The 70745-nt window shown below is 33.6% G+C and overlaps 7 protein-coding genes across 12 annotated transcripts; 3 read left to right on the forward strand and 4 right to left on the reverse strand.

The window, feature by feature from the left end:
* Positions 1 to 10293: 10293 nt before the first annotated feature.
* On the reverse strand, positions 10294 to 18209 carry LOC106424019 (probable cyclic nucleotide-gated ion channel 20, chloroplastic). Its single transcript, XM_013864758.3, has 11 exons — positions 16000 to 18209; positions 15721 to 15912; positions 15551 to 15649; positions 15005 to 15142; positions 14507 to 14755; positions 14134 to 14382; positions 13810 to 13955; positions 13617 to 13694; positions 11729 to 11858; positions 11290 to 11536; positions 10294 to 11171 (listed from the first exon to the last, which is right to left on the reverse strand). The coding sequence occupies exons 1-11, from the start codon at positions 16576 to 16578 to the stop codon at positions 10870 to 10872; spliced, it is 2409 nt and encodes an 802-aa protein (XP_013720212.2). The 5' UTR covers positions 16579 to 18209; the 3' UTR covers positions 10294 to 10869.
* A 7172-nt stretch (positions 18210 to 25381) lies between these two features.
* LOC106423994 lies at positions 25382 to 26291 on the reverse strand. Its single transcript, XM_013864737.1, has 2 exons — positions 25808 to 26291; positions 25382 to 25755 (listed from the first exon to the last, which is right to left on the reverse strand). Exons 1-2 carry the CDS (start codon positions 26289 to 26291, stop codon positions 25382 to 25384), a joined length of 858 nt encoding a protein of 285 aa, XP_013720191.1.
* A 4470-nt stretch (positions 26292 to 30761) lies between these two features.
* Positions 30762 to 35316, forward strand: LOC106424065 (RNA-dependent RNA polymerase 6). Of its 4 annotated transcripts, none has more exons than XM_048746297.1 (3): positions 30762 to 30903; positions 31020 to 31198; positions 31376 to 35316. In XM_048746297.1, exon 3 carries the CDS (start codon positions 31380 to 31382, stop codon positions 35055 to 35057), a length of 3678 nt encoding a protein of 1225 aa, XP_048602254.1. In that variant the 5' UTR covers positions 30762 to 30903; positions 31020 to 31198; positions 31376 to 31379; the 3' UTR covers positions 35058 to 35316. The 4 variants fall into 4 exon arrangements, with proteins under 4 accessions (XP_048602254.1, XP_048602253.1, XP_013720258.1 ...); XM_013864804.3 differs by lacking the exon at positions 31020 to 31198 and having other exon boundaries at positions 30766 to 30903; positions 31376 to 34094; positions 34176 to 35316; XM_022710010.2 differs by lacking the exon at positions 30762 to 30903 and having other exon boundaries at positions 30911 to 31198; positions 31376 to 34094; positions 34176 to 35316.
* Positions 35317 to 39526: 4210 nt separating this feature from the next.
* On the forward strand, positions 39527 to 43379 carry LOC106423975. Of its 2 annotated transcripts, none has more exons than XM_022709086.2 (5): positions 39527 to 40199; positions 40325 to 41463; positions 41708 to 41818; positions 41887 to 42052; positions 42431 to 43379. In XM_022709086.2, exons 1-5 carry the CDS (start codon positions 39974 to 39976, stop codon positions 43186 to 43188), a joined length of 2400 nt encoding a protein of 799 aa, XP_022564807.2. In that variant the 5' UTR covers positions 39527 to 39973; the 3' UTR covers positions 43189 to 43379. The 2 variants fall into 2 exon arrangements, with proteins under 2 accessions (XP_022564807.2, XP_022564808.2); XM_022709087.2 differs by having other exon boundaries at positions 39531 to 40199; positions 40328 to 41463.
* A 6413-nt stretch (positions 43380 to 49792) lies between these two features.
* Positions 49793 to 52722, reverse strand: LOC106423944 (serine/arginine-rich splicing factor SR34A). 2 transcript variants are annotated; one of them, XM_013864686.3, is made up of 13 exons: positions 52591 to 52689; positions 51874 to 52125; positions 51664 to 51787; positions 51511 to 51576; positions 51347 to 51421; positions 51103 to 51244; positions 50963 to 51009; positions 50832 to 50889; positions 50667 to 50716; positions 50513 to 50569; positions 50305 to 50432; positions 50098 to 50218; positions 49793 to 49980 (listed from the first exon to the last, which is right to left on the reverse strand). In XM_013864686.3, the coding sequence occupies exons 3-13, from the start codon at positions 51748 to 51750 to the stop codon at positions 49960 to 49962; spliced, it is 852 nt and encodes a 283-aa protein (XP_013720140.1). In that variant the 5' UTR covers positions 51751 to 51787; positions 51874 to 52125; positions 52591 to 52689; the 3' UTR covers positions 49793 to 49959. The 2 variants fall into 2 exon arrangements, with proteins under 2 accessions (XP_013720140.1, XP_013720139.1); XM_013864685.3 differs by lacking the exon at positions 51874 to 52125 and having other exon boundaries at positions 52591 to 52722.
* Positions 52723 to 55290: 2568 nt separating this feature from the next.
* LOC106423965 (general transcription factor 3C polypeptide 5) lies at positions 55291 to 59601 on the reverse strand. Its single transcript, XM_013864707.3, has 16 exons — positions 59464 to 59601; positions 59119 to 59271; positions 58469 to 58709; positions 58308 to 58397; positions 58132 to 58222; positions 57966 to 58032; positions 57665 to 57707; positions 57405 to 57576; positions 57224 to 57322; positions 57073 to 57141; positions 56782 to 56920; positions 56502 to 56703; positions 56153 to 56274; positions 56030 to 56069; positions 55730 to 55952; positions 55291 to 55493 (listed from the first exon to the last, which is right to left on the reverse strand). The coding sequence occupies exons 2-15, from the start codon at positions 59251 to 59253 to the stop codon at positions 55750 to 55752; spliced, it is 1713 nt and encodes a 570-aa protein (XP_013720161.1). The 5' UTR covers positions 59254 to 59271; positions 59464 to 59601; the 3' UTR covers positions 55291 to 55493; positions 55730 to 55749.
* Positions 59602 to 59789: 188 nt separating this feature from the next.
* Positions 59790 to 65035, forward strand: LOC106424079. Its single transcript, XM_013864823.3, has 16 exons — positions 59790 to 60053; positions 60126 to 60210; positions 60277 to 60379; positions 60492 to 60576; positions 60674 to 60766; positions 61002 to 61090; positions 61226 to 61295; positions 61792 to 62216; positions 62388 to 62469; positions 62718 to 62891; positions 63021 to 63074; positions 63241 to 63333; positions 63423 to 63488; positions 63566 to 63612; positions 63694 to 64377; positions 64469 to 65035. Exons 1-16 carry the CDS (start codon positions 59937 to 59939, stop codon positions 64863 to 64865), a joined length of 2664 nt encoding a protein of 887 aa, XP_013720277.1. The 5' UTR covers positions 59790 to 59936; the 3' UTR covers positions 64866 to 65035.
* Positions 65036 to 70745: the final 5710 nt, after the last annotated feature.

A 70745-nucleotide genomic window follows, 5' to 3' on the forward strand; every position in this document is an offset into this window, starting at 1 on the left:
CAAAAAATTGCTCAAGAACACGATTTCAGAATGTGGAGATTCGCGGAGTATACCTGTCTTAGGGTGAAAACGAGTGTAGGAATCAGGTAGAGCTCGAAAAATCAAGGGGAATAGAGCCCAAAATTGTTCAAATCGGATGATTATAGAGAGAGAAAGGGGGGGCGAATTATAGGGGAAATCGGAGGGGATGAGAGTTCTGAGGTTTAGATCCAAAAAAGGTCGGGTTTTGCCTTATAATTCTGTTTCCCGCACACGCATCGATCGATGCGTTTTTGAACAAATACGGATCGATCGATCACATTCTTACGCTTTGGTCCATCTTAGTGATCGATCGATCCGTTTTTGGACATATATCCATCGATCGATCCGTTTATAAAAAAACTTACAAGATTTTCCGAGGACATTCCGAGGAACATTTGAGATTCTCGATCGATCGATGGGATAATCTCATCGATCGATCACATTCTTACGGTCCGGTCCATCTTAGTGATCGATCGATGCGTTTTTGGACATATATCCATCGATCGATCCGTTTATAAAAAAACTTACAAGATTTTCCGAGGACATTCCGAGGAACATTTGAGATTCTCGATCGATCGATGGGATAATCTCATCGATCGATCACATTCTTACGGTCCGGTGCATCTTAGTGATCGATCGATGCGTTTTTGGACATATATCCATCGATCGATCCGTTTATAAAAAAACTTACAAGATTTTCCGAGGACATTCCGAGGAACACTTGAGATTCTCGATCGATCGATGGGATAATCTCATCGATCGATCACATTCTTACGGTCCGGTCCATCTTAGTGATCGATCGATGCGTTTTTGGATATATATACATCGATCGATCCGTTTATAAAAAAAATTGACGTATTGAAACCCCAAACACTAGTTCCTCGGAATTTCCTCGGAATATTCCGAGGAAATTCCGAGGAAGAAGAGGGTCCTCGGAGTTCCCTCGGAATAATCCGAGGAAATTCCGAGGAAATAGGGTTTTTAAACCGAAAACAACGTTTTGCGGTTTGAATAACACCTATATAACCCTTATTAAGTGTCTTACGTTCATTATGAAGTCAAATATTTGTTCCTTACCGTATAATTAACACTTTTCCGATTGTATGAACGAAATCCCACAACATAAGAGAAACACTTATACCTTTTAATGAACGGTAAAGGGAATACTTTCAATTAGTTTTGAAATTTGTTATTTCATGGTTTATGCTCATCTATACAAAGAATCCTCAATGGTATGCATTACAATTGTATAAGAAATGAAATACGGCAAAAAAAATTGATGTTTTGAAACCCCAAACACTAGTTCCTCGGTATTTCCTCGGAATATTTTCATTTTACCGGGCAAATATTTCGCGAAAATTGAAATTAGAATTCCGACGGATAATGTCCGTCGGACCCTAGGTTTTATAACCACGAGCCCCTTCTTCTTCCCCATTTCTCTCTTCTTCCTCTGCGCGACTCCTCTCTTCTCTCCGGCGATTTCCCCCTGAAATCCGACGATATCTCCGGCGATCTCCCCCTTCTCTTACACAAATCATGTAAGGACCCTATCCCACTCTCTTAGGTTCTATTTGTTAGGTTTTTGTGTAGTTTTGATAGATTTTTGTTAGGGTGATTGGTTAGGATTGTGATTTGGTTGTATAATAGGTTTAGAATTATGATTTGGTTGAATAATTTGTTTTGTTGAATTGATTTAGAATTTTTTTATAATTTTTTTTTTTTTGTATTTATAAAATCGATTTTTGTATATAAAATCGATTTTTGTATTTTACAAATCGATTTTTCTATATAAATTCGATTTTTTGGATTTTACAAAAAAAAATTGTATATAAATTCGATTTTTTGGATTTTACAAAACGTTTTAAATATCTATAAAACTTTTTTTGTGATTAAAAACTATTATTTGGGATTTAAAAATATTTTTAATCTATATATATATTATTAAAACTATTTTTTTGTAATTATTAAACTATTTTTATTTATTAAAACTATTTTTTGTTTATTAGAACTATTTTTATATATTTATTAAATATTTTTAATATATATAAATCTTTTTTTGTGATTAAATTATTTGGGATTTTTTTTTTTAAATTAATTTATATATTTCTCTATTTATTAAATATTTTTTTTTAATTTACATGTCTCAAGATGATCAAACCCGGCCTCGGCAGCGTCGTGGTCGTGGTGGTACGGGGTGCAAGTCTCAGGATTCCAGCCATTTTCAGGATTTCCCTTCGCCCCACAGCTCCAACCTTACATCTCCCTCTGCTGCACCCACTCCTGCTCCTCTCGCTCCCGCTGCTGCATCCGCTCCTGCTCCTCCGGGTCCTCCGGGAGTGATGCGTGTTGCGGAGTTGGTTCAACAGCCCGGTCGTGACCATCTTCCGTATCTCACTCTGTATCCACATGGACGGGGTCAAACATGGTAATTAAACATTTTTTTTTCTTTAAATTTGGATTCATTATTAACCGTTTATTCTTTTTATTAGGTTCAACCGATCCGGGAACGGGATCAGCGCATGGATCAACCGTATGATGTACTCGGCCCTCGACAGTGGACATCCGACTTTCACTCACTTCCCTACCGACAAGCAGGTTCTGTGGTTTCGTCAGTTTGCGGTAAGTATTCTAATTTTTTACTTATATTTTTAATCTTTAATATAAATTTTCTACTAATTGTTTTTTTTTTCAGCAAGAGTTCAACTGGAATTCCGATGAGACGCTCTTTATCTATCACCACTTCGTCCATAAAGTTATGGACAACTATGGGAAGCAGATCCACGAGTGGAAGAAGAAGTGGGAAATCAATAAGGTTCGATTTAATTTATTAAACAATTTTTTAATTTATTAAACTATTTTTTAATTTATTAAACTATTTTTTTTTTTATTAAAAGGTCCCAAAGTCGATGAACGACACGGTCTGGAAGGAGTTGTGTGCGCATTGGGATAAGGAAGAGACGAAAGAAACTTCTTCCACCAACTCCACCAACCGCAGGAGCGACCGTAAAGGGAAGGGCATCTACAAGCATAACTTGGGTGCTCAATCTATTGCCACTCTGGGAGATCGCATGGTAAGTTCAACCGCTTTTTCTTCAATTATTTGAGTTTCAGAATTTTAATTTATTGTGCATTTCTTCTAATTTCTAATGTTTCTTTAATTTATGTTTTTTTTCAAGGCGGAAGAAAATGATGGCGAGCCGGTTGATGATCTCGCCCTAATGAGGAGGGCGTATACCAACAAGAAGACCGGCCAGATTGATGACGGTCTTGTGAGGGACGTGGTCGACCTGGTCCAAACTCAGGTGGTAGACGAAGTGTCTCAGCTTCAAACCGAGGATGACGCTTCGACGGCTTCGACCAACTTGTCCCGGTTTCGAATCAACGAAATCGTTGAATCCGTAAGTTCTTTTTTTTTAAAAGTTCAATTCATTTATTTCTTGGTTTAAATTTGTAAATTTGGCTATTTTCTATTCAGTCGGTTCCAAAGAAGAAGGGACGTTTGGTCGGTTTGGGTCGTCGCACCCGGTCGGTTCCTCCTTCTTCTGCACCACCGCCCTTTGTTGATCCAGAAGTACTTACGGCTCAGTTGAAGGACAAAGATGATCGTATATCTTTGTTGGAAACCCAGATGGCGGCTCAACAGGCAGGCTATGAGGCACAGAGGAGGCTGAACCAGCAAATGATGGAGATGATGCAGAGGATGTACCCGAACGAGGTGTTCCCGGACGTGCCAGACCCGTAGTTTTTTTTTTTCCAAAAACTCGGAATGTTTTATTTTTATTTGTGAAACTTTGAATATTAATTAATATGATTTCAATTTTAATTTTAATTTCATATTTTCGAATTTAAATTTCAGAAATTTTATTTTTTTAAAAAAATTAATATTTTTTACATTCTGAGGAAATTAATTATATTTTTTACTCGATCGATCGATGCGTTTTTGGACATAAATCCATCGATCGATCTGTTTACAAAAAAACGTTCGGAATATACTGAGGGACCTGCTCCTCGGAATATACCGAGGAACTGTTCCCTCGGTATATACCAAGGGACATTTCCCTCGGAATATTCCGAGGAATATGTCCGTCGGTATATTCCTATCGATCGATGTATATATGTCCAAAAACGCATCGATCGATGAACGTCCGAGGAAATATCCCGACGAAGTTCTCCCTCGGTATATTCCGAGGACATTTCCGACAAACTAGTGATCCTCGGAATTTCCTCGGAAGTTTGTTTCCTCGGAATTCCGTCGGAAAATTCCGAGGGATTTCCGAGGAAAGAAGAAATTCCGAGGAATTATTTCCGACGACTTGTTTCGTCAGTATGTCGTCGGAATAACGATATTCCGACGAAATTCCGACGATTTTTTCCCTCAGAATCCTTGTTGTTTTCTTGTAGTGGTATAAGATAAGAACATTTTATAAATATTGTTATATTCATTTCTAAATGCTTTAATAAAGAAAAATATGTTATAGTGAATCTCTATTTTCCTTTATTATTTAATGGGAATGGAATTGTTATTGACAAAAAATAATAAATTTTCAACTTTAATAACAAATAACTGTTATTATTTCAATTGAATAATAAGAATAAGAATAAAAATGAAAATACCATGACAAAAAATCACGTTAACAAACAAATATAAATCAATTTATTGTTATTGCTTATATACTCTTTTAGTACTTTAATACTAAAATAAATTTAATAATTTAGAAAACTATGCCATGAAATATTAAGTTTACCACAAATTTAAATTATTTTTTCGTTATTTTATAAACTAATTTTAATACGTTTGATTATTAATATTATTAATATTTATTTAAATTATTATGATGATTGATTATTAATTATGATTATATAATTATTCCTAAAATTATGGAAAAGTTGACAAGTACGCAATTCACTTCTCAAATAATAGTATAGATACTATTAAAACATAAGATTTTTTTTTACCTTCTCTTATGTTTTGCAAATATTTACAGATATACCATTACTATTTAATTTTATATTTAAATAAACAAAAGAATATTCGATAACCATCTTTTTCTTATATAAAACCATGGTGCAACGGTGGGAGCATTTGTTGCTTATGTTAATATTCTCGACGATAATTGTTTAGGGGGATTATTGGGAGATGAATTTGTGTAGAGTTTGTGAATTTTAAGAATTGATAGATTTTAAAAGTTAAGTGGATTGTGAAAATTTATATACATTGACTTATGAAATTTGATCATAATTTTTTTGATTAATATAGATTTTCATGAATTTGTATTACTTTTTTTCTATCATTATTTTTGTAAAGTAAATATATAATTTATTTATTTTCTAAATCATATAGAATTATTATTTATTTTTTCTTTCAAATTAAAAATAAAATAATAGTGATACATACAAAATTGGACAATTTTTCTTAAATAACCATTTTAAAGTTTTTGTCACAAAAAGAGCATTCAAAGAAAAAAATGACCAAAAACATTTCATGAAAATGGCAAAAGATGATTTTACCCCTTGCTTTAAATATATAAAAGTAATAAAACAATAAAAATTAAGAATAAATAAGTGTCTTTTATAATTTCTAATTATATGTTTTCAAATTTGAACTTCTTAAAGCTAAAACAAGTATTTTTTAACGAAGATATAGTTTCGTAAAAATAAAATTATACTTTTTATTTACATAATAGTTTTTTTTTAATATTTTAAACAAAGTCACATCTTTATGAAAATTTTGCAAAAGTTAAAAGTAAATAGAGTTAATTTTTAACTTTCAAATATAAAAGATATTTATTGTAAATGTAATATTTTGAGAATATTCTTTTTAGAGAAATACATTGAAGAAAAACACATATCTATTTTAGAATTACTTTTTAAAAATAAAAAATAAAGGAATATATTGTAGATGGTCTTTGTCGTTCATGTACTCAGTTGCATATTTTCATAATCTTATAGTTACATTTGCATTAAGCATTCAAAATCCAAAATTTTCCAAGGATGGCAGAGGAAAGTGGCTGCAGGAGGACGAAGCTTGGATGCACATTCCAGCTCATCTTATTCTTAGATCGTTAGTGCTCAAATGGAGATTAGTGCAAATATGACACTTGCAAAAGCATGTAGGTAGGGATTCATTCGTTTCTCATGCATTATAGCAAACATTGGTGACCCTTCTTAATTCAAATTTTAAAATGGTTAATGGAATTTACATAGATTTTACATATAGTAGGATGTTTTTTTAACATAGATCTTTCAACTAAACAGATACAATAATTGTCAATACACTGGATAGGTACCATTGAATTCTTAAACCCAAAAAATTCAGAAAACATTACTCATGACATTTGGACATGGCATACAAATTCACACAATGAAGACCAATACTTTCTGCTATATTTTGAGACAAATTGGAAGCTGTTATTTCTCAGTTTAGTAAAAAGGGTTCATATATAGAACTCAAAAATATAAAATCTAGATTTTTCACTCGCGCTAGTTTTGTTAATAATTAGCTTCATTTTGTAACAATTTAAAATTAAGAAAATAAAAATGTTTTATATACATTCTCTATTGAATTGTATTCAAAATATGTTATTATTTTTCCTATTTAACTTTTAATACACTTATACCATTTAACTAATTAATTATTTAGATATATTTTTGTTTGTATATCTAAATATAAGTGTATTTAGAGACGTATTTATATTGTTCACTAATGATATATAATTTTTTTAAAATAAATATATATTTTTCTATTCGTATTAATTACTACTACACTTTTCTAAATACTTTTGTTAAATATTTTATTTATTTAGTGTTTCAAAAAAAAGTTATTTATCCTTCTGTTTGAATGACATAAAAGATTGATTCATATGCACAATGTCTAACTTTGCTTTGTAGTAATCAGTTTTATTACAATGAAAATATGATTATTATATATGTATTTTGTGTATATATGTATTTGAAATACTCTTGTTTTTTTTTAAATGCATAACTGATAGTCTAATATAGATTTAGGTTTTATCATTTAAAATATTTTGGTAAAGTTAGATAAGATTAAATATTAAAAAGGGGAAATAAATATAAAAAAAAATTAACTAAAGTTAATTAATATTTTATTTAATAAAATAATAATATTAAATCTAAATATTATATATCTTTTATCAGATCTGGTTACAATATAAATTAATGTCGGAAATATGATGTTTTATTAGTTCATAGATATTATTTTCCTAATTTTTAGAAGTCTGTCAAGTTTCCATTGTTTTTAGCTTATTGAATAGTATTCTTAGATAATATAATCTATAATTAATGAATGTATAACTATTATTTTCGATCTTTCTTTTTTGTTCTTGGTGAAACTATACTTTAATATCAGTATTATTGGTAAATATTATTAGAAGTTTCAACCAATTTATTTGGCGAGCCTCTTTAGATTTTTATGTATTTTCATGTATTTTATCAAAGTTGCTTTTCAAAAATTCTTTTGATAGAAATTGTGGGAGATTATAATTTATATGTGTTATATGGATTCTTTAAAAAAGTTTCGTAAGCCTGGATTTGAAACTCTCAGTGAATTACACTAAAAACTTATAAAGAGTCAGCATATAATTTACTTTATTGTTTATAACTTTATTTCTAAAAAAAAAACTTACAGAGTACAAAAGTCCTTACATTTGTTTCATAAAAGACTATGTTATTAGTTTAATGAATAGGATAAATCTTTAAAAAAAATTCACAAAACATTTGGTCGAAACATAATATAATAGTGTTATTAAAATTTTGATAGTTGATGACTAAATAAATAAGATAATTTCATTGATTCATAAAATGCAATCTAAAAACTCATAAATAAACTGCCTAATTAACAATATTTATCATACACAAGTGAATTACTTTTAAAATATTTATTTTTAATAGAATTTTGCAGAGCTATATTGTACGATAAAATTGCATTGACTCAGTAAGAAAAGAACCAAAATCAACCATTATTTGTTTAAGAAACTTTTGTAACCTATTATAAATGTAGATGATTTTTTTATTGGATGTCAATATAAATAAGAAAATTTAAATACTACATTTCAGTTTATCTCTTATTTATTTGATTAGGTTAAATATTTTTATATTTTTAAATATTTATTTTATTTTTATTTATATGATATTTGTATGTCTTGACCTACTTTATGAAAAATTTTATCAAAGTTTTGACATTAATTTTTGAAAGAGTTAACATATATATCAAATTAGTTATTTTCTTACTTTCTTTTTGTTTGTTTATCTTATTGATATTTTAAGTTTATTTGGATAGATTTTTTTTAATATATAGCCTACTCTTATATATATAGTAAATGAAGGGAACACGTTTTTATTTCGTTTTTACATAAATGATTATTAGAAAGTTTTTTCTTTTTTCTAAAAACAGATATATTTAAAAATTATTATTTCTTGTGGCTTAACACTTTATGTTTAATTTTAAAATATTTACTATATATGTCAAGTTAATTACTTTTGATAAAACTTATTTCCCTTGTTTACCTTATTTGATATACATTTATTTTGAGAGAAATAATTTTAAAATATCAAATTAGGATACTACTTTGGTATATTATTAATAATATCTTTTAGTTATATGTGAACACTTTATATAATATATAGCCTCAATTTCTGAAATCAAATGTCCTTAACATTCATATTGTCTTTATTATTTGAAATTCTTCTATTTATTAATAATTAATTTTTCTTAGTTAATTTTATGTTAATCTTCCAAAATTTTAGTAAATGTATCAAGCTGATTTCATTAATGATTTTATTTGTTTGCTAAATTTAATATTGAATTTATTTTTATTCTGAAAGAAGTTTTTTTCAAAATCTTGATTTTTTAAATAATAATAAATAAAATGGTGATTTGACATATTTTTCATGATGCTTTAAAATAATATGTGGCCATTCTGAATGATTTATATCTTCAACTTAAATATAACATATATTATCGGTGAATATTTTCAATAGAATATAATCTAAATTTTGAAAATCACGTGTTTTAAATTTTTTATAATAATAATTTTTTGAAAAAAATATATTTTAATTTAGTTATAATTTTGTTAGTTACTTTTATAGTAATTTTAAAATCCTTATAAATATTAAGTTAACTGATCATATATAATATTTATTTTTGTAAGTTTAACCTATTTGATATATGTTGACGTATATTTATTTTGAAATAATTGTCATTGGTAATGTTGACATTTAAAAAAATTATTTTTTGGAGAAAAAAAAGTAAATAAAAAATATTTTGTTATAATTTGATTGGTGGTTTAAATCATACATCGACACTCTCAATAGTTTTTAACTTCAAATTTTAAATGGTAAAAATTTGTGATTATTTTCATGCATATAGCCTAAACTTTGAATTTTTTGTTAAATTTATATATTTATAACTGGTTAAAAGTCTTGCATTTTAAAAATTAGTTATTATTTATATGTTAAATTCGAAAATATTATGCATATTATGTTGAATTTATTTATATTATTTTTCCTTTTGTTAGTTTACCTTATCAAATTTTTTTTTTATTTTTAAATAAACAATTTTGGGAATATTGACAGTTAAAAAAAATTAAAATGCTAATTTCCATTATATAATTGGTTGATTTGAATCTTATGTGGACACCTTCAAGAGCTCATAGTTTCAATTTTTATATAATATAAAAGTTAATTGTGAATATTTTCAATAACTTTTATAGCCAAAATTTTGAGAATCATGAGTTAAATTTATATTTTTATAATTATTTGAAATTTTTGCATTTTTGAATTAAATACTATTTTCATTATTTTTTATTTTAATTTAGAAAATTATATTGTTAAAGATATTAATTTGATTTAGTTATAATGCTTTTAATTTTGATAGTTTACCTTATTTGATATTTATTTCTATTTTATTTTATAGTAAACATCTTTTTGAAAAATTGACATTTTTGAAAATAAGAAACTAAAATGCTGATGTGTCATAATATGATTAATGGTCTTAAATTCTATATGGACACTCTCAATGACTTATAGCCTCTGTTTTGTGAATATTTTCAATAAATTTATAGCCTAAATTTTAAGAATCATGAGTTAAATTTATATTGTTATAATTATTTGAATTTTTTGCATTTTAGATTAATTACTATTTTCATTATTTTATTTGATTTTAAATTTATAAAATTATATACTTATAGATATTAAGTTAATTTAGTTATATTTTTTTTTACTTTTAACAGTTTACCTTATTTGATATTTATTTCTATTTTATTTTAAATTAAAACATTTTTGGAAATATTAATAATTTTGAAAATAATAAACTAAAAGCCTGATGCGTCATAATATGAGTAGTTGTTTTAAATCCTATGTGGACGCTTATAGCCTTAATTTTGTGGATATTTTCAATAATATTTATAGCCTAAATTTTGAGAATCATGAGTTAAATATATATTGTTATAATTATTTGAAATTTTTGCATTTTAGAATTAATTACTATCATTATTTTATTTTATTTTAAATTTCAAAATTATATTATTATAGATATTAAGTTAATTTAGTTATAATTTTTTAAATTTTAGTAGTTTACCTTATTTGATATTATTTTTATTTTATTTTAAAGTAAACATTTTTTGGAAATATTGACATTTTAAAAATAATAAACTGAAATACTAATGTGTCATAATATGATCGATCGTTTTACATCCTATGTGGATGAATACAGATTTCCTTTTAGACATTAGCCACTTATGTTCTCCAGGTTTGGTTTAAATCTGGCACTTTAGCGGCAAAATGAAATACAGGTTGAGTGAATAAAATGAAGCAGTTATCTTGCATCTCTTTCTATGTTTTCGCCATGTCTTTTTTGATTAACTCCAACGAATATTGTTTCTTTTGAGCAGTGCTTAACTTCCGGAGCTGTCTCTTTCTGTATCTCCAAGCCACTTGAATCTGCGTAGCTGCTCGTAGCCTACAATAAGGAGACTCGTATCTTATGGCTCCTTGGACTCGATGGCTCCTTAAGAATCTCGAGAACAAGCTCGTTACATCCTCAAGGTCTGCTGCACTCAGCGAAAACGCCTCCACGTTTGTCACACACTTAACATTTCTGCTGCTAAGCAATCCCTTGGAAAGCATCCTCCCATCTACAGATTTATAATGATCAAGGTTTTTAATCATCTCTCAAGTGGCTCAATCAAATTCATGAATATATAATATATATTCTGGTTAAACGCCAAGATCTTGATAGTGAAAGAGACATACCGAGGTTTACAGCAGAGCGTTCAAGGCACCAAGTGAGAAGTTCTTCACCACAAACGTCTCCTTCTGATAGAGGAAGAACAGAACCGTCTTCTCCAATGCTCTCCATCTCACCTCTCACTATGAAAGCTATTTTCTCCACCAGACCCCAGCGGTGCAAGACTGTGCTACCACTTATGTATGTCCTCTGTCTCAGCCTCTCACGTATTGAGTCTAAAATTGATTCATCCATCAACGAAAATATTCTTACCTGTAAAGTAAACCCATCAACTTCTTTAGTCCATATCCTTCACCATAGTTTCAGGAATGCTTATACTGTGATCCCCGTATATTACTTCAGACTTCAGTTTCACTGATAGTCACTATGCAAAAGCACTAAGGAATTGGGATCTAAGTTAAGTACATATAACTTCAACAGAGAGAAATGGATTCTGATGTTTACTTTCTTGAGAAATATGAAGAGGTGTCTTCTTATATCTCCTTGAAGGTCATCAGGCATATTCTCAAAGAGCAACTCTTCGTTAACTCCTCTGGTAGCAGCCCAATTGAAACGCTCTGCCTCTCGCACCCTCCTGAAACGTTTTAACATTTTGGTTATGAAAATACATAGCCTGAGAAAATGGAACTCTCAAGGAAACAAATGAGCAAAGTATTAAAAGCATCTCCAAAAGAAATATGAAGTTTTGAAGAGTGAAACTTTATATTTGAAGTTTCACTAATCAAAACTTTAAATTTGAAGTTTCATATCTTGGTCCCTTCAATTATACATCATATTTATGATTCTTAAATATTTTATCGTTTAAATTCTTAAAAAAATTAAATATTATAAATATTTCAATTTTGTATAAATTTAAGTTTTACACATAAAATTAAATAAAATTTTAATATAAGATTTAAATATTTTAATACTAGATTTAGACAACAACAATATACAAACAAAGCTTAACAAAAAAAAGCTTTAAAAAATACAAATAGACATAACTATTATACAAATTTAAATATTACAATAACACTAATATTCAGCTAAAATTAATCTGAAACCTCCAAAATCTCCAAAAATATTGCCCAAACAAATTTTGTGTAGCCGAATATCGTTTTTGTTGTTTTGATAATTTTTTGTACGATTCTTTCTTGTTCACATCGAATGTATTCACAAGTATTAATATCATCGATAGAAGTTAAATCTTTTAGCAATATTTTATTTTCTTCTTTTACTTTCTTGTTAAAATCTAATGTATTTACAAGTATTAATATCACCCGATTTCAATAATTTTTAGCTTGTTACAAATTAAAAATAAAGAGTCATTTTTAACTTCGAAATGCACCTATTGATCATATATCCATTACGGAAATAATGTTTTGGAATAATGTGGTATTTTTCTTGAAGTTTAATATCAACTATGTATTTCTATTTAAAATCTGATATTTTAATGTAACATTATTAATATTGTTGTAATATTTTTATACTTGTGCCAGTTATTTAAAAAAGTATTATGAATTTAAATTAATTATGACAAATAAAAGGTCCATAATATAAAATACAAATAGTTTTGATGTTAAATTTGAAAAAAAAAAATTTGAGAAGAGCACCTTTAAACTTCAAATATATGGTGCAACTGGTGACCAATGAATGAAAGAGAATAATGCATTATTTACTATTCCCAAATTTTTTTACCATTTACAATGAATTGTTTTTCCTTTGCATTCTTTTTCGTTCCTTTTATTTTGGAAGAATATAGAACAAATTTGTTACTCACTAAAATTGATAAGGAATCATTTTTCTTTTCTAATATTATTCCTCTGCATTTTTTTCCTTCCTAATGTTCTTGCAATGGTCACCAGTTAGATCTATAGAGTTATAGAAACTTCAAAATAGAGTGTCTTATTGGAAATGCTCTAAAGTCACACACCCCGTAGACAAAAGGTATTTGGGCAATATATGTATACATGATGTAACAATCATGCACCTTGAATTAGTTTTTGGATGTAAATTAGGTATATTACTAATATTGTATCAAAGCCAATGGTAAAGCCAAAAATTAGTTTTGGACATAAACAATTTTTCTTTTACATATGTAGTATGTATAACTAGCCCATTGTTGTGGTATATTCGAGATGTCTTGTTTGGTCCGTCACCCTTAAATTATTTCCCACCCACATTTCAAGATGATTTATTAAAGTCTCACATCGCTTAGACAAAATAAAATTCATGCAATTTATAAGTGATGTGACAATACTCCACTATTGAGTTAGTTTTTGAACGTGGGTTAAATTTTTTTACTAAGACTAGACAAAGTTTAAATGATTAGGCATAGATATAGTCCACATACTTTCTTATCCCTTCTGGCAACCGTCTATGGCTCATCCACTGCTCTACATCACGCCGTCTTAGCGTCATTTCCAAGCTCCTACGATGCACAAAGCACAATCACCAGAGCACAAGTTGATTTATAAACCATCCATTATGTCTCAAAATATCTTATTATATACATTGATGATGTAATGATGGGTTTATTTTCTAACCTTTTACCGAGAGACTGAAGGAAGTTTTGCATATTACCAATAAGAAGCGCGAAAAGCAAAAGTCCAAGTCCGATGATACCCATAGTAAAAACGACCTCAGGGAAAAAGTAGCTTGGGACTTGGTTTCCAGCAAGCGTGCTAATTTGCTTTGAAACGTTATAAGAACATGACATCAGTTTAAGGGTTCCACCACTACAAGAATTAACTAACATAGTTTGTAGCTATGGGACATAACTCATAGCCAAAATTAAGTAGGCAATGGATAGCAAAATAGCAATTCTCTAGCTAGGACAGTTACCAAACATTTTTTGAGTAAACCATTACCTGAAATCCCCATAGCAAAGAGTAACTATATCTTGTCAAGAGACTAGTATGAGTTGTAAGATTGACCATTTTCAAATATATTCCGTAAGAAAACCCATCTTCTTGGAAACAAGCATTTGCACTCGCACTATTTCTCCAGATAGCTCGTAGGGATGCTGATATATTACTATTTCCATGGCCACAATCAATAAGACCTCTACATTCACGCCCAGAATGACCACAAGCATTTCGAAGGCATTGGTTAACTCTCTAAAAAGACCAAACACAACAAGAGAAGAGGTAGAAGGCAATGAGAAGAATCAATAAATCACTTGAAATATATACAAAAGTCTTCTATTGCATTTGGACAAGACATGCATTAAATTGAATGTACCTGCAAACCGAAAAGATACCAGCAAGAGCCGACAACATGTCCAGCAAGCATAAAGGTGAGAAGATTAATAACAAAGTTAGCCCAAGCTGACTCAAATATGAGGCCTGTTGGTGTTTGTCCAGCAAGCAGTGGTAGAAGTCTATATAGCTTTGGAATGTATTGGACAAGAATTCCAGCACGTAAAAGGTTTTTCGCATAGTTTGTCCCGGATATGGCTAACTGTGCTGGTATTACCGATAGTACCAATACCTGTAAGGCATAAAAAAATGAAAAGGAAAGATTTGTGGTAGATGAACATCTTCCAAATACCATTACTCCAAACCAGAATTATTCGGTGGCGGATCTATGTGGTCAGTGGGTGAGGCAGTTGCCCACCATTAAATTTTCTAGTTAGTGTAACTTTGTAAATATAGTAGTAGTATTTTTTTTGTTTTTCCCCAAGATAAAAGTTGTTTCTAATCCGCCACTGGTAGTATTGAGTATTTAACATTACAAAACCTGTGGAAATGGCATCACTATGATCAGGTCTACGATAAAATATCCTCGAAAGTAATGGAGAGCAATTTTTTTGGGACGATCAACCAACTGGCCAGCACCAACTACCGTAGACTCACGAGCTACATATGCCAGTCGGAACTGCAACAAAATATAAAGTAAAAATTGTAGTAAATGTAAACCAATATTTATTTGTAAGAAGAATCAGGCCTAAGATCTATGAGGTTTGAAACAATTACGGATTAAAAACTAAATGATTAGTGTCAGCCCTGATCTAAAGCTGGGAATCTAGTCCTTTATGCGCCAAATTACATTAAGATTTTACAGACATAACAACAGTACAAAATTATTATATCCTAGTGGTTGTGCAATGATGTGTACGGGGACAGGCGCCTGTAAATGATTAATACATATATTTTTCTTAATCAGTTTGAAAGACGAATAATCTAAACATATCAGCCACTTAAATTTAGGGCTGATGCGAATGTTTTATCTCGCTATGTCCAGTACCGACTTTGCCTACAAGAAATGGAGTAAAAGGAAACACACCTGAAGCAGCATGTTAGCAAAGAATATAACATCCGTCAGAGTTCTAAAAATAACAAATGCGGTAGCTATCGGCCAATCAATCACTATGCATTTGTTGTTCTGCAGTCAGAAAGATGGTCAAAAAGGTATTCAAACGGAAGAAAGAGATCCAAGAAGAAACATATATATACCTTTTGGACTAATATGATGAAGAAGAAGAGGGGGTCTATAAAAATGGCTAACAAGCTTGAGACGGCAAAGAACTTAGTCCATATTTGAACGACTTTGGAATGAGGATTCATGATTCCAGGTAAGCATCTATTAACAGAAGAAGCAAATCGCCTAGCCCAACTTCTAGCATCATCATACAAGGCATTATGGAACTAATATGAAAAAAAAAAACTCCATGTCACCAAAATTTTCTCGAGTCTCAAGCGTATTTAGTGCTACTAGGGTAAAATCAAACATACCGTGGAAGCAGAAACAGTTGGATTGGGAAGCCGGGATGCTTTGGGGTTATAGTTAGAAGGGCAAGTGGTACAGTAAGGATCGTTACACATCCCCAGCTTTCCAGATCTCAGGCGATGTGCGTGTTTCAATAACTCATCGTTGTCTGAGGAGTAGTTTACCTCTTCCAGGTCACCAAAATAGCCAGAAGATCTTCGAGTAGGGGGAGGAGCAGGACGAGGGAAGAGAGGTTCAGGTCTACGAGTAGAAGAGGAAAGAGGGCCAGTCATTGGGACTAAAGGAGGACGTTGGCTCGGAAGAGAACCTGCGTAGCCTAAAGTCACAGCATTCGAGTTGCCAGTTTCGTCAGTAGGGTTTGAGAGAGGAACGCTACGAGTCCTGGAAGTGAAAACCCTAGTCTGAGATGAAGATGACGATGCGTCTGAAATCGGAAGCATGTGAATCTTATCGTTTTTGTTTGGGGAAACCATTTCTAGACACGGAAAAGTTGAAGTAGAGACTAGAGTTTGCTCAATCGGGAATAAATAAGGAAGGAGACAACGAGTCATATATATGACCGAGTCATGGTTTTGTTTCCTCATCAAGCAAGTGTGTCATTATTGTAATCCATAATCAAAAGTGTGTGTGAAGCCACGTCTGAAATAAATAACCACATTTTTGTTCTTTCATTGGCCGAGACTACAAATTGGGTCAAGTAACCTAATATTCATTAGCTATAGAAAATTTACAACATAGCACGTAACCATTTGACATGTAAATATATCAAAATTGATCAATACGGCGCATTATTTTTAACACAAGTAGAAGTTGATGACCATCATACAACGTTACTAGCTAGACCATGTATTTTCAGCAGTTTGAATACTAGAAGTGTAGAATGCTATTGATAGAAAATGCCTCAGTTGTTGTAAAAAAAAATGCCTCAGTTATTTGACAAAAACCAAATTGCAAATTTATTTCTTCTCGTTTATTCACATTTTTGTTTTTGAAATGTCAAATTTATTTGTCAACAAAAAAACTACAATAAGTAGTGTTTGAGGCAAAGAAATCGGTAAAAAAAATGAGTTTTTCTACTGAGGTGCATAGGAGGAAGGCCTCACTAGCTAGCGCTGCATCAACCTGTTATAGAAAGGAGTGTTCTTATGCGTGAGAGCTAAGATACGGTTCCTGATAACCTCGTCGATGAAGTGCACCAAGTGATTGCCTGTGTGGTATTCATACTTATGTTTCTGAGTGTTCCTTTCTCGCCATACATTGTGTATCGGGGCTTGGAAGGAAAGGCGGAGGAGGCACTTGTCGTTGCCGTTAAACTGCTGCAAGAGGAGAGTGGAGACTGTGATGATCCAGTTTGTATTGGCTTTCGATCCCAAGATATATATAGCCTACTAGCTCAGTCCAAACTGTAAATGAGTAGGGATATGCGAGGAATAAGTGGTCTCGAGTTTTGTTTGGCTCACCATATAGAGAAGGAAAATATGGATTTCACCCCAAAAGCATGCACTATTGTTTACCAGTGGACAGCCGGTCTTTGAAGGTGAGACAATTGATGAAAGAGAAGCGTGGAATTTTCTGAGCGAACCAGACTATCTTGCTCCAGTTGACTGACTGGTGGTGCGTACATGTTTGACTCCACGTCTTGGAGGAAGAGAAAGTTGGCTTGAATTTATCGTCACCAAAGCACATAATCATCATCAGCTTCATTTACCGGTGTTGGAGAATAATGGATGTGAGCTATCATCGCCCGTAGGTGATAGCCACGTCATTGAATGTTCCACCATCCAGATGATGATGCCTCTGCAACTGTTGCATAACAATGAATACCAAAAGCTCTTGTACCAGAATCACCTGCAATTTCAAGAAGCTTTACCATGTTTAACCAATCATCATACCAAAATAGAGCAGTTTTAAAATTTCAATATCCAGTGAATAAAGCTTGCTACTATATAACTTTAGATTCTGTAGTTTACACCAGATCCATGTTCAAGCAAACTTTTCAATGAGATCCCAACAAGAGTGAGAGAAAATAAGGTAAGCTCGCGTCCAAGTGACCTAGAGAGACATGAGTTTTTTAAAAGATGCCAAATCAGGCTCAGTGCACACACACGAGAAGAATCACACAAACGACCGAATACCAAGACCTACTTCTTCTTTCGGACGAGAAACTCCATCCCAAGAAACTTTTGCTTTAGTATGTATGTTAGGTGAACCAGACCATAGAAAATCATTGCACAAGCTCTTATATGGTCTCAAGGCAGTTCTTAAGGAAAAAAAAAGAGGATCGTAAGTTAGTTATGCTAGTGATAACTGAGTTGAACAACTATAATCTATAGGATATGGATCTTGTCATCTAGAAGAGCATTTGTGTTCTGATTTTATCGACCATGGACTCATAATCAGTGCGTGACAATGATTTGGTGGGGAGTGGGAGGCCAAGGTAACAGACTGGTAAAGACTCAACAATAATTCACAGATGACTAATCTCAGTCATGAAATCACTACTAATTCTGCCTGCTATGAAAACCACAGACTGTTGGGTTAACTACAAGACCAGAGCGTGTGCAAATTCATCCAACACGTCAAATATATTTCAAATCTATCTAGGAGCTCCATCTGTAAAAACCATGATGTCATCAGCAAAGCTCAAGTGCATCAGACCTACCTTATGACAACTCGGGGGCTAGCCAATATGTATAGAAGCTGCTACACAGTTAAGAAACTTGGAGAGAACATTTAACGCTATGAAATAGATACGGTGAGAGAGCACAACTTTGGTGTAGGCCCCGTTCACTCGCAAGAAAAACCTAAAGCTCACCATTGACAGCCATAAAGAAGGCAGAAATGGAGAGGCAAGTATGAATCCAGTGGAGGAACTGGTTCCAGATACTCATGGCATGAAGAGAATTAATAATGAAAGACGAACGAAAAATTCAAAACTTTTGAAATACCGAGATATAGGACGTTTCTTGGGGAAATAGAGTACTTGTGATAGTTCTTGACAAAATCTGTATACGAAAGCACATTGGTTTGGTTCCATCATATCCGACAAGAGCACCTTGATGCCAGAGGCGGACCCCGTAGGACTTAGGGATGTCAGCTGACACCGGTTAAAAGTTAAACAAAAGATTTTGACGGTTCAGTTGGGAAATTTTTTAAAGACTGACACCCCTAACCCGGGTTCGAAACTCTATCTTGCAACCACTTACTTATTTTTTCCTCATTCTAGCTAACTTTGGCTTTAGTACTAGAGCCCCTCTAAATTTTGTCAAAATATAAAATTTAAAGTCCGAGTTATTTGTATGTGGGCTAAATTATACTTATTATTTATAATTAGGTATGTTTCTTTAAATTATTACAAAATAATATGTTAAATCCCAAAATAATATATAAATAATTAATTTAATTTAAGACACCAGTATAAAAATTTCTAGATCCGCTACTGCTCAATGCGTTTTGATAGTATTTTGAAGATCTCATTGTCTTGGTATCTTCAGATTTAGGGATGAGTGATAAGATGGTGGAATTGACACCCTTAGGCATAAAAGCCATACATGAAGAACGATTGAACTGCAATTGTGAAATCACTGTGGATAACATGCCATGCTGCACGATATAACTCAACAGGGTACCCGTCATGATCAGAAGCCTTGTTTCATGGCATTGAGAAAATGATATTTTTAATTTCATTAGCTGTGATTGGGTGCATAAGTAACTCAGTTGTATATGCCGAACAATGATAATCCAATAAATCAGAGGGTTTGGATGAGTACACATGGTCAGCTGGAAGGCCAAATTTCAAGAAGTTTTCAAGCAGTCATGGCCTTTTTCTCTTGAGGTATTGTATTTGTTTACCCCAATTCAAGCACTGAAGCCGGATCACGTTAAAGGAGTTGCGTTATTGCACAGTCCTATGGAAGAACTAAGTGTTCTGATCACCATACCTCAACCAAGTAATAGAGATTTTTGACTGTAAAATATATCCTCTATTGCAGCCCATTGATTCCAGTGAAGAGACGCCTCAGACAGCTTCTCAAATGACTCAGTAGAATTACTGAGGAGTGTCTGCTTCTGTTTCTTACACAATATGCCACATAAACTTCCCGAGTACGTTGCAGTATGTTACAAAACTTATTTCTGTTCAACACTCGCCGAAAAGGTGTCAGCATCTTCAGCTTCCGGTGGAAATGATATAGATACAGTGTTTCAAAATCAGGATGATCCACGAGAAAGTAAAAAAACTAAGGGACGCTTGTTACCCTGAGAAGGAGATTTAAGATGAACCCAGAAACGAGCATGGTCAGAGATCCCTGGTGTCTCAAAACTCGCGTAAGACTGCATGAATGATGCATCCAAGAGCAATTAACTAGGATCCTGTCAAGATTTTTCGCAATAGGATTAGCCGAATGCTTGTTTGTGGCGAATGCTTATATCTAAACCAACCCTAATCTAAAACGTAGAAGAAAAAATGCTAGCCGCCATCGTCAACAACATCTAAACCTAACTAAACCACCATGTCTTCCACATCACAAGAGCCGCCGTGAGGTCCTTGTCGTCCTCTTCCATTCGTCGCCGCCACCATCCGCGTCACCACGCGAGCTTCACGTCGCTGTCTTCCAGTCACACAACGGGTCTGCTACCTCCTCCTCCATCAAGCTCACCTGCCTTGTCCACCTTCCTGTAACAAGAACAAATTCAAAACAAAAAGAGAGAGAGAGAGGGAGTGAGAGAGAGAGATGACCAGTGTGGTGACGAGCAGTGGTGGTGGTACGGTGAAGAGAGAGACTGGCGAATACGGATCTGAGAAGTGGCTAGAAGGATGACGGCGGCGAGAATAGTTGGCTGACGCGACGAGGTTAAGATCCGTGACGACGGCGCCAGGTGACGATGGTGTGCTTAAAACCAGTCTTCTCCGACGAATCTTCTTTTCTTCTCTGACCAACGAATCTTCTTCTTCTCTGACCCTTTTTCTTCTCTCACATCTTAGATTTACAAACCAAATACACTGAAGCATAAGAGATGCATGACGATGTAAGAATCTCTCTCGTTTACAATATAGAAAGTGAGAGAAATGAAGATCTGGGACTGTGAGGAACTCGCAAAAGAAAGAGAGGAGGAGAAGGAGGCGTCACAGAGAAGAGAGAAAGTGAAGAAGCAAAAAATTAATTTTAGACCATTGGATCAAACATAATCAGTGGTCAAGAGTTGTTATCCTTGTATTAAAAAAACTGACCAATGAGAAAAAAAGTTAGAAGATAACCAAAAAATGGATCTTTAGCCCTTGAATTAAAAACAATCAATGGTTAATGATTAAATTTTTTTATGGTTAATGATATAATATATATTAAATTGTATATTTTATATAAAGTTAAAAAATTTAAACTTAGATTTACTGATTATATGTAGATTTTTGGATGTGTGGTATAAATATGAAGTTTAGAGTTTATGGTGTAAAATATAATAAATATAGGGTTTGAAATATAGTGTTTTGGGTTTAAATTTAAGATTTAAGATTATATTTTGATATTAAATTCAAGATTTAAAGTTAAATAATAATAAAAATTAGAGTTTTAAGATTTTTAGTTAGAGTTTATAGTATATGATTAATTATATTTTATTTAAAGTTTGAGGTTTAATGTTCTATGTATAAGTTAAAGTATGTGGTTTAGGATTTATGGTTAAAGTTTAGAAATAAGTATATATTTTGAGATTAAGTTTAAAATATTTAATTTTATAATTTTATATAAAGTTTTGAAGTTTAAATTTAAAATATTATCAAGTTTATTAATGTATTATAATTTAAAGTTTATGTTTAAGTTTAGGGTTTACGGATTTAAAAAGTCAAACATAGCGTTTTTAATTAAGTTCTGCTATTAAACATAAGTGTTATGTATAAAACCATATTCTATCATAGAGTTTCCAAATATATCATTCTATCATAGCGTTTCTAAATATACAAACGCTATCTAAAAACTAAGGGATATGCCAACCATAGAAGAAAGGAAAAAAACGTTATACTCGACTGCTATCAAAACTCATTTTTCTTGTAGTGAATAGATAATCATTTAAAAAGTTGTAACCTTAAGTTTTTATTAATAAAAAAGAGTCTTGCTTAGGTGTCACTTAATTAAGATGTCAATTTAGCTTTCGTGGCAGCATAAAAATCAATTGAAAAATTAGTAAGTCCAAAATCCAATTGTTAGAAAAACTTATATTAACCTAAAAATAAATGTATATGATAAACTTAATACTTGGCGATCTCGTTAACTTAGTACTTGGCGTAGCCACTTGATAAATATTTTAACTAGTTTATTTATGATATGTTATAAAACTAAGGGGAATAGTTTGTATATTTATTCATATAACACATGGTTCCTTTATATAAGGATTACAAGATATAGAAATATGGAAAGTATCTAAAACCTAAACCAACTAGGATTAGGAAAACTACTAAGACAAGAGAAAGGAAAAACATTTCAAAGACTTAGCCGCCTATGTGTATGGGCCGAGTATGGTCTTGGAAGATGCTATGGTTATGGGACATCCACAATATGATTTATAACACTCCCCCTTGGATGCTATAACCATTAGAACTTGTAATACGCTTTGGATGTTGCCTCATTAAAGCCTTACCAGGAAAACTCAATTGGGACAAAACCATGGTGAAGGAAAAAGAGTACAACACGTATTACTCCCCCTGATTTGAACCCCACTTGGTGAATAGATCTTCTGAATTGTTACTTGAATGAACTTGAATTACTTGTACCTCTCCTGCCTTTGCAATGCGTGGGTGAAGGAAACTTTGGGCAGGATACTCTTCTTTGCCGTAGACCATCCCATGTTCTGACCGGACCTCGACCAAAACACTCTCATAGTCCACATATGCCAAGCTTGGTAATGTATGCTTATAATCCAACCGGGAGCTCCAAAGGTGATTAGGTCGAGCTGGTATGTCTTCGTGTAATAATGACGGGCTGGTTTGTTGAGTCATGGATCTCAAGACACACACACCCACGGCTTGGCTCTTGTATGGCTATGCTTTCCGCGTGATACTGCAAGGTATTGCAGTCCCACGTGCTTTTGTTGCTGCAATGATATTGATTGCCAAGATATTGCATAACCTATTTGAAAACAAATCAACAAAACCAAATAACCTCTCTTTGGACTGGTTAGTATAAAATAAACACAAGGAATTCGAATTTCTTTATAAGGATACATGGACTGATTTGAATTGTTATTATAGAACTTCTTTTACTAAGTATTTACTAAGTCTATCATACTATATGCAGGTGCTTTATTTCAGTCCATAAACAGTTTTGTTCAGCTTTATACAATGTTGTTTTCTTGAAAACTTCTTATCTCATCTTTGAGCTCAATATATTTCGTTATCCAGTGGATTATATGCTGCTTACTACATCCTTTAAACATTAATCTAATTTCTTTCTTTTGTCCAGACTTTATCAATTTCGAAATATGTAGTAGCATCCGCCACAGTCTCTATTCCTGATCTCTGTGAGATTCCTTGTGTAACAAGCCATGCTTGAATGCTGTAAGTAGAAACATGGACAACTTAGACCACGTGATTATGTTCTTTATCTCACGATTTTACTTCTTACAAGACTCATCTATATTCCACTGGTTTAATCATAGGGCGTCTTTATTTATTGGCCAAATACGCCTCTCTTCTTTAAATTATTTAACCCCACGTTTCCATTTCAGTCTAATCTGATCTATGAGTGTACACTCTTATATTGACGTGGGTTCATGATCCTCGCTTATATTCATATGTTCAAGTGCTACCTTTTATGTGCTTCCTTATATCATCTTATGTCGACATTCTTTATATGTTCCATTACATTCCAGACATAACATAATTGGTTGCAACCTTATTACCTTCATGACCATTAGTACTATGGAGTTTGGCGTCCCAAACTCCATTGGGTGGTACCTTAGATTGGTCAACCATTGTCTATGTCTAGGATGGTTTCCTCGACCTCGGATTTGTTTTATCATTCTATGCACCTTTCTCTTTTGTTTCCGAGGATTCTTATCTTCTGGAACTTATTGGTCCATCTTGTATAGACTCTGTAGCAACTTGATTGTGTCTCTCTTGGACATCAATTCCGTTGGTGCTTTACAAGCTGGTTTATAACTTAATCATTCTTTTCTTTTCTTTTCGGGTCAAATGTGTCTGGCATTTGTTTAGCTAGTTTTTGTAAATGTATAATCTTTGTATTTATCTTTGGACGTCTTATTTCACTTTAGTCCGAGGATCTTGCCAAGACAATGATGGTTTATTCCATTCTATTTCTTTACCATCCTTTTACTCTTTTATCTTACCAGCTTATCACTTTTCTCCCCCTGATGTTGGATAGTCGGATTTATTAACTCTTGCAATCCGTGATCTTGGCCACTAAATAGATCACCCATATTTGGCTCAAGGTACTTCATTATTTATGGGAGATTCATATCCAACATATATCTCCATCCTCATCCTCTTCTAAGGATCCATCTTAGACGGCACATATATTTGTGGTGGCTTATCCAAATATCTCAAGATGGTATATGTCTGGCTCATGACCCGTAATAAATTTGAGATGGAAATATCTATGCTCACTTAAATGGTCTGATGCTTATTAGTTAAGATGCATGTAAATTCGTGTGTCCCCAAGCTTTGGACTGAGAGTTTGGACCTATGGGTAATGGCCAAGCTATATATAGTATGGACATGTGCAGATTTGTCCTCACTGTCCCCTCATGGACATACTATAATCTTTAAGTGCTTAAGACATCATGGCCTAATGAGTTTCCCTTGTGTTCATGCTACACACGTGAGATTCTATGGGATAACTCTTTGTGCCCTTTCCAATATCAATTTCGCATCATGTTTTGGACCAGGATGGCCAATCCAGTCATGCCATAAAGTGTATAAACCATTCTGGTTACCATGACTTTTGCCTCTATCTTACTGATCTTGGCATAGTCTAGATCAATAGAGAATGCAGGTATAGTCTAGACTACTTTTCTATGGTCTTGGGCGATTTTCATAACTCTGAAGGAACTTTTGTTTCCTTTTGCCCATTGTATCATTGTGGAAACCATTCTTATATCACTATATAATCTCAATGGGTTTCTTTGGGTGAATATAAAACATCTAAATGTTTGCCCTTATACATATCTGGCTGTAGCCCTTAATGTGTACCATACCCGCAATTTATAAACTCATATTGGCGTTTTCAATAATAAAATCATTCATCTTATTAAATAAAATCAGATAAGATAATAGAAATAAAGTAAACTCAAAGAAATCATATTATTAAAAACGTAAGTAGCAAAGCAAAGCAAACATAAATCAAAGCAAAAGCACAAAAACAGAATGTCGAAATCATCTCATTCTCTTAGGCAATCTGAAGTTTCATAATCCATAAGGTCATCCTGGTCATGATCAAAATCGTTTTTCCCATCATGGTGGACCAAATGGGCTTCTGGATTCTTCCCTTTCTGGCTCTCTTGATAGAGGTCACAAAGATGTCTGGGAGTCCTACAATTCTTTGCCCAATGGTTATCCATTCCACACATGTGGCGTACTGATTTGGACGAGTGTGGTGGTTTAGAGATACCACTGCTTCTGCCTCGACCACGACCATAGCTAGGACCGGCCATAGCTGGGACCACTACCACGGTTATAGTGGTTCCCTTTCCCACGGCTGTGTGAGCTATAATTGCCACGCCCACCACGTCCTCTCCATCCACCACGGCCTCCTCTACCATAGCCATTTACATAGTCGTGTGGTTTATCATGATGGACGTGGTTACTTTCTTTGGTGGGTTCTTTCTTTTCCTCTACAGCCTTATTGGCTTCAGGTAATGGAGTTAATCCAGGAGGTCTCATCTCACTGTTCCTCATGAGCAACTCATTATTAGCCTCAACTAATAATAGGCATGAGATCAGATCAGTATAGGTGGTGAAACCTTTCTTTCTGTATTGTTGTTGCAGCAACACGTTGCTAGAATGGAATGTGGAGAAAGTCTTTTCCAACAAATCCTTCTCTGTTACAGTCTCACCACAAAGTCTCATCTTGGAGACAATTTTGAATAGAGTTGAGTTATATTCATCCAAGGTTTTGAAATCTTGGATTCTCTGATGTTTCCAATCATATGTAGCCTTTGGTAGTAACACCGTTTTCTGGTGATCATATCTCCGCTGTAAAGCGGTCCAAATTTCTATAGGATTCTCAATAGTGAGATACCGATCCTTTAGACCCTCAGTGAGATGATGGCGGATAATACTTATTGCCATGTATAAATTATTGTCATTCTCTTTATTCCCCTCAATGATAGTATCACACGGCTATGGGGATGATATGCAATGAGGCCACACGGCCTAGGTGATATATGATGCATAGCAAACTTAGGATTTAGATGATCTATATGCAGCAAGATTATTATGCACTAAGGCCACACGGCCATACTATCAAGATACAAACAAGGCCACACGACCACAGTGCAATTACTAGCATACGAATTCACTAAGGGTTATATAGCAATTTAGCTTTCAATCAAAGGCAATGAATCAGAATTAGGGTTTATGCGGATTTAGGGTTTCAGAAACAAGTCTGGTCAACTTAGGGTTTAAAAACAATTAATCTAGCCACTGATCCTAAACTTCAAATTAATTTAGAAATCTAGCAATTAAATTTAGCAGTATGCGATTTTAAGGTTTCAAAGCCTTTAAGGTTTCATATTCGATATTAGGGTTTTTAGAAAACAGGTTATGAGATCAATCAAACTATCAACCTAACTCTCAATCAACAAGATCAATCAAAACAAATAAGAATCAAACATGCTTCAATTCGGATTTATAACATGCTATTTAGGGTAAAACGAATTTAGGGTTTTCAGAAAACATAAACAGATCAGAAGGTAAAGTATTCTAGCAACCTAAACCTCAAAACATTAAAGATTTAATCAAACAAGAACAATCATCAAAACGGATTCACATTAGGGTTTAGGGTTTTGATTCGATTTCTAGGAATTTTAGGGTTTACGTTTTCTGGGTTTTGATTTAATCATAGATCAAGGGAGATTTAAGCACACGATATGATCATTGGATCATAGGGTTTTGAGATTCAAAACCGATTAGGGTTTTAAGTTTAATTGATTAATAGATCAATCTCGATTTAGGGTTTGGGGATCGAACTTTTAGAGCTTCGATTTACTCATTAGTTTGATCTATTATCCTATGGCTTTTATCAAAAAGATTAGGTTTTATGGTTTCATTCTTTATCAATCAACCCAATTCGATTCATATGTTCTTAGAATTCGAATTACCTTTAGCTTAGTTGATTGTTGAAACCGGACCACCAAAGAATGAACCTCGAGCTGGACAGGAACGGGGCGCGAGCTGGCCTGGATGCGAGCTGGCCTGGAACGGATTGAGGCTGAGATCGCGAGCGGCTGATCGTTGAACGGGAGCTGTTTCTGTCAGATCGCGAGCGGCTCTGATGCGAACGGGACGCTTGCTGTCTGGAACGCGAGCTGTCCTGGATCAAGAGCTGAGTCTGAGTTCGTCTGAGCTGAGATCGTCTGAAGCTGAGACGGGAACACGAGGTTGCTGATCGGGAACGCGTAGGATCGGGATGCAATCGGGATTAGGGTGTTCACCGGGTAGGATTAGGGTTTATCGATTTTTGGTTTTAGCTTTAGGGTTTTAGAGGCTATCGTGCTGATAACGTGTTATAAAACTAAGGGGAATATTTTGTATATTTATTCATAAAACATATGGTTCCTTTTTATATAAGGATTACAAGATATAGAAATATGGAAAGTATCCAAAACCTAAACCAACTAGGATTAGGAAAACTACTAAGACAAGAGAAAGGAAAAACATCCCAAAGACTTAGCCACCTATGTGTATGGACTGAGTATGGTCTTGGAAGATGCTATGGTTATGGGACATCCAATATAACATGATATTATAATAACCACTTGAGCGTTTGTTAACTGTTAAATATAAAATTGTCGACGTTTGTTTATTCTTTAGTTTAACTACACCATAGAGAAAAGAGCACAAATTAACAAAAGCATATAATGATTTTTTTTTTTAAAAGGACAGAGCAATACCAGATAACAATATTATCGAGAGGAAAGCAAAGCAAAACAATTGAAAGTTTCGTTTCGTGGTCAATGCATTGTCCGCCACATTTGACAACCTTGGAGTTAACAAAATTGTAATTTTCGTAACACACAAAGCAATAATTCACAAACGAGCAGTAACCAAAATTGAATTTCAAATGTTCATTGTTAGTAGGTTCAAAACTTTGTTGATGTGAGAATCTTTATATCATTTGTGTAATTGTTATTCTGTGTTGCTGCACACAATTATATGCTTGGAAGAGACACAATCTATACTCAGAAGAGACATAGTCTATTATACTATCAAGAATCAATTTCTAATCCATACTCAAGTTTTGTAAGCTATACAATTAAAAGACAACTATTTATTTCGGATTATCTATATAATTGAGGTCGATTAAATGTTCTTCTTAATTTCAATTGAGCCGAAGGAGATCATAAACTGCTGGTATTATTATCGTTAGAAGACATAAAAATCTTAAAATTTGAACTAAATTTTTGTGATACGCAAATTTAGAATCAAACTCTTTTGGTAAGTTTAAATTAATTGTTTTTATACCAGGCTGTTTAAATAAATAAGAAACTTTTCCACCAAGTCAATGCTTCCACCGAATTTTTAAGCTTGATACAAAATTTTGAAGAATTTCTATATGGTAAGTTTAGTTTAAGATAATAATATACTTTGTCACCAAGCTATAATTTCGACCATTAAAAAAAACTTGCCAAATATGTTTGTGGTAGGTATTGAAAATTTACATAAATATTGGTTCAATGTATCACACTAAAATACGGTTTCTAGGTAATTAATGCTAATTATTTTTAACTTTCCAAACAATCCAAAAACCTACATATGCCTACTATATATATACTGTTGAGTTTTTCCTTAGAAATACCATCAAATTTCTTCACAACTCTTAATATATGATTATAGGAGTATCAATGATATCACATTTAAATTGTTTGATTTGGGCTTCTATTCTTTTTCTACGTGTACCAAATATTTATACTTAGTTAATTATTCTATATTGAGAAAAACATAAATACCAAATATATTTTGACTACAAGAACACATCTATTTAGAAATAATCAGATTTTACAATATAAAAACATAAGTTTTTTAATAAATATATTTTACCCTGCGCAAGACGCACGTCTTATCCTAGTTATTATTAATGGAGAGCGCTCTTGAGACCCATACTTTAAAAAAAATTCCAATTATTTCAGTATTTTACCTAGAAATCTCCACTTTTCTCCTAGAGCCGCCACATACCGAAATATATCAATTCTTATTTTTTATCGGACTACGTTAGTTGTTAAACAGACTTTAGAGAGAGACTAGCGATTTTGGCAATCTTGTAAAAGAGAAAGATTTATCTACAAATTTTTGGAGAAGAACCCCCGAACCCTCTTCTATTCTTTGCCATCGATTATCATGTTCTCTTCATCTATCATCGTTGTGTTCACAAAGTTAGACAATCATAAAGTTGAAGTTTTACTTAGTTTCACAAAGTTAGACAATCGAAACAGTTGAAGTTTTACTTAGTTTTACACAGTTATACAATCTTAATCAATTACAGTTTCACTAAGTTCTTTAAAGTTATACTATTCAAATAAAATTTTACCAAGTTCTCGAAGTTCTAATAAATCCTTACGAGTTACTTATCTCTTCATGCAAGTCCGTTTCATGTTGCGGTACTGAATCGGGGCTTCGGAATCCTTCGAGACTGTGTCTTTAACTTGCTCGTCATTTTTTTTGGATTCCACTTCCTCTCTTTCTCTGGATTCGTCTTTTTCTTCTCTGGATTCTTCCTCTTTCTCAATTGAATTTTATGATTTTTCTTCACTTTCTTTTGCATGTGCTTTGTCGGTTTCCGGGTCGACAGATTTGTCGATCGTGCTAGGGTTTACGAGGTCGGTAAGTTGACCAGTTTCACCGCCTTCAGATGTTTCGACGACGGTTCTTAGGACCATGGCCGTTTCTATTCCTCCATGACTCGAGCCTTCTCCGGGTTCACCTTCTCCTCTTTCCTTCTCGTTCAGGTCGCTTTGATTCAACGGGACCGAAAGGTTCTTCGTACGAAGCCTCCTATATTGATGCATGACTAGAGTTTTGATTCTACTAGGATTCCGATTTCAAACCCCTAGAGAATGAGAATGTGATGATTGAAAAAGAGAGATAACGGTCGATTGAAGAATGAGTGAGAGAGAGTGAAACCTCAATGACTTAGACCGTTTTGGGAAATTATAGAGAAGAAGATCTGAATTTTATGGATCGGATTTGAATGGTCCGCAAATAACCCTTGGTAGGATCGTAGTTATGCAAATTTTCTTTGGTTTCGAGGTCTTTTACAAAAAAAAATCATTTAAATAAAGTTTTATTAAATTAATAAAAGAGGGAAAAAAATCACAGAATTTTGTTTTTTTTTTCAGTTAATAGTATATTGGAGCATTTGATTGGTCTTTTTCTCGGTTATTTGTGATAAAAAAAATTTTGCGACTGTTATATATTATATCTATTTTATACAATCGAAGAGAATAAAAAGGCTTGTTGCCAAAAAAAGAAAAAAAAAAGTAAGAGAATAAAAAGGCCCATATTTAAAAGCCCATAAAGAAACGTCTAATCATACGATTAACACAACACTCTCTTCAGTTGACTGGTAGAAGACGCGGTTCCAGTGTACTAAGTAAACTAATCGCTCACTGTCCTTTTATTCTCCGCGTTGCTTCCATGTCTCTTCCTATCTCACTACCAATCTTGAAATCGGAGATATCACTTTGTAAGTCTCCAGGTTCTCTTTGTATAATTTTGTACGGTCGTTAGGGTTTTAATTATCTGCATAATTAAACCATCAGTATCGTCTCTTAATTTGATGTTTCTTCTCTTTGTACTTAGATTCTAAGGGAGCAGCGAATTAGGGTTTTGAACGCCATGATTGTAATGTTCTTTGTCTGATCATTGGTTGATGATGATGTTAAATGCTACTTATTAAGAAGAATCTGAGATGTATCGTAAGAGTTTTTGTTCAGTGACTCAGAGCATTATTAATTCCCCATTACCATAAACAATCAAAGGTGCTTATGGATTCACTTTCCTATGATGATATCACCTGTTTGGTTGTCTATGCATGATGATTCTAATCTCTTTTTCATTGCATCTGCTTATTTTCTTGGTGTGTTTTTTTAACTATTGTTTGTTTTTGGTGATCTGATTACTGTGACTCAGAACGTTTGTTCTTTTTTGTATCTTAGGAGAATGGGGTCAGAGGGAAACATGAAGAACTCGGTTGTGACACAAGTAAGCATTGGTGGGTTTGGGGAGACAACAACTGCAAAAGAGCTTACAGATTACCTTGAAGAAGAAGTAGGACTCGTTTGGCGATGCAGATTAAAAACTTCTTGGACTCCTCCTGGGTCTTATCCTGATTTCGAGATCACAGACACTTCAAACATCCCCACATTTGATGGCTACAAGAGAGTGGAGCCTCATGCGTTTGTCCATTTCGCGGTTCCTGAGTCTGCAGGTCGTGCAATGGATGCTGCGGGGCAGTCCAAGCTCATCCTCGATGGCCAGCCTTTGAAAGTCAGCTTGGGGCCTAAGAACCCATACACACTTAACCAGAGAAGAAGAACGACAACACCTTATAAGCTGACTGGTGTTTCGATTGAGATTGGGACCTTGATTGCCCGGGATGAGTTTCTTGTCTCTTGGAGAGCTGAAGGGGTTGATTTCCTCGTAGACCCTTTCGACAACACCTGCAGATTTTGCTTCACAAAGAGCACTGCCTTCTCTTTGAAGGACACAATGATGTATGCTGTGATCAACTGTGATTATAAGTTGGAGTTATTGGTGAGAGACATACGAACACTCAGGCAGTATAGAACTCTGGATGGCTATGTGCTACTCTTGCAGCTGGCTTCATCACCCCGTGTCTGGTACAGAACAGCGGATGATGATATATATGAAACTGTCCCTGTCGATCTCTTGGATGATGATGACCCTTGGATCCGTACCACTGATTTTACCCAAGCTGGAGCAATTGGCCGATGCCTTTCATATCGAGTGCTCATCTCTCCTCGGTATGAGAAGAAAATGAATACAGCATTGGACTATCTAAGGGCGCGGAGAGTGCAAGAGGAACGTGTGAGGTGGCCTCCCAGGATTCGTGATGAGCCCTGTTTTGGGGAGCCTATTACAGATCATTTCTTCTGCATTCACCACAGGGAAGGAATCTCCTTTGAGATCATGTTCCTAGTAAATGCGGTGCTGCACAGAGGGGTTTTTAACCAATTTCACTTGACTGAGCGCTTCTTTGATCTTCTTAGAAACCAACCCAAGGATATCAATATTGCTTCTCTCAAGCATCTCTGTACCTATAAACGGCCTGTTTTTGATGCGTACAAGAGGCTGAAGCTTGTTCAGGAATGGATTCAGAAAAATCCAAAGCTTTTAGGGAGTCATGTACAGTTGGATGATATCTCTGAGATCAGAAGGCTAGCGATTACTCCAACCAGAGCTTATTGCCTACCCCCAGAAGTTGAACTCTCCAACAGGGTACTCAGGAAATACAAAGCATTGTCTGATAGATTTTTGCGCGTAACTTTCATGGACGAAAGCATGCAGACCATGAACTCAAATGTTCTTTCTTACTTTGTTGCTCCGATTGTGAAGGACCTTACATCAAGCTCTTTCTCTCAGAAGACCCACGTTTTCAAAAGAGTCAAGACCATATTAACCGATGGGTTTAAACTATGTGGTAGAAGATACAGTTTTCTAGCATTCTCGGCCAATCAGCTCAGAGACCGCTCTGCATGGTTTTTCGCTGAAGACGGGAAAACAAGAGTGTCGGATATAAAGACATGGATGGGGAAGTTCAAAGACAAGAATGTGGCAAAATGCGCTGCTAGGATGGGCCTGTGCTTCTCCTCCACATACGCCACTGTAGATGTCATGCCTCACGAGGTTGACACCGAGCTTCCAGAAATAGAGAGAAATGGGTATACTTTCTCTGATGGAATTGGTACAATCACACCTGACCTCGCTTTAGAAATAATGGAGAAACTTAAGTTGGATTCGCACTGCAGCCCTTGTGCTTACCAGATACGTTACGCCGGTTTCAAAGGAGTTGTTGCTCGTTGGCCATCAAAAGATGATGGGATCCGGTTAGCCCTTCGACACAGTATGGATAAGTTCCACTCTAAGCATACAATCTTGGAGATCTGTTCATGGACCAGGTTTCAACCTGGGTTCTTAAACCGGCAGATAATTACCCTACTGTCTGTGCTTGGTGTTCCAGACGAAATATTCTGGGATATGCAGGAAACTATGCTCTGTAAACTGAACCGCATCCTTGATGACACCGATGTCGCATTTGAAGTTCTTACAGCATCATGTGCTGAACAGGGAAACACTGCAGCTATCATGCTAAGTGCAGGATTCAAACCAAAGACTGAGCCACATCTACGAGGAATGCTGTCTTCAGTCAGGATTGCACAACTCTGGGGTCTCAGAGAAAAATCTCGTATTTTTGTTACTTCAGGAAGGTGGCTAATGGGTTGCTTAGACGAAGCAGGGATACTTGAGCAGGGCCAATGCTTTATCCAAGTCTCAAAACCGTCTATAGAAAATTGTTTCTCCAAACATGGGTCTCGTTTTAAGGAGACGAAGACAGATCTGCAAGTAGTGACAGGTTATGTAGCCATTGCTAAGAATCCTTGTCTTCACCCAGGGGATGTAAGGATTCTAGAAGCTGTTGATGTACCCGAGCTGCATCACATGTATGACTGCCTACTTTTTCCTCAGAAAGGCGAGAGGCCACATACAAACGAAGCTTCTGGCAGTGACCTTGATGGCGACCTGTACTTTGTGGCTTGGGATCAGAGACTCATCCCTCCCAGCAGAACAAGCTTTCCCGCCATGCAATATACTGCAGCTGAAGAATCCAGTAAGGGCCGTCCTGTCAACCACCAGGTCCAATATCTAGTAATGATTTCTTTGTTTTACTTTCTTTTCTACGACAAAGACTTTGGTAATTGGTCGGTTTTGTTACAGGACATAATAGAGTTCTTTGTCAAAAACATGGCGAATGAGCATTTGGGTACAATATGCAATGCACACGTCGTTCATGCTGATAGAAGTGAGTATGGAGCCATGGACGAAGAGTGTTTGCTACTGGCGGAACTAGCTGCCACAGCAGTCGATTTCCCAAAGACAGGGAAGCTGGTGACAATGCCTTTCCACCTGAAACCGAAACTCTACCCTGATTTCATGGGAAAAGAAGAGTACCAGACTTACAGGTCGAAGAAGATCTTGGGTCGGCTTTACAGACGTGTAAAAGAGGTTTACGACGAAGATGCAGAAGCTTCCTCAGAAGAAAACTCAGACCCGGGTGACATCCCTTATGACACTGATCTCGAAGTACCAGGATTTGAAGATTTCGTCCCTGAGGCATGGGGTCACAAATGTAGCTATGACGGGCAGCTAATTGGTCTTCTCGGGCAATACAAGGTGCAAAAAGAGGAAGAGATTGTGACGGGTCACATCTGGTCCATGCCTAAATACACAAGTAGCAAACAAGGCGAGCTGAAAGAAAGACTGAAGCATTCTTATAACTCCCTGAAGAAAGAGCTGAGGAAAGTATTCGAGGAAACAAAACCGGAGCACGAGAGTCTCAGCGAAGAAGAAAAGAACGTCATGTATGAGAAAAAGGCTTCAGCTTGGTATCATGTCACTTACCATCCCGAGTGGGTGAAGAAGTCTACAGAGCTGCAAGAACCTGGTGAGTCGTCTGGTCATGCGGTGATGCTGAGCTTTGCTTGGATTGCAGCTGATTATCTTGCGAGAATTAAAGTCCGGTCAGGGGAAATGGGAATGAAAATGGACTCGGCCAAACCTGTTGATGCTTTGGCTAAGTATCTTTCTCAACGTCTCTAAAAGTTAACGTTCGGAGCCGTAAGGCCACTCTGCCATGTATCTGCGGGAAACAGATACACTTCAATGTTTGTTATATAACTAGTTTTGGATGTGCTTTGTGTTCTTGTGAAAACTGTCTCTCTATGTGATTGGAGAAACAAACTGCTTGCCGTTTACCATCTAAACTGGTTTTACTTGTGGTTATGTATTTTACTGATTTTATGTTGTGGACCAAAATTGGCTTCGGGTTTGGTTAAACAATATGCTCTTTTCAGCTTCATAGATAAGTATATTCAATACACATATATTTTTGTACTATATAACGTGTATTCAATACACATATATTTTTGACGGAAACATATAATCACTTTCATCAAATTTTAGATACACTCACCACTTTAGTGGTTTGAGATGTTGGGGGCAGTGATTCTCTTTTTGTTTTCTCATATGCTGCAACCTCTGCCTGAACATCACCATCTACTTCAAAATCAAGAAATCAAAGAAATAGGCTTGAATCGATTAACTCGTTCTTCCACACCATCTTCTTTCTTGTCCCCTTCTTCTTTTTGGTTTTTCTCTTTCAAGGAACTTACAAGCGAATCATTATAGCCCAAACCGACAAAGTTACCACATATGAAAGTTTCTATGGGATCTCTAATTCCTTGGTAGTTTTTCTCAATCCCATAAACTCGCAATCTCATAAAGCATTAACATCAAAAGTAAAATCTAGATTATTCATTTGCGCCACGCGCGAATCTGTACTAATAATTTAGTTTATTAAAAATTTGATTTACATAAATTTTATCTTTATGAAAATATATCAAAAATTATTTTTTTGTTTTTATACTTATTTTTGTCTATATAAGTATACTCTTTATAATATATATTGTTAGTTGTGAAATAGTTTTTTGATTCTTAGTTTTCAAGTTAAAAATTAGGAGTAGGCGTTTGGGTTACGTTCACAGGTCTGTTCAGTGTTAGAGTCTTTGGGATTGAAGATTTATGCCACATTCAGGTATTTATAATTTCAGTTTGGGTATGGTTCAGATCTTTATGTGTTCAATTCCGATTAGAATAAAGGAAAAATTATATATTTACCACTTTCATGTTACCACTTTTCATTTTTACCACCACGAAAAGGACATTTTCAAAAATACATTCTTCGTTAAGTAGCAAAATACTCGTATATCTTTGTTCTTTATATATATAATAAATAAATATTTAAATAAATAAAAATCCAAAAAAATAAAAAATAATTTTTTCAATTTTTTTCGAATTATACTATTTCGAAATTTAAACCCTAAACCCTAAAACTCAACTCTAAACCATCAATCCTAAACCCTATTTTTTTTTTAAATATGAACCCTAAACCCTGAAATATGAACTCTAAACCCTAAACCCCGAAACATCAACTCTAAACCCTGAACCTTCAACTTTAAACCCTAAAACATCAACTCTAAACCCTAAACCCTAAAACTCAACTCTAAACCCTAAACCATCTATCCTAAACCTTTTTTTTTTTGAAACACGAATCCTAAACCCTGAAACATGAACTCTAAACCCTAAACCCAGAAACATCAACTCTAAACCCCAAACCCTAAACTTTCAACTCTAAACCCTAAAACATCAACTCTAAACCCTAAACATTAAACTTCAACTCTAAACTCTAAACTATCGATCCTAAACCCTATTTTTTTTTAAATACGAACCCTAAACCCTGAAACATGAACTCTAAACCCTAAACCCCGAAACATCAACTCTAAACCCTAAAACCCTAAACCTTCAACTCTAAACCCTAAAACATCCACTATAAACCCTAAACCCTAAACTTCAACTCTAAACCCTAAACCATCGACAGTAAGCCCTAAACTATCCACACTAAACCCTAAACCCTAAAAGTAAACTCTAAACCCTAAACCCTAAAAAATTAACCTTAAACCCTAAAACATCAACTCTAAACCCTAAATCTCCAACCCTAAACCCTAAATCCTAAACCCTAAACCCTAAAACATCAGAAAATGTTTTGGGTTTTAGGGTTTAGGGTTTACGTTTAGGGTTTTGAGTTGATGTTTTAGAGTTTAGATTCGAAGGTTTAGGGTTTTAGGGTTCGAATTTCAGAAAAATATAGGGTTTAGGCTTTTGGGTTTACGTTTAAGGTTTAGAGTTGATGTTTTAGGGTTTAGATTTGAAGGTTTAGGATTTGGGGTTTAGAGTTGATGTTTCAAAGTTTAGGGTTTAGAGTTGATGTTTTATGGTTTAGGGTTTAGAGTTGATGATCTAGGGTTTAGAGTTGATGTTTCGGAGTTTAGGGTTTAGAGTTGATGTTTCATGGTTTATGGTTTAGAGTTGATGATCTAGGGTTTAGAGTTGATGTTTTAAGTTCAGATTTAGGGTTTAGGGTTTACGTTTAGGGCTTAGAGTTGATGTTTTAGGGTTTAGATTTGAAGGTTTAGGGTTTAGAGTTGATGTTTTAAGTTTAGATTAGTTAACCATATGTTTTTTTTTGTCAAAGTTAATCAAAAAGTTATAAATGTCTTTTACCCTTTATTAAAGATGAGGGTAAAAATGGTCAGTGTAAACATGAAAAGTGGTACTTTGAAAATGATATTTTTGGCAATTTCCCTAGAATAAAATGTTTAGATTATTTTTAAAAAAATTAATTTCATTTATATTTTAAATTTCTGAAAAAAATAAAAAATAATATATAACATATAAATTTGATTGTTTAAATCGGATTGATTGTACATAGTAATTTTTTAAATCGGGTTGCCACTAGACTACCACCACTTGATTAATTGACTAAGAAGTTGATTGTTTGGAGTTTTAAAAGTAGGTTTTGCTTTTTGATTTTTTAAAATTCATTTTCTACCCGGTCATGATTTTGCCGAAGTAGGAAAGTAGTTTTTCTATTTTTTAGGGAAATTAGTTTTTGATTTCTTTTACCATTTTCTATCTGAAAACCAAAATCTCCTTTTTTTTGTTTCTCATGAGCATAAACCAAAAATTATTATTAATTTTTAAATATTATTAAATTTAGATAAATTATGTAGCATATAAGACCTATACTTACCATTCTACAAAGCACACAAACAAACGTAAGCGCTACTTTTCTAAGCAATTCAAAAAATATCTTCACTACTTATTGAAACAATTAAAGTTTTATTAAGGTAAGTTAATTTATTAATGTTTTAGTCAATATTTTGTATCATAGATTTTATAGAAAATTAATTAAAGTTGTTGATTAAAATTATAATATTTTTGTTAGACTTTATTAACTACTTTTGTTTTATAAAAGAATTTCTATTAATTTTTATATAAAATATTGGGCAATTCTCTTTAATAGACAATTTTCAAGTTTTGATCACAAAAATATACCACAACGAGAAAAATGACCAAAATATTTTATTTAATAGGTAAAAAGACCCTAATACCCTAGATATACAAAAAAATAAAAAAAGTAAAAAAAATAAAAAATTTAAAAAATATTTAAAAAATACGTTTTTTCAGTTTTAGATTATATGTTTTCAAATTCAAACTTTCTTAAAAATAATAATAATAATTCAAAATTTTTTTTTTATTTTTTTTTCAAATTCTCTTTTTGTAATTCGAAAATATTTTTAAACTATTTTTAAAATTTTTATTTTCAAATTTTTAATATTTATTTTTTATTTTATAAAATTTTAAATCTCAATCTCGAATCCTCACTCCTTAACTCTAAACTCTAAGGTTTGGATTAGTTAACCCTAGGGGTATAAGTGTATATTTACTCTTTAATGAAACATTTTGGTCATTTTGATCCTTAGATTCTATATTTGTGACATAAACTTTTTTAGTGCTATCATAGGGTTTTTCCCTAAAATATTTTAATAAATATTATTCTTTTGCCATTGTTTTTAAAATAGAATTAAATTTTAGTTTATTCAAAAATATTATTATGTACTAGACCATATGTGTAGATCTATATTTGCCACAATTTTAGAAATATTTGTTAATTTTCGTTAAATTTTTAATTTAAATTTGTAAATATTATTTATGAACAATTATTTAATTCTAAATTTTTACATAAAATTATTGCATATATGGTTAAATTCAACATATAGAATTAAATTTTTGAAGTTAACCATTAATGAATATATATAGATTATAGTTATGGTAAAATTTATTGAAAAATTATGTCTACTTAAGGTTTTACATGTAGGGATTTCAATATATATAATATGTACAGTTTTATAAAACAAAGTGTATATATCTATATATATATATATATATATATATATACAAATTTATGTTTAAACATAGAATTAAATTTTTAAGTTTATGATTGAGCATAGATTCTATTATTTTGTGTTTGCTGTTTTTAAAAAAAAAAAAATTTAAATAAGCTTATATGTATTTTGGTAACAATATTTTATATTTTATTATTTCCAGAATACATATTTTACTATTAAAATATTTTTTCGTTTTATTATTTTTAAAGCAAAACCCAAAAACTAAAAACCAAAATCTAAAATCAGCAATATTGCTTTTTAGAAAAGACTAAAATCTACCGCAAAATCAAAAACCAAAATCTAAATCTAAAATCCAAAACCCAAAAATTAAAAACAGAAACCAAAATTAAAACTCTAGAAACCAAACAAACAATGATCGCGTAAATTGTTAATTAAAAGTACTGGTGAATGTTTCAAAAAAAAAAAATATAGTACTGGTATTTCCTGTATTTTTAAATAATGTGTGGTCATAATTAATTGGTCACTTCTTTTTGACCGTAATAATTAATTAAATTGTTTAAATAATTACAATTTACAAGGTTTCCCTATAAGGGTTAGGCCACTAAACGGCCCACTAAGAAACTTTTATATATTCGGAGTAGTTAAGATAACTGCACAGACACTAGTTCTTCTTCAACGGTCTCTTCCACTTTTTGGGGAAGAAAAGCGATGGCAGATGGTTTTGGCTACGGCAGTTTCTCCGGAGCACCGTACCCGTTGTGGCTTTCGTCTCCGTCTCCTCATCCTTCGGCTTCTGCTTCTCCGTTTCGTGCAACCTATCCGGTTAATTTAACCCAAGGAGGGTTTGATCCGACGATTTCTCATGGCTCTTACAACCGATCGCCATCTAACCCTTCGTACGGTGGTCCTTGTTCATCGTTTTACGTTAACAACGGTAACTATTTTAATCCCACTGTTTAAAAGTGCCGAGATGGGCTTTTAGGATTTTCATTCATTCGTATTCAGTACATGTTAGCTAGGTAATGATCTTGTTTTAATACTGAAATGGGTTTATGTTAGCAGGAAGTTACGGTCCCAGGGGTGAAGATTCGTATGCATACATGATACCACCGAGTGGATTACACCACCCTTCATCATCTGATTATGTGCCACTTCCCACTGATTATTTATTAGAGACTCAACGCTTAGACCGGATTCCTTATAAATTCTCAGCTCCAGTGTCAGACATGCTAATCAGAAACTCTCAGGAACCATTCTATTACCCTATCCTGTCTTCTGGCGGTGCTTTTGATGAGAAACGTCCCGGAAAATACCATCCTGGCTATGATAAATTCGAGACTATGAATGCTGTCTCTGGTCCTCCTGTGGCTTTACCACAAGCTCTGTTTGATGGAAGTCAGACTGGGGTTCCTTTAGGAGATGGGAGATTGTTCCCTGATGTTGTCTGTAGTCGTTCGCCTGAGAATATTCAATCCAGCTTGCCCGGTTCTTCTGTTGAACCTGTGAACTTCAACGTGTTGCTTGGATATGGTGAAGCCACTGGTGATCATGTCAAGCCTTTGTCCGAGAACCCAGATCTTCGCAATGAGACAGTTGGCTCAGCAGGTTTAAGAAGTCCTCGAGCTTCACAATTTGATAGCAAGTCCTCGGAGAAACGAGAAGGTAGTGGCGTCTCCTCTCTTTATCAGACGCCAAAAACTTTTGTTGCTGACAGTGAGAATGGTGTTTCTGAAACCTCCTTGGAGAATGCTATTGACGATTTAAATTGTGATGAGCATAGATCGTGGAACCGCTTCATGGTATCTTCTTCTGAGGGACCTTCAGCCGATAACGGAAATGCTGCTCAATCAGCTGTCAACTGTAAAACCCCTTCCGATGGTAGTGCTAATCAACCTAGTGGAGATGTTCATGCCAGTGAAAAGACATGTCAATTACCCGAAAGGCATTTATGTGATCAAGGAACTTCTTGTCCAAGAGTGACTTCCGTGGTTAATGCCATTCATAATCTGTCAGAGGTGCTTGTTTATGAATGCTTCAACAATGGGACCTGGCTGAAGCCGGAACAACTTGAGAACCTAGTTGAGAATCTCACCAAGTGCTTAAAGAAAAGCACCGGTAACAAGACAATAGCAGCGGCAGCATCAATTCCAACTCAAGCTATGCATGTTTTCTGTACAAACGTGGTTGACCTTAATAAGGTATGTGGTACAGCTCGACCCTAAAATTTGTGAATTACATCGCAGGTAGAAGTTAAAAACTACTTTTTCATGCTCTGAGCTGATAATTTATTTCTTTTCGTCACCACTTGTGATGACTGGATTTTTCACATGAGCGTAGGAAAAAAACTTGATTTGTGCTATGTTCCGGACCTATTTTGTTTTTGATAGAACATACACATTGCTTGTTTGTTACTTGTTATTTGCTTAACGATACCCTTTTCAGGCCTCAAATTTAGTTGCTAAAGACTGTGAAGGGTTTAGTGTCAAGCCATTGGATAGATTTGGCTTGAAAGAGCCAGTGGATAAGGATAAGTATGAGAATGAGATGACCCAGGTATTACATACATATTGTTTGTGACATATTTGTAAACCGTTCTTATTTTCGGAATCTTAACTTTGCAGAGTATTAAGACCATACTTGCTTCCAATTTTCCTGATGGTGAAGAAAACCACCCACAAACTCTCTTGTACAAGAGCCTCTGGCTTGAAACTGAAGCTGCCTTATGTTCCTCAGCTTGCATGGCTCGGTACCGTCGCATCAAGAATGAGATTGGTATGCAGAATAGAGGTTCGTAACTATTAAACCAACCATCTCTTTTCTCTGATCGTATCATTGACTAGAGCGGCATTGCAAGACCATTTTGTCCACTATCCTCTTGTCATAGATGCAACTGCTATGCTTAGTTTCTTATAAAAGAAATCCACAGGCAGTTTAAACACTAAAAAAATGCTGGTAGATGAGATTAGGATGCTGTTTGCGTCTTTGTCTAAGAAGGTCTATCAGCCAATATTGGTTTAGCAAGTTTATGAATAGTCAAGTTACGCTTTTAGATATAAATATAGTATAAGAAATGCTTTACCCTTCACTTCATCTTGCGAATAACCTTCAAAAGTGTTTGTTAAACATGTGTTTTTATTTTAACAGTTCATCTTTTGCTTTTGTCAGAGATCTCTGCAGGTGTATCAACCTTTATGCAAGAACCTTTTCTTAAGCCCCAGAAACCAGTTTCCATTATGAACAGTACAGAGCAGGAAACGACTGATTCACTTATCAAACACGGAAGCAATAGTGGGAACGATATAGTAACAATGAGTCATGCACCACAAAGCTTTAGATTCAACTCCGATTCCGTTTCTGCAGTACTATCACTTATGTCCAGAAGCTTTATGGGTGGTTTAGAACATGAACATCATGGAAACTTCAAGCCTGATACTGCAATCTCTAGAAAGATACCGGACGCAATACAGCAGGAATCCCCTGGATTCACCACAGAGGAAAAACATAGTGATGTTATAGACAGGTTTCAGATTCTGAAGCAGCAAGAAACAAAGCGCAAACTCATGTCTCAGAACTGCTCAGAGGCAAGAATTGGTGATCAGGAGGAAAATCCAGAAGCTTCTGAGGTGGCTAATATTGGCAGGAGCAGCCAAATGAGTGATGTCATGGATAGGTTCAAGATACTTAAATGCCGGGAAGCTGAGCAAGTTCAGGAATCTCTCAACCGCTTGGACACAGATTCGGATTCTGACAAGGAGCAGCCAAGAAACAAGACACAAATTTGTGACCATCTTTGGGAGTCGATGATGATAATAGGTGGAAATTCTGTGAAAGAGACGTGTGCCAATACTGAAGAACCATCTGCATCAGGCGAAGGCTACGAGAGCCCGACCTCGGATTGGGAACATGTCCGCAAGGATAATTGAGTACTGCAACTTCCTTGGATAAGAAGTTTCGATCGTTTTTATGGGTAGTGAATAAATAAAAAGCTATGTGGAACAACACTAATTGAAACTTTTGCGTATTATTCTTCTCTTAGTGAGCCAATCTTTTCATTTCTATACACCAGTGTTATTACACTAAAACGTCCTATAAAATTACTTTGTTTATAATGCTAGTATATATACTAATAAAACACAATTACTATTTTGAAAATAACTTTGGTACTATATTTGCCATAGTGCAAATTTAATTTAATATTGCATTAAATATAATTTTGTTATGTTAAAACTTTTTCATAAAAAATCATAAACATTAAAGACTTTCCAAAATAAAATAAATAACAATATCATCTATATACTAAAGCACAAGTCAATTATCAGATTTTGACATATGGAATATGTTCTACAATTTAAAAGAAAAATAAAAATGCAAAAATAATTTAAATGCAAAAATTTGTTTCGTATATTAGCTTTTTTTCTCTTTTTCTACATAAAATAAAAAAATCCTTATATTTCCCACTATGTACCATGATCCCACGATCCTAAAACTGCTAATCATAGGTTTTTTGGTAATCGATTTAACTCATAATGCCATATATTTACATTCATTTCTGCTTGCATTCAAAATTGTAAATTCTTAAATTCTTTGCAACACTCCATTGATTCTTTCTAAAATTTTAACTTCTAACCAGATATATTAAAACTTCTAATGTTGAAACCATTGCAGTTCCAGATTCAAATCGAAGTAGTTTTTGGTCAAACTTGCACAACAATAATTTTCAAGAGAATCTTTCAAGGAAACGAGAAAAAGAACGTCAATACGTTATGGATTTACATTTTCGAAGTCGTAAGATGAAGGTTAAAGTCCAGGTAAGTAAAAATAAAAACGCTTAAACTCTTTATGCTCAAATAACCTCTTTCATGAACCATTTATCTTTTAATTACATATAACTTTTCTCTTTTTTTCTGCAATTCTAGACATTGTCCAAAGCTAGATACTGCAGAAGGACAGGATAAACAAAACATGTCAATAACATAATTAAAAAAGACTAATCAACTGTCGATTTGCTGGAATGGGTTTATTTGTTACAGTGGTGATAGACTGATAGTTCAGGAAAAAGGATTAAAATGGTCTCAACATAAAACACCGAAAATGCAAAACACCACAACAAATGGAAAGTCAGGGATTAGAGAAAACAAAAAGATTCATGTCTACTATCTAGATCAAGATCAAACTTGATAGTAAGATTTCCTTACTTTTATTTGTGTGTTTGTAAGATCTTATTTTCTTTAATTTCAGATCAATATATATATATATATATATATACTTTTAATTACTTTTTTTTTGTTTTTATAGATAGAAGCAAAAAAACTTTGAGTAAGTATAGCAATGAAAATAAATATATATAAAAGAGTATACAAATGGGAATTATTGCAGTTAAAGTTAGTATTTTAACTGTACTAATGCAAGATATATGCTTTCCTCGATCTTATTTTTCATATGTAATGATATTTTCCTGGTTTTGGAAGAAGGATTAAGATAAAACGTTCATCTTGGATTATTGTAAGATATAAAGAGTGAATTTTTCTTTTCATAATTCTACTGATAAATATAACTTTAGAAATAACATTCTTTCTATTGTAAATTATATCTTAAAAATATATTATTTTCATTGTAAATTATAAAAAATAATGCCCGTGCATAGCACGGAGATGATACTAGTACTCCTATAAATTCTCTAAGACTTCATTTCAGTGAAACATTTGAACTTTTTTTATTTTAAACATATATATATATATATATATATATATTATTTTACATAAAATTATATATTTTAATAATTATATAATTTCATATTTATTATAAATTAATATTAATTCAGTTTTCATTTACATAACTAAATGATTACACCAAATAATAAATATATTTAATAATTTTATTTTATTTTTTATGTTTAACATAATGTCATGGATTTTATTACATACTTTAATTTTTAGGCAAAAAATCATAACTTTTATTATAGAAAATTAAATTTCTAGAATATTTCAAATTATAAATTTTATAAGCATAATTAAATGATTACAGCAAATAATTTTTTTTGTCATCAACATAACATACTTAATTAAAATTATGTGAACCAAATTGATAACTCCGTGTCCATATAAACAATGAAGATGTTTGTTGGAAAATTGCCACAAATACCACATTTATAGTATCATATTTTATGTCTACACTAATCACTTTTGCCCTCACTTTTAATGAAGGGTAAAAGACAATTATACCCCTATGGTTAACTAATCTAGACTTAGGGTTTAGAGTTGATGAGTGGGGTAGAATTTTTGGAATATGAAATTTAAGATTCTAATAAATATATAAATATATACTTTAAAATATATAGAAAAATTTAAAACATAGTTTCAAACATAATTTTCGATTTTCAAAAAGAAAATTTAAAAAAATAACAAAAAAAATCGAAGAACTTAAAAAAAAGGTTTATAAAAAAATTCGAATTTGAAAAAGTATAATTCGAAAACATAAAAAAATTATTTATTTATTTATTTATTTAGATAATAATTTATTATATATATAGAGAACAAGGGTATAAGAGTATTTTGCCACTTAATGAAGAAAATATTTTTGAAAATGTTCCTTTAGTGGTGGTAAAGATGAAAGATGATACCATGAAAGTGGTAAACATGAAATTTTCCCTTTGTTGCTTTCCGAGATTTAATATAACTTTTTTTTGTCATCTACTCTTGTATTGAGCAAATACTAAATATAGTAAATAATTTATTTATTTTTATTTTAAGTTATAAAATTAAACTTGAGTAATTATAATCAAATTAACATAAATTCATGGATTTTATTATATACTTTAATTTTTAGGCAAAACATAAAAAAAAATTAAAAATTATGTTTAAGCGTGGATTAGAATCCTCTCTAAAACCTAATAATAAAACCACCTAGGAAAAATTAAAATAATCATATACATGAATTTGAACATAATTATATACAAAACTTAAAAATCACAAAATTATGTATAAGATTATAATTTTCATTAAATATTGATTTTGTTAACAAAAGTATGAAACCCTGGTAAAATTTAGTTCAATTAAATCCTGGAAAATAAAGTAGTTCCTAGTCTAAAAGGATGAAATATATTTTAATTTACAAAGTTTAAATACCAGAAGAAAAAAAATGTCAAGATACAGAATAATATTGTCGTTTCCCAAACAATAACTTGCACCTTCGAGAATGAGATATGTTTTTCTAATTAGGAAAATATATACCATTTTTTAATTTGACAAAATTAATTAAACTTATATAATATAAGACGGTGCTTTCTTTTTAGGTTATAAATGAAGTACGAGAAGAGAGACATGACAATGACAGAATAACTGCTTTTACTTTTGCCATTTTGCATTCATGTTTTTCTGAAACAGTAAAAGTAGTAGACATGACAACTGCACACAGACTGATATTTTTCTCATTTTATGTATTTTTCTCATTTTATGTATAAAAGCAAATGTTCTACGTGGCATTCTATCCCTCCAACTTTTGCAGATGTTCAACTGTGGCCTCTCTTATTTTCCATCGAATAGATGAATTTTATAAATTAAACTAAACAAAAATTATTTACCTTTTTCTATAAATAGCTATTGATATACCATGGATTTTACCCACTTTCAGCCATGGTATATAAGTGTTTTGAGATATAATTATTATGTTTAGGAGTCTTTTTTATAGTATTTACAGGTTCATGTACGTTCTGAAGAAATAAGGTAATTTTGGAGTCTTTTGAGGTGCAAAACTGCATAGACGCGTCCAATATTTAGCTATGGATTGAGACTTTCCCACCGTTAGATTGAGCCCATCTTTTCACACAAGATAGAGCTTTGAGATCGACATCAATGCCGCCGGTTTGAGGTCAATCAGCATCTTGTATCATAAGTTATGCTCGTTTTACTGAAGCGTAGTCAGTCTGCCTAGCGATAGGAAGCTGTTGAGGAGATGGACTGTCGATCGATGAAACAGTATTGGTGTCGATAGACGGTGATGCCAGAATATGGGCTGAGAATATTTTATGACCGTTGAAGCCCAGAAGCAACCACAAAATTACCAGAATACCCTTGGACGACCTAAAACCCTATTTATGTGTTTTCTAAGCCAGTGTTGACGGCTAAGCTTTATTCTATTCATAGTTCTAGGTTATGAGAGAATGGAGGAACTCCTTGAGAGTCCTCTTGGAACTCCATTGGTTTTATAATATCTATTGCAATTTCTTATCTATTCATCTATGATTTCTGTGACAAACTTCATGCTTGAATAGATCCACCTATTAGGTTTAGGGTTCAGATAGGATGACGGATTAGCCCCAACTATAGATTGCTAAGTTGTGATATTCATCTTTAGGATTGTCATTAATGTCTGTTTCTAGATTAGCTACCTAGAACTTTCCCTAGGAGTTGTAGACATAAGCGATAGCTTGCATCTCACTCTGAATCCATCTTAACTGAGCTAAGATTGCTAGAGTAAGGCGAGAGCTGATCTAGGAAGCTTAGTGAGCACATTCAATCCGCGCATTAACGTATTGAAAAGACACAAAAAAATAATTCTTTTACATATAAAAATACATTCATATAATGAAAAGATACATTTAAACAATTTTTCAAAACCATGTGGAATAGTTACATAAAAACACAACCTTTCACATTAATTAAGAGTCCAAATGTATTTTTTATAAATGAAAAGACACACATCTAAACTTTTTTACACAACCATTTTTAATAGTTATATATTGAAAAGTCACAATTTTTAAACATTAGTTAGAATTTTCTAATAGTTTCATATTGAAAAAACACAACCTTTCAACACTAATCGAAATTTTTATTATTAATAGATATAATAGAAATATAACATGATGTAATATTTTATTGTATCTCACATGTAGCATTGCCACCACCACCACAATTAGTTGTTTTATCATTGTCACCGTTTTCGCTTCCACCACCATCGTCACCCGTGGTGTCTTCACCTCTTCCCACTGTCTCTTCTTCTTTTCATTCTTCATCTCTCGTTGTGACTTCTTCTCTTCTTCCACCAACCCTTGCGACACCTCCCCCGACTCTTCTATGCATCTTGATTCTTCTCTTTCACTACCACATCTGGTCATTCCATTGTAAAACATTATTTGTTTTTTTATAAAATTATATTTGGTGAAAATAGAATAGAAATGTGATTTAAAGTAGATAAATATGTGTTTTGTTGGTGTATCTCTATGAATAAGTTAATTTATACATATTCATCAAATTTAACATTTACAAATGATGAATAAAATATAATTATTCTTTAAAACAGTATATTATATTATTCTATTTTATTATTATCACAATATAGTACGTCTCTTCTTCTTTTTTTCTTTCCTTCAACTATTACAGAAAATCTATTAATTCGTCCGCAAATCGTATTTTTTCATACGTCTCCTGATTCTTATCATCCACTTCTCACACTGAAATTTAATATATTATTTTGTTCTATTCTATTTTAAAAATAATCTTCTACTTCCTCCATTCACGATGTACTATAAATCGATTGTTATGTATTATCTATTTAATAAATATTGTATAATATCATATAACAAATCAAACCGACAAAAGATCACTTGCAAGAAAGAGAAACTCTGTTTATTTCATGCTAAATTGTCACATCCTTCATAGATAGAGGAAAATTTATATTCTTCATTTTTTCCTCCTATGTACAAATAATTTACACATTGTGTAATGAAGATGTGACGTTTTGAAATAGAAAAAAAGTCATAGAATATGACATGGATAGAGAATTGGAAATTTGGAGATCGTTTTTTCTTGAGAAAAAGATAAAAATAGCACTAAATCAAGTTTTTGTTCCCAAACTAGCATTCAAAGTCAAAAGTCACAAAAATAGCACCTAATGTTTTATCAAAAGTCACAAATTTAAGGTTTAGAGTTAAAGGGTGGGGTTTAGGATTTAGGGTTTAGGGTTTAGGGTTTAGGGTTTAGAGTTTAGAGTTTAGGGTTTATAGTTTAGGGTTTAGGGTTTAGAGTTGAGAAATGAGGTTTTGGGGATAAGATTTCAAATTTTGAAAAATAAAAAAATTAAAATTTTTAAAGGATAAACTTAGAAATGTGCTATTTTGGTCATTTTAGTTTTTGAATGCTATTTTTGTGATATAAACTTAGAAAAGTGCTATTTTGGAGATTTTCCTTTTTTAGCCACTTGCTCGAAAGGAACCATGCACGTAAATTAAACTCATAAATATTTTAGAGGGAAAATGTAATTTCCAGTTTTAAAGATCATTCATTGAAGAAAAATCTCATTGACAGAACTAGAAAGAAAGATTTCTGGACGAAGAAATCATCCAAATAAGATTGTTTTTTTCGAGCATCCACATTCGATAGAAATTGAAAAGGAAAGTGAATATAATGACAGATCTCAGTGTGGCTAACCAATATAACTTAGATAAACATTTTACAGTTGATAGTTTGAAACTGTAATGTTAAAAACCATTTTACTATCCATTAACGTGAGTTATTGAAGAACTATTAAGTATGAACCGAAAAGAAATATTTCAAAGAACCGGTTTTAAAAATTCAGAGTAGCAAATAAAAACAAAAAGTATTAAAAACAAGGATTCAGAACAAATACAGTTTTGTGCTTATAATAAACCTTCCAGATCATCTCTCATTCGATCTTTTTCTGCTCGACAACTTTCGCAATCACTCACTGCCTTGTTGAACCTGACAAGAAGACAGTTTTGTAACATGTTTCAGATTAATCTCTGTTTGGCTTTTATGTCCATAACTTAAATGTATCATATCCAAAACTATTCTATTTGTCTACTGTCTGTTGTATACCTTAGCTGGAGATTTTGAAAGAGACCTGGACCTGGACCTGGACCTAAGGGGGTTCTTCCTGTCAGGAGATGGCGATCTAGATTTTGATATTGATTTGGCAGGGGATCGTCTTGGTGATTTACTGCAATAAACATTTGATAAGCACAACAAGACTCCATCTGTTTAAAACGGGAGTTATACACACATGTTTAGTGTAAAGAAACGCACCTCATATCCTTCCTTGGGCTCTTGCTTCTGCTGATGCTGCGGCTACGGTTACGGCTGCGATCACGGCCTCGGCTACGGCTTCTGCTTCTGCTTGGGCTTCTTGACTGGGAGCTTTCATATTTCTTAACCTGCACATAAGAAAAAAACACAGTCAAAAGAGGGCAAACATAAAAACGTAGACAACTAAGATTGCAAGGAGAAACCATACCCTTATATAGCCTCTAGCCCATGGGTTTTTAAACTCTGTATCATCAAGTTTCCTTATCTGAACAACAACAACAATCACAATTTTACAATACCAGAAACTAAACAACTCATAGCTTTGATATTCAGCAAGAGAGAAGATCATAGTGGAAACTTACAGCATACTTCATGTCATCGTAGTTGGTGTAGTCAACAACACCATAAGCTCCTGGTCATATTAGTTATTGACGATAAGTCGTGTAAGAAAAAAATAGATAAGATATACTGCTAAAAGATAGTACGCCATTCTAATTGAACATATAAGAAAGTGTAAACCAACGCACCATCACGGTCTCGAGTGACCTCAGCAAAGCACACATCACCAGCCTTCCGCATATGATCCTGAAATGATGGTTTTAATATGAAAAAAAAACGCCAAAATATTGCAGCGTAGAGCATAAAGTAATCATCATACCTTCAAATCTTGCCATGAAGCAGATGATGGAAGCCCACGTACAATAACTGCAGATAACCATCCAAGAATACATCAGAAAGAGGTACACTTCAGCCAAAACTTTACCAATACGAAATTTCTCACAGAAGAAATACACAAACCTCGGAATTCAGAGTGTCGTGAGACGCCAAACCGAGCAGATCCACCACCACCACCACCGCCACCGCGGTAGCCACCCCCACCACCATATCCACCACGACGGTCACCTGAAGACTGTCCTCGCCCACCATGGGAAAGCTCAACCTGCATTCATAATGATTAGAAACAGCTGAGAACCAAAAAAAAAAAAACGTTTGGAATCCTGTCTGTGTCAAAGTAGTAAGGAAGTAATGAACGTTTTATTACCCTCAAGCGGCAGCCGTCAAAGTTATAGCCATCACGGCCATCAACAGCGTCTTTGGCGTCCCGAGGGTGCTCAAACTAGAAACATTCAACACAAAGCTTGGTTAACTGAAACTAAATCTTGTAAATTTGGTTAAGACCATGTCATAAAAGAGAACGGAGCGTACCTCAATAAAGCAATAACATGGAGGACGAGGTGGAACTTTCAATTCAATATCAACAATGCGGCCATACTGCAATTGAGAAACATTGTCTTAGAACAGTTGGGATTGTCATGCAAAAAAATCAACGGAATAAAAAAGAAAGTAGCGAGAACCGACCTTGTAAAAGAGATCTTCAATCTCAGACTCCCTAATGTCGCCGGGCAAGTTACCAACATAGATTGACCGAGAAGATCGATCACTCATTGTTCCCAAAGGTTGTTGAAACGAAGCAAATAGGTTACTGCAGATAGGAATAAAAGGAAACAAATAAATAAAAGGAGCATAGTTTAGTGGTATAGACAAAGAATATCCACTCAGACAGCAAACCAAGAGAAAGCAATCCTCAGTAAGAGTAGTGCTCCACAAGCTCCAAAATGCTTATTTGCTCCAATGTGCTCCAAAAGCTATTTTTAAATATTGAAATCTATTTTTTTTTTCCTCCAGATCTTCCCAAAGTGAGTAAGAATCTCCAACGATAAAAAAAAAATAAAAAAAATGAAACAAGTCCACATTGATCTCCCATTCCCTCTCTATATCCCTATGAACCATTGCAATGCTCATGTTCCAAGCGCATGCCATCTATCATAAAGAAAACATAAGTCATGACAACATGTAACATAGAGACTCATGCATCTACCTTGTCAGCTCCCTTTACTCAAAACATACAGCACAACTCTTACTGCGCATAGAAGTTTGTTTCAGACAATATATCTTTCAAATATTTTACTCTATCATCGTAAACGAGTTAAACTCTTTCAAGGACAATTAATCATTATAACCATGTAGGGAGAAAGAAAGCCTCCAACTTTCATAGTCCTTGTAAAGGTACTAAGAACAGTGAAACCGTTCTAACAATTACAATTTAAAAAGAAAAGATCGAAACTTTACGATTCAGATTTCAGTATAAAGAAGACCCATCAATTGAATCAAGAAAGCAACCCCACGAGACAACACTATTGGATTCAGAATAAACCCTAACGCTTGAAGAGAACACGCGGAAACACAATCAGAGAGAGAGAGAGAGAGGGGTGAACGGCGTCGTACCAGGAGAAAGCAGCACCGGAGAAGAGGCAAGTGAGACTCGAAATCGAAAGATGGATGGCCGCGACAGTTTATCTCTAGGGTTTTCTTTAATTTATGGACTTATGTAAATTACCGAAGTTACCCTTACGTGATAGTCTAAAGAGTTTATTTTTCGGTCCCTCCTTAAGCATTTTGTTTACCGAGATAACTCTAAATTACATAACGAGTCAAAAAATTCCCCTTCACTAGAGAAATGGTAAAAAAGTCTTCTTTTTCTCCTCTTTTTGTGTGTAATGGTTACAATTGAGTTTTTGTGGAAAGAAACAAATAATTTCTGTTATTTTGAATCTTAGATTTCAAAATTGAGGTGAGGTGATCTAAGGAAAGAAAAGAGAAACGCTCTCTCTTCGCTTCCTTCTTATCCCACACCGAATCATTCAGAAGGGACGAAGAGAAGCATGTTTTTTGTTTAGTTTATTTTTTTTGTTCGCTGTGGCGATTCTCTAAATTTCGCAAGGCGATTTTGTTGTGTGATTCAACCCGAAACAGAGTTTCTCTTCAACTTTTTTCCTTTTATCTCTGTTTTTTTTTTGGGTTGATTAATAAATCGGTTTGTTCGAGTTTAATATCGTCGCCCCCTTCCGCAAATCATTCATATCCCGTGTTATTGAGTTGGAGTTCTCCCCTTCTCCGATTATCCTCATCTTCCTTTCCTATGAGTATAAATCTTGCTCCTTTCTTATGTAGTTTCTCAGATGTAAAGAATGGTTTGAGATTTTGGATTCATCTCGATTAACTTCAGAAAGATTCAGCAAAGTTGGCATCTTTTATATTGAAGATGGTCCAATATAGGATCTATTAAAAGTTGATCGAGTCTTCCGGGAATTAACAGTCGGTGTTTGATGGAGCCTTTGCTCAAAAGCATGGTTATGGCGGAAGTATAAGATCAAAGGTACATATTAATGGTGGTTGAGGAAGAGAAGATTGAAGCTGCGTTACATGCTGGATGATCTTGCCGGCGAGGATTCCGAAAGCCATCTACGGAGCTAGTACCGATATTGCATGACTTTTCCTTAACACGTGTAATACTTCTGATGCTAATCATACACGTGTATGGTTTATAGCTTTTGTGTTGTAAGTGTGTATGGTTATTATATGTACTTTTTTCTTGGGCTTTAATAAAATTATGAAGTCGACAAAGAAAAAAGAAGAAACGAGAATTTGGTCAAAAAAAAATCTAACTTTGTACGAATTGCCAAAAGAAACATGAACTTTTGAGCTGACAAAAAAAACACCAAATTTTCATTGACTTTAGAATTAATTAACAATGTTTTCGTTGACTTGTCAATTTAGCACGTCGTCAACAAATTTAACAGAAATATTTGACATCGTTTATTGTTGGCGTTAAGTGAAACGACGTCGTTTTCAAATGAGATGAAACGACGTCGTTTTATATGATTTGAAATTAAAAATATGAAGACCCCTGGATTCGAACCCAGGTTGGTTGGTCAAATGACAAGGTATTTTACCACTAGGCTACTCACACTTTCAATGTACTTACTAACATGTTTACTTTTATTTGGTACATATTAAATATAAAAAATTCTCTTATTAACATCTTTAAATTCCAAAAAAATAAAAAATAAAGAAGATTTTTATAAAAAAAATTATTTTTCTTTTTAAAAAATAAAATTTTATTTTTCTTTTTAAAAAATAAAAACTCTTCAAAATTTTTCTAAAAACTTAAAAAGATCTTTAAAATTCCAAAAAAATTGAAAAAATAATAATTTTTTTATAAAATTAATTTTTAAATTAAAATAGAAAATAAAATTTTATTTTTTCTTTTCATAAAATAAAAATCTTCCAAAATTTTCAATTTTTTTAATACATTTGCTAAAATTTGAAATTAATTATACACACATAAAAAGTTGATAATTGTAACTTTAATTTTTTGCATTTTCTTATAATTTTTTAAAAATTTGGATTTTTTTTAAAAAAATGGAAATTTTGGAAACTTTTTGACTTTTTAAAGAAAAAAAATATTTTAATTTTAATTCAAAATTAATTTTATGAAAATTTTGGGAGATTTTTTTTTTTAAGAAATATAAAATTTTATTTTTTTAAAGAAAAATAAAATTTTATTTTCAATTTTAATTTCAAAATTAATTTTATAAAAAATTTCTTTATTTTTTTCAATTTTTTGGAATTTAAAGTTCGTTTTAATTTTATAGAAAATTTTGGAAGAGTTTTTATTTTTTAAAAGAAAAATAAAATTTATTTTCAATTTTAATTTCAAAATTGATTTTATAAAAAATTTCTTATTTTTCAATTTTTTGGAATTTTAAAGATCTTTTTAAGTTTTTAGAGAATATTTTTATATTCAATCAGTACCAAATAAAAGTAAACATGTTAGTAAGTACATTGAAAGTTCCACTAGCCTAGTGGTAAAAGACCTTGCCATTTGACCAAACGACCTGGGTTCGAATCCAGAGGTCTACATATTTTAAATTTCAAATCATGTAAAACGACGTCGTTTCATCTCATTTGAAAACGACGTCGTTTCACTTAACGCCAACAATAAACGACGTCAAATATTTCTGTTAAATTTGTTGACGGCGTGCTAAATTGGCAAGTCAACAAAAACATTGTTAATTAATTCTAAAGTCAATGAAAGTTTGGTGTTTTTTTGGTCAGCCCAAAAGTTCATGTTTCTTTTGGCAATTCGTGCAAAGTTAAGGTTTTTTTTGGCCGAATTCTCAAAAAGAAACTTAAAACTATTTTGTTTCCTGGAGAAGCAAAAAAAAAAAAAGAACAAAGAAAAGAAAACAGATTGTCAAATTGTAGCTTTGTGTTGAAACTTGCAAGCAAGAGGCCTTGTGAAGTCATTTCTGGACGAAGATTCGTTAGAACAAAACCTACTTTACCTGAAACATCCCAAAAGAAACAACAAAGCAGTGTAAACATTATCAATCACAAGATCTCTTTTTTTTTTTGGGTAAAATACCAATCACAAGATCCAATCAGCAAACTAATCAGTAACTAAAACTTTCAAACCAAACTGCATAAAGATCAATCATGTGACTTACAAAAGATTGCGTTTTTTCTACTTTATACCACTATAAAAAAAGTGTTCTTGAAGGATAAAGAGAAGAAACAGTACCCGGTGGTGTGAACTGATCTTCACGCATCATCATCATCGTCATCTTCTTCTTCCTCGCCATCATTATCATCAATAGAATACAAACCCTCATCAGATTCTTCTTCGTATATCTGAAACTCTCCATCGTCGACAGCAAAGTCTCCATACAAACCAGGTTCACTCGTTGGAAAGCTATCGAACAAGCCTTGAAGATACGTTCTGGAGCTGTTCTCAGTATCTAGATCTTTTAATCGTATAGGAATATCTAAAGAAACAATTACTCAAAAAAAGAAAAAGAAGAAGCTAAACTTTGAAGGATACATCCATGGGAATCAATAGATATCTCATCGTCTGCTGTAGGCTGCAATAAGAAGGCAGAAGAGGAACCATTGAAACACTGAACCATTGCGGGTGAACATAATTGATCTCTACAGTATATATTACCACATATAGTTCTTCTTCATCTTCTTCCTCTTCTTCATCCTGGTCTTCATCATCTCCATACTCATTAACAATAACATCAACATCATCGTTTGTACTTTTAAACTTTTCCATGTCTTCAGAGCCTGCAGATCATAATAAATACTACGGTTCAGCCGCTGCTGCTTCAAAGTCTTTGAAAGAACACATGTTCAATGACTAACGACAATAATCCTAACACAGTGATATGTATTCAGATAATGTTTACCTCATTTCAAAATTCTTATCACACACATTCCTAACACACAGCTCACTAGAGACTCTAAAACGTTAAAAGAGATGAGAAAACACAATATTTTGTTGATGATTTTACCTTTAGTTGGCTCCTTATGCTTCACTAGAGATGGTTTATGTGTCTCTTTAAAGGTTTGAATTTTTTCAGACCTCTCAAACTCTTCTTGAATGGATTTAAATACATCTTCGAAGCCTGGCTCAGGAAACACAGACACAAACCTCACAGCCACACGGAGTCTCAAAGTATCTAGCAAGGCTTCTGAGAACCATCCTGTTTTATGCTGCAAAAAAAAAAAAACAAACAAGGAATCAGATCACAAAATTTCAGGACTCACCAAAGTTAAGATGAGAGAACTCACGCTACAAGTAGTCTGTTTGCGAGGCTTTCTTATCTCTCGCTGGATGTACTCGTCGTCGAGTTCAAATAACTGCAGAAATGTTTGGCATTTAAAAGGAAATAACTTAAAAGCGCAAATGTCGTTCCACCTTGGCTTTGATCTGTAGCATAGATAATAAAAACATATATAATCAGACTTTTTCCTGCATATATCTAAAGTTATGATACAATTTTACAACAATTAATCATTATCTAAGAATGCTAATGTCATTCATATGGATAGAGTTCACCACATAAACAGAGAAAGACTTACTTGTTAGTTGCATTAGCATCGCAATAACTTCGTAACTCAGGTGGAACCCTGAATTCCATTCTCTGGTATCTGAACCACAATTATAACAATGTCAATCGTTACACCTATAACAAGTGTCATGAACCATACAATGACAGTATATAGAACTCACACACGAGACTCAGGATCGTTCCGTGGATCATAGCCTCTTTTAATCCAGAACCTAAGAAACGGACCGTTGGAGAAATAATATGCAGCCCTGAGCAGATACCTACAGAGAGCCATGATTGATTAGTGTAGTACTCAGAACAACTCAGCATAAGAAACCTGTATTAAAAAAAAAGCTGGCTCACCTGTTTAACATATGATGTGTGCATTTAAGACCTTTATCAAGTAATCGTTGAACAACAGAGTCTCTTGTCCAAATAGGACGCTCTTCAAACAATGCAGAGAGTGATACCTGCCATTGCCAGTGGTGCGAGCTGGGAGATACAAATTCTTCCCAGTTTAGATTCTTTGGGATATGTATATGATAGTTAAGGACAAGAACCAAACAAACAGAGGTCTTCCTACGAATTGGAAGAAATAGGATAAAGTAAAAAAAAAAGGATATCTTTGACGCTAAAATCAATTGCAAATACTGGCCCAATATCCATCTGCATTATAAAAGAAAACAGCATGAACAAAACAAGTTCCAGGTTCGTGATGGTTCATAAGAGTGAAACTGAGTTATACTATTTCATTTAGACGATCCAGATTAAAAAGTTGTGAACTATCATCCAAATGCAGGTTTGTAAACCATCAATACTCTAAACAAGACAATAAGTTCAGCTACTGAAGTCAATTTTTGTTCCAAACAGACTGCGTATAGTTTATCTAGAAAACTTGGATGTTTTTATTTTCCCTTTATTTACCTCATAAAAGTTCTGAGTCGCCGCATCATCTTTCTTTTTGGGGCCAGAAGTTGCCGGAGGTTTCAACCTGCAACGACACAAGAAAATTGAAATGGGCACTATAACTGAAGTCACTACAATCAAACTAAGTTGAAACATATAGAAAAAAAAAAGAGAGTAATCTTACGCCAAATTGTCAGGTATATCTTTGGGTGCAAAGACCTGTGGCAATAACATCATAACATCTTCATCAGCCAAGCCCATCAAATCACTGCCTCCTGCACACATATCATATATAGTTTTTTTAGGTGATCACACCTGACAATCTGCAATCAAATGACAACTAGAATATAATAAATCCACCTGCAAGGGGATCCACGTCCATCCACTTTCTCTTCTTCTGCCGCGCTATATCCGCGTGAATAGGAATAACATGCTGATAGTCAGCCATGCCTAGATAACGAATATATATGTGAGATAGTCAGTCATTTCTCAGATGCACAAGAGGAAAGCTAGACTCTGACCATCGAAGTGAAATGCATCGGAAACACGAGCGACAATATCTGCACATAGAGCTGGACTAGCCTCCTTCAAACTTACATCACTAGTGGCAACAACAGGCTGACTGTCAGGTTTCTTGACTTCTTGCTTAGAAATTTTCAACAAAAACCCGCTGCAAGGACGCTGTTCTCCCAACGCAGGATGTGCATAAGGATCCTCTGGCCTGAAACGCAGCTCAAGCTTGTTTGAAAATGATCCTCTTGCCTACCCACAAAAAAAGAAGACTCAAAACTGAATTAATCGTGCACCACTTTTAACACAAGATTTTTACCAACCAGCTTTTATAAACGTACCCAAAAAATTCTAAAGTATTATGTTGGTTAGGGTCTTAGAGCTAAATGAATACATATACCATGACTTTATCAGCATGAAGCCTACATAATCACTGTAATAACTAGCATACAAACACAACTTTCAGCATAAAGGAAGAGGCTCTTAAGGAAAAATTTAGAGATTTACTAACCAACACCAACTCATAAGTATATGATCTATACCCAAAAAAAAAAAAAAAAAAAAATCGGAAATATTGTGTTTATTAGCATATAGACTACGGAATCACTGTAACAACTATGATACAAAGACAATTTGAAAGGGAAAAAAAAAGGAAACTTACCTCAGTAATCCCTTGAACTCCTCCAAGGGTTTCAATGGCTCGGGGAATAGATGATGGGTATCCAGGGAAGTGCACTACAAAGGCCTCCTTGCTCGGCAAGGTACCTGAGACCGCTCCATGTTCTATGATTCCCATTGTACCTCTCGCTCTCTACTGTAAATTACAAGAAACGAATGAGATAAGCCCGAGTACGTTTCTAGCCAATGAATGCTACACGATGGGGGAATAAGAAGTTGTGTATATATTCCAATTGAATTCAACTTATATATGTTCTTCATTGCGTTTCCTTTCCCCTTGAAATTGATTACTAAATTATAAGTTTGTAACTGGGAGATTCGGTCTTACCGGACATACGAGAAAAAACAGGAGTTGCGGAAGATTGCTTCAAGTTTCTCGTGTTTTCCCGATATCGGCGACGGCGAATATTTCTCGCGGCTTCAAAAACCCTTTACTGTTTGTTTATGATAAATAAAATTAAATTAAAGCCCATTATTATTAAAGAGAACTTCGGCGTCACGGCGCTTCGAAGTCGGGCCTCCATATCATTTCGTTAAACGAGCAAGGCTTGAAAGCCCTTTATAGCTACAGAATTTATTTTGGGCTTAGCCCATAGATAAACAGGCGACGTTTACCCAGAAAGGCCTTAAATATTCTTTGAACCAGGAAGGGAGCGAGCAGAGCAGGTTGACTTTATCTCGAATTGAAGTAAAAAAAAAAAAGAGGATCTCAGCTGCGTCAGTGGGTTTCGGTAGTGAATCAAAATCGGTAGTTTCGTCGTCGCAAGTTCTTTTCCCTCCAAAATTCAGGTGAGTTTGACGATGGCGTCGCGGTTCCAGGAGGCTTCACTGGTTACTTCGCCATCGTACCCTAACGCCGTCGCGTGGTCATCGGAAAATCTGATCGCCGTCGCCGCTGGCCACCTCGTCATCATCCTCGTGAGTTTCCCACTTGGAATCTCCTTAAAAAAAAAAAAAAAATTGAATAGAGAGGAATTGTGATTTTGTCAGAATCCGGCATTCCCAAGTGGACCTCGTGGGGTGATCTCAGTCCCTAACGCCGAGCCTTATCAGATTGGCAAGGTTCGCTATGAAGGTTTGTTCTTTCAATTGCCCATTTTCAAATTCATGAAGATTCTTCCTTACGGATGTTGTGCTCTAGATTTGCTTACTGGTGGACTCTTACCTTCGAGTTTGAAGAGGGAAAGACATCCCTGTGTCCGCTCTCTCTCATGGTCTGACTTAGGAATGTCTCAAAACTACGGGTATTATTATTATCCTTCATATATATATATATATATATATATATAGTAGATTCGACTCTCCCAACAACATTGCTCATTCTTTTCTCTTGTTTCAAATAACTCTGCTTCTCAGCTGTTTACTGGCTGTTTGCTCAGCAGAAGGCAGGGTTAAGCTATATCGACCTCCCTTTTCTGATTTCTCTGCTGACTGGCTCGAGGTAAATAAATTATTACTTTTGCAAGTTTTTGTAACTTGCTTATGCGTTACAGTTGATTTTATCTCTGTTTTTTTTTTTTTTTTTTTTTTTTTTGTAGATTGCCGATGTATCTGATTTGCTTTTTGAGAATCTTTTAAGCATGAACTTTGGAGAGTCCAACAATCTTTCTTCTACGTCATTATCTAACAAGGTAACTTGTATCTTCTTAACTAATCAGTCAAAGTTTCTTTTTTACTTGCTCCTATAAGGGATGATCAGATGCTTTGTAATGCGCACTCTTACCTTTATATGTAATGTAGAGAAGGACTCGTATTAACAAATATGCATTGCCGGTTATTTAACTCAATTGTTATTATATATCTTTGTTTCTTCTCACTAACTGCTCACGGGTAATATTTTGATCCTCTGTTCTTTGTTTGTTACAGGATCAAGTAGTGCAACCTGACACTGAAGATGATGAAAGGATTCCAATTCTCAGGACACGCAAGCGAAGAAGAACGAGCGTAGACAACATGTAAAGGAACAATTTTTTTTCTCTTTTCAATTCTTATTTTTGAATATTACTTTGGGCTGAGAGGGAAGTTTGCATTTATCTTTTTTTCTGCTTTGATCACTTTACTTACTTGCTTTCATCTATGACTACATCTAGAAACTTGCATGAAATGGATATTACAGATCCAGCATCACGTTCCAAGCAAGATAACCAAACGGTGAATAATGTACTGCCTCGTTTCTCTTCACTAACTTCTTTTATGTTGCTGTTTATTCCCTTAGAAACCTTCGTTTTCTATCCCTCCCACTTATTTTTGTTACTCTCTTAATTTCAGATTTAAAATCTGTTCCTGCAAATTTGATCATATCCTTCGCTTTTGTGGAAACTTTTTTTTTTTGATGGAGTTAGTATTAATAGGAACCAAGATCATTTGATCAAATAAATCAATATCTTGAGCAATTTTGTAACTCTATCTAGTACTTTTTTTGATATAATATGGGTCTAAGTTTATATTGTTTTTTTTTTGGATTGAATACTTAGTTCATGTTGTTACGTTATTGATTTGATGCATTTCGACTTGTGATGGTTTTGAGTTCTACGCGAGTGCTTTATATGCATTTATTCACACCACATGGTTCTTAAAGTTTTGACACTCTCACTCTTAAGTGTCATTAAGAATCAAATCGCCTCATTGTGTCTAAACTGATTCATTGTGTTGCCAGGTACTTGCGATTGAATTGTATGAACAGCCAAGCAATGCTCACAATTGTCACTCTTTGCCTAAAGCTCCGAAAAAGTGCAGTCGAGAGATAAGTCCAGAGAAGTATGTTTCTCGTGAGGCATTATTATCCTCTCTTTCTGTCGCCTGGTCCTCTTTACTAACCTTCTCAACAGAAGGTTCTTCTTTTGAGAATCTGTTAAGATTCTCTCTTTTGGCAATTGGTTCAAAGTCCGGTTGTGTTTCCATATGGAAAGTCCATGCACCAGAAAGCTATCACATTGAACGTGGCAATGTATCTCCCAACGTGGAACTTACAGCTATTATTCAGGCCCATAGCTCTTGGGTTTCAACGATGAGTTGGGGAATTTTTGGCTGCGATTCTTCCAATCCACAAATGCTGTTGGTTACTGGGAGTTGCGATGGTAGGTAAGTTAGTTTTACATTACAAGAATTTTTTTGAATTTGTAAACCATTACAAAAGATGCTGTCAGTCATTGGATGTGTTATAAATCTTAATGTATATTCATTTGCATAGGTTTCTCAATGGAAGCCCTGGTTATAACATTTTCTTTCCATTTCTTTCCACAATTTTTGTAGTGTGAAGATTTGGATGAGCAACAAAGAAGACTTGCAAAAATCTGTTGAGGTCTACACATCTTCATTTTTTCTATTGAAACAGGTAACGTTTTTTATTTTATTTTTCTCTGTAATTTCTACTTTGTCTTATTCTCAGCTTAGAACAGATTGGGTATGGCTTCTTGTGATTTCTGAGTTTTGTGACCATCCTGGACTTTTGATTGTGATCCTTTTGTAGTTTTCTGTAGCTAAAGTTGGATTTATATTCCCATTTGTCTCTGTAAATCCTTTTGATTTTCATCAAGTGGACATTAAGAGTTTTATGTTTTGCCATTTTCCGGCTTTTTATAGGTTGTAGCGGTGAACCTTGTTCCGGTTTCAACGCTTTCATTTGTTGTGAACAATTATTCTAATGAAATGCACTTGGCAATCGGCAAAGGATCTGGTTCCTTTGAAGTATGGAAGTGTGAAATATCTACCCGAAAGTTTGAACAAGTTGCTTCAACTAATGCTCATGACCAAGTGGTAAGCCTTCATTCTTTTGCTATAAACCTTTTTATTGAATGCAATATATGGATTCGATCTATTCTTTTTTTTTTTTTTTTTTTTTTTTTGGATTCGATCTATTGATATATATATGTCAATGTCTTTTAGGTTACGGGTTTAGCTTGGTCATATGATGGCCGTTGTTTGTACAGTTGCAGTCAGGTACACTATTCTGTAAGCTCAGCTTTTATATTGGTTGTCTTCTGTGTGACAAACAATAGTGGTTTTCTTAGCCACAAGCTGAGCTATGAACTACATTTTGATCTATCAACTGTATTTTCCTTTTTAGCTATGTAGGTTGCATTAACTCCTTTAAAAATTATTACAGGATAATTATGTCCGAAACTGGATCTTATCTGAGAATACCATCTCTGAAGTGCCAATTCCTGCAAACACTCCTGGTCTCAGTAGCACAAGTGATGTACGTCACTATGTGTTGCTTTAAATCTTGCCTCTTTGTATCGCTCTTCTTCTGATTTATCTTTACAAACAATGAAAAAAAAATTGCAGCTTCCTGACGACTTTCTGTCATGTCTTGGTGTTGCATTGTCCCCTGGAAACCTTGCTGTTGCTTTGGTATGATCTTCCAAGCAAACTTGTTTGACTGTAGTTTTCAGAATATGATAACTAAGACTTGTCTAGAATGTTTGCAGGTCCGCAGCTTTAATATTGAACTCTTGAATCCGATGTACGAAGCAAGGTGATTGTCAAGAAGAAACGTTTTTGTGTCTTGCTCATGATTGCAAAACTTGACCGTTTAGTCCTGTTTGCTTGCTTTCAGGTCACAGAAGGCTGCTGTAGAGTTCATATGGAATGGCGCACAACAATCCGGAGAATCGGAAGATTGTTCGGAGACGATAACCGAAGCTATTCTGGGATTCTCCAAGAACGAATACGCATACTGGGAATCTAATTTGCTATGGTCGTTGAAAGAGTTCAAAGATTATAATAAGCCTCTAGTTCTTTGGGATATGATAACAGCTATGTTGGCGTTCAAACAATCAATGCCGGAGTTTGTTGAATTGGTAACAACCAAATGGCTCTCTGTGTCGTACCTTGGGTTTCATGCTGACATCCCCATGGAAGATCTTGTGCCAAAGATCTCCAAACGCTTCTCTGCTGTTCCTTCAAGGTTGTTACATATTCTCAACGTAATCTCCAGACGTGTAATGTTATCAGAGCTCAAAACGGATGAAATCAACAGAAAACTGCAAGGTCAGAGAATGAACAATGAAGAAGAGATTGATCTGTGGCTCAAACTGCTCCAGGAAAGCGAAAGAGAGCTCCGGGAAAGATTGGTTGGTCTCAGCTTCTCCGCTTATCTAACTGCTGAGTCAGCTTCTTCCACTGGGAACTGGCATCCAGCGGGATTGGCTCAGATGCAACAATGGGTTGAGATCAATCACGATATCGTCGATAGTCAGCTCCAAACACTTTCATTAGATGTAAAATCTAGTCTAACAAGGTAATTAATCTCACATGTCTGCTTCTTCCCTTTCTTAACAACATACTAGAATGTTTCAGTTTCATATCTGCTATGTTTCTAATTCACACAGATCAAGTAGTAATAGCACAGAAACCGCATTAGAGGAAGAGAACTGTCCTTATTGTGCGGCGCCAGTCCATTTCAACTCGCCAGAAGAAGCTGTTTGCCAAGCTCCGCACCAAAAGAAGAAGAAAGAGAGATGCGATCAAGGACACAAACTTGAGAGGTGTTGCGTCTCAATGCAAGTATGTCCACCCACTCCTTTATGGTTCTGCAAATGCTGCAACCGTTTGACTTTAGAGCTCGCTCCAGAGGCCTTATTCGCATTGCCGTCGTTCCCGAATGATCTCAAGTCGCTTCCGGAATATTCCTTTAGCAAAGTTGCCTTGAAACCATTCTGCCTCTTCTGTGGAATTCTCTTGCAGAGAAAGCAGCCGGAGTTTCTGCTATCTGCTTCACCTGTATGATACTAATAAGTTAGTAAGAAGGGTTAAACTTTATTATTGTATTTTATCGGTTCTATAGTTTTGTATTTCACAAATTAAACTTTTAAGATGGTGAATCTAATCACCAATCTTGTACCATACATTAACCAAAAGTTGTAATGGTACTGTGGCAAGAAGACTGTATTATTGTATCTAAATGTGCACAAGAAATAATACTAGATTTACATACAAACTCGGCTATCAAAAACAATCTTGTACCATATGTTGTTTCTTTGGAGATTTCGTGTTAAATGTTTAAAAACCGATAAGTGTCATCTGTTGATGTTAACACATACATGACCCCCGTTGCTTAACTCATTGGTAATGTGTGTTCGTTACATTCATTTAAAAGAAAAATTGTATTCGTAACTCAAGTCTTTTTTAATTATACTAGAGATTCTTCCGGGCGTAGGAGAAATATTTTTTATTTAATATATATATATATATATATATATATATATATATATATATATATATATATTTTGGCCATATTATAAAAAATATAAGTTCATATCAAATTTGAAATGAGTGCAATAAAACCTTTTTCTATTTTTAACTTGAATTATAATCCAATTCATCATTCATATTTAGGCGTCATTCAGGAACATTAGATAAAAACTATTCATAAATTAAGTTCCATGAAAATAAATCGTTAATAACAACTGGTTCAAATTTTCAAGCTTTGTTTTTGCTTTTAGAACTTTGGAGTTGTTTTTACTAATTTATTATTTACGGTATTAGAGAATTTTATGGGGTTTCAAAATCTATATGAAATGCCACTTATGGTGACGTTGATGACTGGTGTGCGTCATTCTCATGCTATGAATACTAGCGACTAAAGTCTTTTTTTCCACCAGCTATTTGAGCCAAACTTCTAAAATCAGAAGGTACTAAAGCCAAATTAGAGAACTGCATATTTTCTTAGTATCTTTTCACTTATTTTGAAATGCTGTTGAACACAATATCTCATAAATTTTCTTGAAATCTATAAAAATACCCATAACAGAGTAAATCATAATAGTCTTTTCATGGATTTGATATAAAAAGATGACAATGTCTCTCTAACTCAGGTTCCAGCAGCCAAACGATAACTTAAAACCCAAGTAACAAAACAAAACTTCCCGCCAGCTAACGTCGAAGTGAATAATGCAGACATGAGGCAAAGATAGGCCGCATCAAGATGGTTCCGTTTTTTTTTTGTTCTGCAGAAGAAGGGTTCTCCCCTCCATATTTATCTAGCATAGTGATGTTTTCTTGCTTGTTGATGCCATCACCCGTGTGAAAGCAAACAGAAGAATCTGCACAAATACTTTCTTTAGGCAATAAAAAAAATAAAAGACTTCGGGACAATTTGAGGAGTTGTATATGAGCTTACCAGTTTATAGTTTTTAACACCTTTCGGTGTTATATTCTCACGAATCGTTCTTTGACTATATAAAAGTGAAGCTCTGCATCTGGAGCTATTTTTCCCCCTATATCTACACATTCCTGCTTCTCAGATTGGAATGATCAAGGGAAACTTACGAAGAAGTTAAACCTAGAATTCCTTTTATTGGGGATGACGCTTCTTGGAAGGAAGAGGTTGCTAGCCATGGATGCAGTGGGTAACAGTAGCTGCTTTTGATTCTTACTAACACTACACTCAATCAAGCAATTTGATATTTCTGCCAATACACAGTATCAAAACAATAACAAACAAAATCTATCTGTCATGAACATACTTAGGTGGATGACATCAAGCATCCATCTATTCTAGCAAACATATAAAGAAGACATGAACAGTGATTTTACATGCTGGTTAGATCATTTAAACATAACAATCCGATGATGAGGTTCAAACTCTGCTTCCACACCCTTGGCCAGAGAAATGATAACAGGAGTTGTAACCCTCTTCTTCCAGTACTTACTAATCTCATTGAACACCTAGAATGGCTCAGTCGATGGTAAACCATTGAAGACAATATCATCATATCCCTAACAGCTTCCTGCACATTCTTCAAAACTTCCAAAGGACATAAAGAAGTCTTAATCACATTCAAGCAAAACCCATATTTCAATATCTCATCTGCGTATCCGTTAACCAGTTTCCACATACCTGAGATACATACACCTTCCCATCAATTTCCTAAGCACATCATCTCTCGAGTTGATCACTTCGAACATATGTTCAGCTCTGCTTTTGACGATTGCTAAATATTGTAACTTGTAAGAGGCAAGTGGACACAAAAGGGCTGTCAAAAAAAAGAGCCAGACCAAGTTGTCATGGGAGGCATTATAGTAACATCGCTGTAATAGAGTAAAAGAAATAAAGGACGCGATCCTTAGCGAACGAACCTGGATTATCAATGTTCAGTGAAAGCTAAAGTGACAGAGACTACCAATACTGAGAAAGATGTGGATGCGAGCTCATGCATGATATTTACCTTAACCCTGTTACTCAATTGTTGACAATGGTTGTTAAGAAAGAAGATAAATTCAGAAAGGGGATGAGAGGTTGCTGTGAAAAGCCTGTCACACATCCTGCTGAATGAAAAAAAAAAACACTTACAAAGACAGAGACTGGCCTGAAGGTAATCATCATAATCTATGGAGTGACGTGTTGTGTTGGCACCATACTGTCAATGTCATCAAAAACTGAACTTTAGAATATAAGAAAGTACATGAACTATGGAGGTCATTAGATCGGCAACATAGGGTTCCCATCAACATATTCAGACTTGCTTTCATCTATTGCAGAGAGAATCAAACGAAACAGAACAACCTAATATGATTATTGAATTTACCTGGAGCGGAGATCACAACTTTCGTGCTCAGATACTGGGTGTTCTTCTGAGAGGCAGAACCAGCGATCGGCTTGACTATCTTGAGATAAGGAGGTGATCGTAACTCACAATACTCAAACAGTTTATATAATGATCATGAAGCAGTGGATTAATTGAGAAGCCATAAAATATCTTCTTCAGTTTCAGAATTGATTTCGATTGTGCATTTACATTTAGAAAAGTTGAGAGATATCACGGTTTTGTGAGAGAAGATGAATCCATGAAATTTGTTCTTTGACGGAGGCGAATCGACGTGCAGAAATCATGAATGTATTTGATGACATGGCACATTCTTAACTTATGATTGCCTGGAATTTCCATGCCTACGTGGACACTCTAAGAACTCTAGCTCAGTCCCTTTTATATATTGGGATAGGTGGTTTGGGTGTTAGTTATTGACAATTATGAGAAGATTTAGCTTAGCTGTACGTATGATGTTGGAATCGCGAATTCAGCAAAACGAACTAGAATTTTTTATAAAGTTTTTAAAATCGGTTTAGGCTGCGGCTTGTCGCCCGCCTAGGTGACGTACCGGTCACGATTTTTAAAAAATCTGATTTATGTGATTCAAACCAGTTTAAACCGTTCTATATAAGTTAAATCAATATAAACATGTCTACATTGATTTAAGTTGGGCTAAATATATAAAATCAATCAACCTAAAATATCTAATATAAATGTAAAAAATATATAAAAAATAATAATTTGTTAACGCTTAGGCAATAATCCACCTAGTTGCTATTCATGTAGAAAACAATTTTTTGAATATTGATTTTTTAAAGTACATTAACTAATTATTGCATATGAATACGATTTCATGGTGAAACAAACTTATAGATTTTTAAAATATGTTGATATATGAAAAGAGTGCAACAGGCAACGCGTTATTGTTAAGAATATTATATATACATTGATATTTATTTGCAATCAAGCATTATTACCGATCAATACTATTAAAACAAAACCACTATTTTTCTACTTACAATTAGTCTAGGTTGGACCATTACATTTATTTAATTCCTATTATTTTTCTTTCAACTAACTTAGTTATTATTAAATATATATCATATCTAACCAATAGTTTTAATATTTTCAAAACAAGATATCTAAAAAGATATTCTTAAGTATCGTTTTCTAACATTATATTTTAATAATATCTTTTAATACCTTTTATTTAAAATGTAAATATACATTTCTTTTTAATATTTACTTATAAATAATAAAAGTCATAATTAATATTAACTATGATTAAAAACGTATTAGTTCATTTTTAATTTATATAACAAGAAATAACATATCTATAATATTTATATATACATAATTTATATTCATAATTAAATTACTACACTAATTAATAAATATAGCATAATCCATTTATTAACTATTTTCTAAATTATAAAATAACAGTATAAATATATTTATGAATTTTACAACATATATCAACTTATTAAAACAAATATTAAAATAAGATATATAAACTAATAAATAATTTAATAATTTAATATATATATATATTTAAATTAGAATATTAAAAATAATCTAATATATTTATCAAGTATGAGACGAGTTTAATGACAATAGTTAATTTATATAATAATACTGAAAAAATAGAATAATAATTTGTTTTTACCAATATATATAAAAAAAAATTTACTCTAATTTAAAGTTTTAAACATAAGTAAAACTGATATGAGGCGGGTTATATAAATGTATTTTATTTTCATAAAATTATATTCTAGTAAATTTTAATTTAATTATATATACTTTAAAAATGATTTTATAAAACAAATACACATGTATAAGATTTCTAATTTTTAGTAAATAAGTTTTTTAATAAAAATTAATGTCACGCTTTAAAGTGCGGATCAAAATCTAATAATTAAAATTATTATTAGATATATAATAAAAATACATAAAAATAAAAATAAATAAATATTTAAATATCTAATATGAATAATGAAACTAAATTTAAAAATTAAAATAAACCAAAAACAAAACTTTGATATTTTTTAGTAACATGTAAACAATAAAAGTAAGGGGTTCTTTCAAATATGACTCAAAATGTCAAGTCAAACACAAAAATAACCTATGCTTTATTTGAAACTTTGTTTTGTCCTATTCACCCTAGAAGTTCTAGTTATTCACGAAAATGCCATTACTTTTTTTCTTTTCGAAAATAATGATTTTACCTTACCATCCTCATCTTCACCAAATATTTACAATTTTGCCATTGACATCAATATCTCAACCACCATGAACTACCAAATTGAGAGTGTTAATGCCCTAAAGTTTCGTTTTTTTCTCATCTTTTCTCATTTCCTATCCACACAAACCACATATCTTACACTTTCTCTCAAAATTCATAAAAAAAAACTGAAGATTTTGATTACAAATTATGTAAAGTTCATAAGCTCACGATTCTTGGTGGTTAACGAGTAGGTAGCTGTTGTTTTGAAGTTCTGGGTGATTGGAGAAACCACGCAAGTCATCTCACGAGTTCAAGGTATGAAATCGCGAACTACATTTTATTTTTCAGATCTGTTCGACGAAGCATCGAGAAGTCTTCTGGTCAATGCATAAGTTAGATTGGCAATTGACATTTTGTGTGTTTTTAATAGAAGACTTCCCTAGATGTCTTCTAACTTTCTTTTGTAAACAAAAAATCTTAAAATTCCCAGATAAGACTTCTGGATAAACAAGTTACTTTTAAATTTGACCGAAGCTGGTCAGAAATTTGACTTTTTGTAGAAGACTTCCTGGAGAAAACTTCTACAGAAGTCTTCTGAAAGTCTTCCCTAAGTCTTCTCAATGCCGGAAGATGTCTGCGTGGGTTACTTTTGCAATTGAAAAATAATAGTAAAACATTTAATATTAATGAGAAGACTTCTTTTAATTCTGGGTTTTGGTCAAACCTTTTTCCCGTGAGAGAAGACTTCTAGAGAAGTCATCCGACGGCAGACTTCTAAAGAAGTCTTCTCTAAAAAAAGTCAATTATAGTCAATTGCAAAAGTAACCCTGCAGACTTCTTGAGACATTGAGA

The sequence above is a fragment of the Brassica napus genome, chromosome C1, assembly GCF_020379485.1.
Source record: "Brassica napus cultivar Da-Ae chromosome C1, Da-Ae, whole genome shotgun sequence".
Lineage (NCBI taxonomy): Eukaryota > Viridiplantae > Streptophyta > Magnoliopsida > Brassicales > Brassicaceae > Brassica > Brassica napus.

Coding starts and splice junctions, on each gene's coding strand:
- LOC106423944 (XM_013864685.3), bottom strand. CDS start 51,750: ATGAGTGATCGATCTTCTCGGTCAATCTATGTTGGTAACTTGCCCGGC. Junction 51,010..51,102: donor ACGACACTCTGAATTCCGAG/GTTTGTGTATTT, acceptor GGTTATCTGCAG/TTATTGTACGTGGGCTTCCA. Junction 50,570..50,666: donor ACGATGACATGAAGTATGCT/GTAAGTTTCCAC, acceptor GTTGTTGTTCAG/ATAAGGAAACTTGATGATAC.
- LOC106424065 (XM_048746297.1), top strand. CDS start 31,380: ATGGGGTCAGAGGGAAACATGAAGAACTCGGTTGTGACACAAGTAAGC.
- LOC106423994 (XM_013864737.1), bottom strand. CDS start 26,291: ATGGCAATAAGTATTATCCGCCATCATCTCACTGAGGGTCTAAAGGAT. Junction 25,756..25,807: donor GAAAGAACCCACCAAAGAAA/GTAACCACGTCC, acceptor TGGCTATGGTAG/AGGAGGCCGTGGTGGATGGA.
- LOC106423975 (XM_022709086.2), top strand. CDS start 39,974: ATGGCAGATGGTTTTGGCTACGGCAGTTTCTCCGGAGCACCGTACCCG. Junction 41,464..41,707: donor ACGTGGTTGACCTTAATAAG/GTATGTGGTACA, acceptor TACCCTTTTCAG/GCCTCAAATTTAGTTGCTAA. Junction 41,819..41,886: donor ATGAGAATGAGATGACCCAG/GTATTACATACA, acceptor TTAACTTTGCAG/AGTATTAAGACCATACTTGC.
- LOC106423965 (XM_013864707.3), bottom strand. CDS start 59,253: ATGGGAATCATAGAACATGGAGCGGTCTCAGGTACCTTGCCGAGCAAG. Junction 58,710..59,118: donor GAGTTCAAGGGATTACTGAG/GTAAGTTTCCTT, acceptor TTTTGTGGGTAG/GCAAGAGGATCATTTTCAAA. Junction 58,223..58,307: donor GGACGTGGATCCCCTTGCAG/GTGGATTTATTA, acceptor ATATGTGTGCAG/GAGGCAGTGATTTGATGGGC.
- LOC106424019 (XM_013864758.3), bottom strand. CDS start 16,578: ATGAGGAAACAAAACCATGACTCGGTCATATATATGACTCGTTGTCTC. Junction 13,956..14,133: donor CTTTGCTATGGGGATTTCAG/GTAATGGTTTAC, acceptor AACGTTTCAAAG/CAAATTAGCACGCTTGCTGG. Junction 11,537..11,728: donor TCTTCATATTTCTCAAGAAA/GTAAACATCAGA, acceptor TTTACTTTACAG/GTAAGAATATTTTCGTTGAT.
- LOC106424079 (XM_013864823.3), top strand. CDS start 59,937: ATGGCGTCGCGGTTCCAGGAGGCTTCACTGGTTACTTCGCCATCGTAC. Junction 61,091..61,225: donor AGAACGAGCGTAGACAACAT/GTAAAGGAACAA, acceptor GACTACATCTAG/AAACTTGCATGAAATGGATA. Junction 61,296..61,791: donor ATAACCAAACGGTGAATAAT/GTACTGCCTCGT, acceptor TTGTGTTGCCAG/GTACTTGCGATTGAATTGTA.